Genomic DNA, 72,089 nt, shown 5'->3' with positions numbered 1-72,089 from the left:
TATGGGGTGTCTACAGTTTATTGAGCTGGGTAAACTGCCTCATCCAGAGGGACACAGGAATTTAAAACAACCTCCCTCCAGTGGAGGCTGGTACATGAGAGTGAATGAGGCAGTGTCCCACCAACCTCAGCCAGCCCCACCTTCTTGCCTACTTACTTACAGCCAGTAGAGATGGTGGCACTCGCTCCTTGTTTAGATGCAGAGAAGACTACAGTTAGTTGGGTCTGCCCATCATTGGTTCTGGCCTGAACTACTGTGGGCCTCCCCGCCTTCTGTCCTGCCAATTCCAATGGGCATCAGTCATCACTGCCTGCCTCAACCCCTTTCTCAATTTTTCAGACCACAGTTGGAGAGAACTAATAAATAAAGAGTTCTAACAATCTCTCCAACAACTGGAGAAAGCTAATAAATAAGCCCACTGAATATCAAAATCCAGAGCTTGGGAAAGTTACTTTTTTGAACTACTACTCCCATTAGCCCCAGCCAGCATGGCCACTGGATTGGGCTGATGGGAGTTGTAGTTCAAAAAAGTAACTTTTCCAAGCTCTGCCAAAATCCAACACTCCACACCCAGAGCATTCTTAGATCTTGCTGACGTACCCAAAGAAAATAAGTACAGTCTGAAGGCTTTGTGATCCTATTTAAATTAGTTATATTTGACTTTTTTTTAAAAAAATAAGCAATGTTTAGCCTGTGTTCACTGTACACAGGATGATATCCTACTGTCTTTCTGACAGCAGGCCACAAATAAAATAAATGCATAAGAAAGAAATTAAAGAAAAAGGCAGTGGTGACATAAAAAATCAGGGGGAGGGGGCAGTGATGGAAAATGTCCAACTGCTAGACTTTAGATGTTGTTTCTGCTGCTTCTACTGTGTCTTTTTCAGCAGCTTCTCTTTAAAGATTCCTTAGTGAGCCTAGGGAGAATATCCCATCCTCTCATGTATACTGCCTAAGAACCATGATGAAGTAGCACCAGACCCTTTGGTCCATGCAGTGGCAAGACATCTTTTCACCTGAGCTGTTAGATGCCAAAATCCCAACATGAATAAAAAAAATCTCCATATACCTACTTATCTTTGGCCATTAAAAGCCAGCCTGATCAAATATATCTTGCATTCCTTCCATAAAACTACCTAACCCAAGTGCTCATATAACAAGGGGATATCACAGGTGTTGTAGCTTGGCTGTTATAAAAATGGTGACAGATTTAAAGACTGCACGGGAATATCAGGACATGTAGTAGTCTTCAGCATCAACCTGGGCCCAATTCATGTAACCATGGGTGATATTCAATGCCAGTCCTACTCAGAGTAGAGTCGTTGTTAATAGACATCATTAACTAATTTAGGTTCATTATTTTCAGTGGGTCTACTCTGAGTAATACAACCCCATGTGTTTACAGTTAATTCATGACAGTTTACTTGTGTAAAGATGCTCTCATAAATCAGCCTCCACAAACATAGATTTACTTATGAATGGTACAAAAATACCTTTATCTCTGAATTCCAAAATAAAGACCATTGATCTGCAAAACTGGTACTACAGAATCCCCTTAGAGATACTGGGTTGCTTCCAACTAAGAGTAAACCTATTGAAATTAATGGACCTAAGATAGTCATTTTATTAATTTCAATGGGTCTTCTCTGAGTATGACTATTGCTGGATACAACTCAGTGGGTGGCATTCATTGTCTTACTCACAGCAGAGCCACTGAAGTTAATGGGCATGACTAAAAATAATTAATTTCAGTGGGTCTACTCTGTGTACGATTCAGTTGAATAAACCCCATTAATCTTATATAATGAATAAGGGTGTACATATTTACCCTATATGCTAGTCAAAAACGTCCTCTCCTGAGTAGGAATGGGGAAGAAATTTGATTCAGTTCACATATAAAGTTGAATCTGTCAAGATTGCCCTTTCCAAAGCAATATGAGAACCAAAACACAACCATTCTTTGAAATTTGTGCTTATCCAAATTTTGCGATGCAGTTCGCCAACCAACCAAAGTTTACAAAAATGCATATATAAGGTGAAAGTGTGTACAAAATGAATATACTGGTGAAAATAACATACAAAAATAAATTATGTTAGGACAACTGTTTGCAAAAATTGTATATATGTCAAAACTGCATACAAAAATGTGTTCATTAGGAGAAATCTGCACGGAAATGCTTAAGAATTTTCATGAGGATTTTTGTAACAAACAAACAAACAAATCATAAATTGATGCAGACGTGTAGAACCAAGTTTAAGAGTAGAAAAATGAGAAATGGAGAGGGCCAAAATTGATGGATCTTTCCACCCCAATCCTAAGAATATAGGAAATCCGGGCGCCTCGGGGCTTCTTCTGGGAGGAAGGGCACGATATAAGTGTAATAATAAAAAATAAATACAAATATTTATTTCTTGTAATATTCGGTGCTATGAAGATCACAACTAACAATCCCCCAACCGTTCTCCCCCAGGAGGATCCTTTGGTCTCAGACAGACAAACAATTGGATTTTCCGTCTCCCACACCTAGAAGGAAATGTCTACATTTGTACATGTTTTGCCAGCCAGACAACCTCCTCACAGAACGAGCTAGATGAAGAGCAGCGACATGCCCAGTTGTTGCCTATGTGGGGATGTGGCCAATTGCAAAGCAGGGTTCACACCACAGTTGAAGAAAGCATTGAATTCCCCGTTAAGAGCGTTTCCATAGGTTGTGGCAGGAGCTCCCTGGGTGGAGGGGCAGAGCTGCCCTCCCAACACTGGCATTGATGCAGCTTGCCTGGATGGGTAGGGAATAGGTGGCTGCACTGGCGGTGCACTGCACACAGGTGCACTGGCGATAGCGCCGGATTGGCTCAATTGGTGCATACATGCAACCTCAACCTTTCCACCATCTAGCTGTTTCCCAGCCCTGCCCAGGTAAACTATACTTAGGGTTGAAAGGGTGGTTCTGCCCCACCTTCCCAACACCAGAGGGCTGCTACTGGCTTTAACTTTTACTAAATGAATAATAATGAAATAATCCCACCTCTATCACATGGATGCTTACAAAGTCCCACCAAACTAATTGGGGCCTACTTTCAGGTAGGTTTGCAGAGGATTGCAGCCCTGATTGCAATTATATCTCATTTGGACTGATGATCATGGCTTACCACTGATTGCTGAGTAGAGGACAACTAAGAAACTCACAGCCAGGGTTTTGTACATCTTCTTTCCCTTTTCTTCCAGATACATGAGGAAGCTGCAGAGACTCCAAAAGTCAGCCAGAGAAAAGAGTGTAAATTAAGAACATAAGAAGGGCCCTGCTGGATGAGGTCAAAGTACCAGTATCCTGTTCTCACAATGGCCAACCAGATGTCTATGGGAAACCCACAAGCAGGACCTGAACATAACAGTGCTCTCCTCACTTGTGATCCCTAGCAACTGGCATTCAGAGATAAACTGCCTCCAATGGTGGAGACAGAACACAGCCATCATGGCTAGTAGTCTTATCCTCTATGAATTTGACAGCCTTGCCCTCCATGGATTTGTCTAATCCTCTTTCAAAGTGATCCAAGTTGACAGTCATCCAAGTTAGTGGCCATCAATACATCGTGTTGGAGCAAATTCCATGAGTGTTGTGTAAAGAAGCTTTTTCCTTGTCTCTCCTGACCCATAATACATTATTATTATTATTAGTATTATTATTATTATTATTATTATTATTATTATTATTATTATTATTATTATTGTTGTTGTTGTTGTTGTTGTTGTTGTTGTTGTTATTGTTGTTATTGTTGTTATTACTATTGTTATTATTGTTATTATTAATAATAATAATAATAATAATAATAATAATAATAATAATAATAATAATAATAATAATAATAATAATAATAATAATAATTCCATTTATACCCCACCTTTCTTTTCATGATAGAAACCCAAAGAAACCCAAGGAGGCTTACATATGGTTCCCAGGCACTGACCAGACTTGACCTTGCTTAGCTTCCCAGGTTCTAGTATTATGAGAGAGGGAGAAATGCTTGTCTCTGTTCACTTTCTTCACACTATGCATACTTTTATCCACTTCTGTCATGTCCCCCTTTTCCTCACCTTTAAAAAAACCCATTAAAACACTAAAAAGCCCCAAATGTTGTAACATTTTCTCATAGGGGAGTCTCTCCGTCCCCTTGATCATTTTGGTTGCCCTTTTGGGGAACTTTTCCAGCTCTACAATATCCTTTCTGAGGCGAGGTGACCAATTAGGTACATAGTATTCCAGGGAGGGCCGTACCATAGATGTAATGGCCTTATAATATTGATAGCTTTTATTGTGTCTGTGTGAGGGTGTGAGACTGAGACATGGAGTAGGGGCTAGGAGAACGTGTGTGTGTGTGTGTCAATAATCTTCAAGCAGAAATGCTGTGTTGTTCTCTTCACCTAATATCCATGTGAACCACACCAATGCAAACTTCATAATGCTTGACCCAATAGCACAGTTATGAACTATTCTGGTAATAAAGAGCGATTGCTTTGTTTAGGCCTCACAGGAGTGAAATATGGATGTGTTTAATTAACTCTCAACCTTGTGTTTGTCCTGGGAGAGGAGAGAAGTGATCTGAAGTTGGGAGTGATTCACGCCACTCCTGTGTCATGGTCAGACCACTACCTGGTAAACATGGACTTCTCGTTGCCATGCCCCCTCCGCAGGGGCGAAGAACCTATTAAAATGGTCCACCCCAGGTGCCTGATGGATCTGGATGGATTCCTGACTGCACTTGGGGAATTGGAACCTGCCGAAGGTCGCCCAGTCGAAACCCTGGTGAAGGAGTGGAACGTGGGGATCACCAGGGCATTAGATCGGGTGGCTCCGAAACGTCCTCTCCCCCTGAATAGAACTCAGCTAGCACCATGGTATACACCGCGGTTGCATAGTCTGAGACAGGAGGTGAGACGACTAGAGCGCCGGTGGCGGAAATCTCGCTCCGAAGATGTCCAGACACAGGTTAGAGCAGCAGTAGCTGCCTACCAAGTGGCAATAAAGGCAGGAAAGAAGGCTTTCTTTGCTGCCTCTATTGCGTCTGCGGAATGCTGTCCCAGGAGTCTGTTCCAGGTGGTCCGAAGCCTGGTCGGTCCAGTTGCTCAGGAACCCATGGAACAGTCAAAGGCCTCCTGTGACTTATTAGCAAAGCACTTCGCTGATAAAATCGAACACTTATGTAGCTCGATCCCGTGCGCCGTGGACACAGTGGATGAACCAGAGTTGGCCAGTTGCATGCCGGTAAATTGGGATCGGTTTCGGCTTCTCCCTTCTGAGGAAGTGGACAAGGTGCTTTCATCTGTGAAGCCAACCACTTGTCTTACTGATCCTTGCCCTTCGTGGCTCCTTATGAGCTGCAGAGAGAAATTGGGCGAGGGGATCAAAGCGGTGGTAAACGCATCCTTGAAAGAGGGTGTGTTGCCATCAGTCTTCAAGGAGGCAATTGTAAAGCCCATCTTAAAGAAGCCCTCCTTGGATCCCCAAGTGTTCAATAACTTCCGCCCAATTTCGAACCTGCCATTTCTGGGCAAGGTCATTGAGCGAGTGGTGGCCAACCAGTTGTCAGCACACTTGGATGAAACGGATTACTTGGATCCATACCAATCGGGTTTCAGGACTGGTCACGGAACTGAAACAGCCTTGGTCGCTCTGGTAGATGATTTGAGGAGGGCATTAGACAGGGGAGAATTCACCTTTCTTGTCCTCCTCGATCTCTCAGCGGCTTTTGATACTGTCGACCACAGTATCCTTTTACTTCGCCTGGAGGGATTGGGAACTGGAGGCACTGTATTACAGTGGTTCCATTCCTTTCTCTCTGGCAGGTACCAACAGGTAGCGTTGGGGGAAGAGGTTTCAGACCCTTGGCCTCTCAATTGTGGTGTGCCACAGGGCTCTATCCTCTCTCCCATGCTATTTAACATCTATATGAAGCCGCTGGGGACAATCATCAGGAGATTTGGGCTGCAGTGTCATCAATATGCGGATGACACTCAGCTCCATCTCTCGTTTAAATCTTCACCAGAGTCGGCTGTGGAGACCTTGTCCAGGTGCCTGGAATCCGTGAGTGGAGGGATGGGAAGGAACAAGCTGAAGCTGAATCCTGATAAGACCGAGGTACTACTTGTGGGGGACAAAAGAAGGTTGGGCGATATTGACCTGAAGTTCAATGGGGTGTGTCTACCCCTGAAGGACCAGGTCCGCAGCCTTGGGGTTGTGCTTGATTCCAGGCTGTCCATGGAGGCTCAGATTTCGGCTCTGAGCCGGACAGCCTGGTATCAACTACACCTCATACGAAGGCTACAACCCTACCTTCCTGATCACCAGCTCCCACAAGTGGTACACGCCCTGGTCACCTCTCGTTTGGACTACTGTAATGCGCTCTACGTGGGGTTACCCTTGAAAACGGTTCAGAAATTACAACTTATACAAAATGCGGCGGCTCGATTACTTACGAATAGTCGCTGCCGGGATCACATCACACCAGTGTTGTTTGATCTACACTGTCTTCCAGTTGTTTTCCGAGCCCAATTCAAGGTGTTGGTATTGACCTTTAAATCCCTACACGGTTTCGGCCCAGTTTATCTCACGGAGTGCCTTCAACGCGACCAATTATGCCGCCCGACAAGATCAGCCACACAGGGCCTTCTCTCAATCCCGCCAACAAAAACAGCCAGATTGGCGGGTACTAGAGAGAGGGCATTCTCAGTGGCGGCCCCCACTCTTTGGAACTCCCAAGATCTCCGGCACACCTCTTCCCTAAATGTATTTCGGAAAGCCTTAAAGACATGGCTCTTTCAACAGGCCTTCGGGGTTTCTGGGGAGGGTTAACTGTTAAAACTGTAATGCCTCCTGCCCTCTTTTAATACTGTTGTTGCAGATGTATTGATTCTACACTGTTTTATATTGTATCACTGTATTTTATTATTGTATTTTAATTGATTTTGTACGTCGCCTAGAGTGGCCATCGGCCAGATAGGCGACACAGAAATTAAATTTATTATTATTATTATTATTTATTATTATTATAGATATGAACACCTGGACACGGCTCCAATAAACTCTCTCCACATTTGCATTCCACCCTTCCTCTAAAGAGCTTGGGGCTACATACACAGGGAGTCCAACGTCTTGGATACTCAACAGTCTTTTAAGCAGAATGTTCTTTACAGCAGAGTTAAGTAAAGCAATAGCTCCACCAACTGGAAGATAAAATCTATGCAAGGGATTTCGATGCTTTCTGTTAAATGCTTTAAAATGTGCGTATGTGGCAGATGTGCCTGGAGCAACTGAAGTAATGGAGGTAGATCCAGAGAGCGTGCAGAGTTACACACAATTGTTACTATGAAGATTAAAAGATTCAGGAGAGTTAAAACACTGGCACGGTGTGTGCTGTGGCATTGGTAACTGAAACTTAGACATCATTTACTCAATAGAAAACCTCCGAGCAGTTTAAAAATACAACTAAGATATCATTTTTTAAAAAAGAATCCTATTTAAGTACATAACTCTGTGTCAGATACTCACTAGAAGTCCCAGTCTATTAACCCATTAAGCAAAGAAATAGCTTGAAGTCATTGTTTTCAAAGCAAAACTATACTATGCTTATGTGGCAGATGCATCTGCTAGGAGTGAAGGAAGGGAGAGGTCAAGACTGTGTGCAGACCTCCAGGCAATTGTTGCTTAGGAGACTGGAATGTTGGGAAGAATGGCACTTAGAATTGCGGAGACTAGGCTGGGGAGTTGGTGAGCAGAGATAAGGGAGTGATATGTGAAGCTGGGGAGAGAGACAGAGAGAGAATAAAAATGTCCCCTCAAGGAAGCTTATAACGCTTATAGAAATCATCACAATCATCACAATGAATGTGATTATCTAGCTAATAAATTTTGCAAAGCACATAAAGTATATAAAGGAATAAATGCTCCAGCAACACCTTCTGGGATCATTCCTCCAGGCATAAGTGAACACATCACAGTATTTTGTCCTCTAAACCAGCCAGATGACTGAGAAGAATACTATGGTCAAAGGTATTGAAAGCCACCAAAAGGTCCAGAGGGCCTGCCCCATTCATTAAGAACATATGAAGACCCTGCTGGATCAGGCCAGTGGCCCATCTAATCCAGCATCCTCTTCTCACAATAGCCAAACCAGATGCCCCAAAGGGAAACCTGCAAGCAGGACCTCAGTGCAAGGGCACTCTCCCCTCCTGCGGTTTCCAGCAACTGGTAATTCGGAAGCACACCGCCTCCAGCAATGGAGGCAAAACATAGCCATCATAGGTAGTAGCCACTGATAGCATTATCCCTGGTGCAAATCATCCACCCAGGTGACCCAGGGATATTTCCAGCTCAAAACTAGGCCTAAAGCAATGGATCCATATACTCGATGCCCTTCAAGACTGCCTGGATTTAAGAAGCCTCCTGGATGTGATCTTGTGCATTAGCTGGACCCATGCATCCCAACTGACATAGAAACACATTAATAAGCCTCAGTGACATTTTGAAAATATGCATGCATGTTTTTGATGTGTGCAACTATATAACTGAGAGCAACAACAATTCAGACACAGGCTGAAGATGTTTTCCAAATAGATCTTCCTGGAATTAGTAGGATTTTGGACCATGCAACCACACATATGCCCCCCCCCAACATTTTCCTTTCCAGTTTGGGATTTTATCTGAAAGAAATGCAAGAGAGCCAGCCTATTTCTTTTCAACTGCTATCACCAACATCACCCTAGCCATAATCCCAAGGCCCCTTTATTCTGTGTAATATCTCCTCTCTGCAGTTTTAAACATCAGGGCCTCAATTGATCCAGTGCCCAAATTTCCAAATGAAAGCTTTTTATGAAGCTGTTTTAGAAGAGATAGCACCAATTAGGATTTTATTCCCTCCTGCGCAATAGAAGAACCTTGTAAAAACACAACATTTATGGCTTCAGACCATAACTTTGGTCAGAATAATAAATATTATTTGTAGAGCTTTCATGTGGCTTTTTAGCCATTCTCCAAATTTGGGCTCAAGCAAAGATGCAGTACTCCATGTATAGCGAAGGAAGACAGCTTGGCATTGCAGCCTGCTGGCCAGCAGGTGGTAGAATTTGGTTTAGGAATATGTAACTCTGGAGCAGTGGTTCAAAAACTTTGTCACAATGAACTTTTTTCTGGATTCACTTCCACTGTGTTAAACATACAAAGGTCTGTGAGCTTTTAAGATGAGTGCTGCACCTGAACATGTGTATACATTAGGGATGGAATGATCTGTCAGTTTCTGTTCTCTGTTCCTCATTTTTCTAATCTTAAATTCAGCTCTCCACATTTCTGCAGCAACTCGCAATTTTTAAAAAAAACTCATGACAATTCTTAAGTATTTTAGCTCCAATTTCTCCTAATGAATACATTTTGTATGCAGTTTTCACTAATGTACACAATTCAACCCTAGTGTGTAGAGTGAGCATCTCTAAAGGGAGCACTAAATCTGCACAACTCTAGAAGTGATGAACTGAGGTTTTGTGGGGGGCTGCAAACCACCTGCTAGGGATGGGGGAGATATTTGATTCAGTTCACATTTACAGCTGAATCCATCAAATTTCTGTTTTTTCAAATCAGTATGAGAACTGAAACACAGCCATCCTTCACAACTTAGCCAAATTTTGTGATACAGCTCTCCAACCAATCAGGGTGCACAAAAATACATAAGTTAGAGGAAAGTGTGCATAAGAATGAATATATTAGTGAAAAATAACATACAAGAGTGCAAAATGTTAGGAGAAATTGCTTGTAAAATGTGTACATTAGTTACTAGTTTTGCATATAAAAAGGTGTTTATTAGGAGAAATTTGCACTGAAATGCTGAAGCAAATTGCTGCAAATAATTTTAACTAAAATTTGCAAATTGCTGCAAAAATGTGGAGGACTAAATTTAAGATTGGAAAAATGAGAAACTGAGAGTAACAACATTGAAAGTTCCATCCCTCCCTACCACTTGCATTCACTCCCTTCCCTTCAGGCATGAGTCATATTGAATGAATGAATGTAGTCAAACCAGCACCACTCATGCAGAAGATGGAGGTATCAACAGGCTAGGTAAAATCCAACAGTTCTCAGAAGTACAACAAAATAACAACAGTAGAAAAAGAGGGAGAAACACCCTCAAACAGCCCAGTGAGGGCCAGGCCTTCTCAGTAGCCACAGAATGCTGACAGACTGTCATGATGTGGAGGTGGGAACAGGAAACTGAGTATCCTAGAGGAAGGCACTGAACAGGAATACTCTGCACTACAACATTTCATTGTAAGTCCACTTGTAAGCCCTACAGTGCAAGTGGCCAGAGTCAGCCCAAGACATTTAGCTGCCTGAGACACAGCAACAAATGGCACCCCCTCCCCAAGTCAGGATTGTACCCAAGGACACCCAGGTTATTTTGGTACCCAAGGCAGACAAATCCTACAAACTCCTCTCCTTGAGCAGAAGAACACAAACATAATCAAATAATTTTACTGGCTTTTCAGGACACCCAAAATCTACCAAATGGTGGGGCCCACCTTGCAAGTGGCCCAAGGTCTGCTGTTGAGGAAGTAAAGAGTTTTGTAGAAACTACTGAGGATGGCCTGTTGAAATATTCCACTGCTGTGAGTGTTTTGAAAGAGAATTTAAAAGAGAAGTTGAATTTCACTCTAGCTCATGTAGGTTCATGCAGCTGGGCTGTTTTGGACAAGGTTCTAAGTGTTAAGAGAGGAATGGGCAGTATTGTGCCCACTTGTCCTTCTCATTGGGTACAGGCCAGCCAGGAGTCCGCACATTGGATATAATGTTTGCAAAAGTTCTGCTTAGCCTGAACTCATTAATCCTAATGAAAATCAGGAAATTATTATGTGGTTCAAGTCAATGCTAGAGAGCCAGTGTGGCGTAGTGGTTGGATTATGACCTGGGAGACCAGGGTTCGAATCCCCACATGGCCATGAAGCTCACTGGGTGACCTTGGGCCAGTCACTGCCTCTCAGCCTCAGAGGAAGGGAATGGTAAACCACCTCTGAATACCGCTTACCATGAAAACCCTATTCATAGGGTCGCCATAAGTCGGGATCGACTTGAAGGCAGTCCATTTACATTTTTCAAGTCAATGCTCACTGAACTTTACACAAAGCTTAGACATCTGATGCACCCGGATGGCAGAGAAAGTAGGTGGGATCCTGCTCCCCCACTGCTTGGACCAGGGATGCAGGACCTCAGATCCATGCCCTAAATGTGGCCCCCAAGCCTCCGTATATGGCCCTCAGAACTGTAAACTACACACCCTCCCCAGCCACACCCCTTCAGCTACATTCCTCATCAGCCTTCTTCACACCCTCCTTGAGTGTTTTTGCTGGCTGGAATGTGTGCTCTTGAACTGGAATAATACCTCTTGCATGGAGAATAGAGAGGGGTGTGTGAATTTGTGTGTAGGAACTAGTCTACTGTATAAAAGTAAAGTTCACATTCATTGCTCTGCTTCCTGTTCCCTCTGACCCTGCTAGGGATGGAGGAGAAATTCAGTTCAGTTTGTATTTAAAGCTAAATGTATCAAATTTGCACTTTCAAAAAAAAATGAGATCCAAAACACAGCCATCCTTCAAAATTCACACTTACTGTATCTGAATTTTACAATGGAATTTTCCAACCAAGCAACACTTACCAAAATGGTCAGATTTGTTGGACAGGAAGCAGCAGCTAGACACACTGCCCTGTCAAAGAAATCTCTTTGGCCAGCAAATTGTTTTAACCTTTTCATTCCTCTACTCTCTAGCTTTTTCTTAACCCCTTGGCTAGTTCTCTGGTTCCTGGATCCCTTGATTTCCTGCATCCATTACAGAGACTGCTGGGAACTGTAGTGCTACAGGAGTATCTATAACTACAGCTCCCATTAGCAGCATGCCAGAGCTACTGGATAAGCTTCCAAAGGGCAGGCTAGGTATCTGTGCCAGTGGACCCTGGCAAATGCCCAAATATGCCAGGTGCTGATTCAAAGCTAGCACTGTCTGGTTCCATAAGCATATATAGCAGTGATTATATCCAAAGTGGTGTCCCCCCCATGTAGTGTTCTGTGCAAAGCAATTAGGGGAATTACTTTGATTTCCACACCTTCAAAAGGCTTAATACAGACACACAAAGGGACACATTCATTTTTCCTAGGTACACACCACACCTACCAAATGCATGAAGGATCCTATCTATTCTACCTGGTAATTAACAATAACACTTCAACTGAATTCAAATTATGCCCAGGCAAGAAATCTAGCCAGCCCTGCCTTTCCCATCATCAGGTATAGGAGATGTTCAGTTGATGGGCATATCAAATTGTGGTTTCACTGCTTCTATCACAGTTCTCCAGGAAGAACGCAAAAGTGACTGGGCTACTCCCAGCCTAATCTAGCATGAGGGCCTGAGTGCATGTCACTAGAAAGAGTATCAATCAACCGTTCAAGAGGAAAAGGATACTTCAAAGGTAGCTGGGGTAGTGCCCTCAAGATGTTGTGGACTGCCTCCCATCATCACTGACCAGTAGCCATGCTAGCTGGGACAGGTGGGAGTTGGAGTCCAAGGCACTTGGCTTCTAGAGTGCACTTCTCTTTTTGGAGCAGGTTTTACAAGTCTGCATAACTGACTTCTCATCCCTCTACTAGAGAATTTCACCAGCATCCCTCATCACAACAAAACACAGGAAGAAGCTGTAACATGGAAAAGTCACCAACCGATTGATGACTGTTAGCACTGGATCCTCATTTGTGGAAAGCTCTCCCCAGGGTGGTTAGCCTGGCACCATCATTGCCTGTCTTTAGGCACCAGGTAAAAACATTTTTATTCACCCAGGCCTTTGGAGTTCAATTTACTGTTTGTTTTTAGTCAGGCTAGAAGGAGTTGGACCTTGTTTTTATGTAGTTTGTGAGTATTTTGGGATGTTTTTATTCTTGTTTTTATATCTATTTTTAATGTTGTAAGTCACTTTGAGTTTCTTTTTGAGGAAAAAAGTGAATAGTCAATATAATAAATAATAATGTTCACACAGCCCTATTCCAGACAGTGTATATGGGCAGCCAGAGAATTCCCATAATTTAAAAAAGTCAACATCCACAGGAACCTGAAGATATGCATCCAAAGCCCTGCATCTTAAGATCAACTGGCCATCTTGTGAACCTTAATGATGAATGGCCTTCATAATTACTTGAGTGAAGCCACTCCTACTAGCCAAGCTGCTAGCCATGATGTTCTGCCTCCACTGTTGGATGTAGTACACACATGCATATTGATAGAAATCACAAGTGGGGAGAGCGTTCTTGTCCTCTCTTAAAAGCGTGCAGGTTTTCTGTGGGCATCTGGCTGTCAACTGTGAGAACAGAATGCTGGACTACATGACTTTTTGGCTTGATTCAGCAGGGCTATTCTCATTTTCAATCCAAAAGTCTAACTTATCAGTTTCATAAATGTTGAGGCTCAAAGAATTATCTTGTTTCAGATTTCAAATACTATTAGGAGGAGACATTGCTGAAATTCTAAAATTAATTTGGATAGGTTTACCACCTACATCAGCACATTTCCCTTAAAAGATCTCCACGTTCTTGATAAAGAACATGCCACTATCTCCAGGTGGAATGGGGCATTCTGACCTCAGTGCAATTGAATTCAAGGACAGCTTTTTGGCAGCTCAGGATGTTGTGAAACTACAAAGATAAATGCATTGGGTTTCTGTAGCCCACCCAGGATAGATTGGAGATCTTTTAAAGAAAAAGTTGTTATTTTGCTGCTAGTGAGCCAACTCTAATACCAGAAAGGCTATACCCTCCCTGCCTGCTCCCCAATGGAAACTGAGCCTCTTAGTCTGTTCCGCATCTCTGACCTGGTAAAGGTTTTGGACATAATGCTTTATTACAACTTTCCCATCTCAAGGTATCGTGACATGGGAACTGATTTGTGAAACGAATCATTACTTTGAGCTTCTGCTTTTTGTAATTTCCAATTGGAGACCAGCACTTTTATATGTCTGGACCCTTTAACTTTCCTCAGACTCAGAGCAGACCTAGGTCACATCCACACTATACGTCTAAAGCACAATTAAAGCACATGACTTTCCCCCAAAGAATCATGGGAACTGTAGTTTGTTAAGGGTTCTAGGAATTGTAGCCCTGTGAGGGGTAAACCACAGTTCCCAGGAATCTTGGGGAAAACCATGTGCCTTAAATGGCCTTGTGCTTTAAATACACTATATACTTTTCAATTTTTAAAAAATCAGTTTGACTATCATGGCTTTCCCTGAAGAATCCTGTGAATTGTAATTTGGTGAAGTTCTTGAGAACAATAGTGAAAAGATTCCCCCCACCCCACCCACAGATTCCCTGGGGAGAGTGGATTACAATTAAACCAGTACAAGGATGCAATTTAGGTATACTAATAAATAATTTCCAGTATAAACTAACGTCCAGCAGAACTATTTGGCTCTATACTCATCTTTTGATCAATGACATAATGCAGAGGTAGCCAATGCAGTGCCCTCCAGATGTTTTAGACTACAACTCTCATCAGCCCCAGCCAACATGGCCAATGTTCAGGGATGATGGAGCTGTAGTCCATAGTATCTGGAGGGACCACATTGGCTACCCCTGAGTTAATCCTTGTACTTAGCCAGAGAAGCTGTAGTCAGTGGGAGATGATGGGTTGCATCCAGTGCTAATTTTGCTCAGAGTAGACCCTTTGAAGTTAATGAACATGACTAACCTATGTTCATTAATGTCAATGGGTCTGCTCTGAGTAGAACTTTGTTGGACTCAACCCAATATTAATGGCAGTAAAATCCATGTGAAAGAACTAAATTTAGGTTTTTCTCCTGCCCGTGCCTCCTTCTTTTCCCTCCTTATGTTAACAGTCCCATAGACTGTAAGCTTCTTGGGGCAAGGATCTGTCTTGGGTTGATCAGAACTGCTTCTCGTATTCATAGACAGAGACTTTGGAAAGCTCATTTTTCACATGGGGCATGAAAAGTAAAAAAAAGGAAATTGGGGTGGGCAGGCTTAAGTTTGCTAGCATTGGCTGTAGGTATGGGAGAGAAATTTGATTCAGTTCACATTTAAAGACAAATTTAACAAATTCTCACTTTCCAAAACAATATGAGAACTGAAACACAGCCATCCTTTGAAATTCACACATAAGAATTTTGCGATACAATTCTCCAAGCAGTGTTTACAAAAATGCACATATTGGGAGAAAATCTGCACAAAATGAATACACTGGTGAAAATAACATACAGAAATGCATTATATTATGACAAATTGCTTGCAAAAGTTTGCACACTAGTCAAAACTGCAAACAAAAATGGAGAAATTTGTGCTAAAACGCTGAAGAATTTTCATGAGAATTTGTTCTTAAGAAATCGCAAATTGTTGCAAAAATGTAGAGAAATGAAATGAGAATCTGAGAGAACCGAAATTGATGGATCATTCCATCCCTCATTGGCTTCTTAACTTTGATGCTGTGAGATGTTCTGCCATCACTGATGCTGCAAGCCATGGCCATATAAATGTTGCCAGAAAAAAAAGTTAAGAAGCTGTTTCAAATGGTAAGCACCCACAGCAACTATAGGAATCTAGGAAGGTGCCTTATACTGAGTCAGACCATTAGGCCACCTAGCCCAGTATTGTTTATACTGACAGGCAGTGGCTCTCTAGGATTCCAAACTAGGTTGTCTCTCAGCCCTACCCAGAGGCGCCAGGGATTGAACTTGGGACAAGTGCCACGCAAAGCAGATCCTCTACCGGTCCGCTGCAGCCCTTCCCCCATAAGCAAAGAAACTTTGGGGATTTTTTGCACTGCCCCTTTGAGAGATACAAAATACAGCCCACCTCACCATAGCAGGTAACACTGTGACCGAGTGTGTGCCAGCCCAGTCTCCTGTCCAGGGCTGTATATAGGCAACTTCAAGCCCCCTCCTGTTCTCCCTTCTTAGGGTGATCTTTACACTGGTCTTGGACCAGAGAGCCCCTCAAATAGGAAAAGCCGCCAAATAGAGTTCTGTCTTGTGTAAAGTAGGACATTTGGCCACCCTAGGCTTTTCCTATATTCTGTGAGATATAATATACAGCCATGAGAGTGGCTGTATTCTATAGTCAGCATGGATTTTTCGCATTCTGCAATGTTGAATTGAAAATACCCCATGCCATTCTGATGCTTCCCGTAAGCTCATTTCAAAAGAAAACCTTACAAAACTTATAGTCCTGAACTCAGAAACGTTTGCTTAACAACCCTGTAAGTTTTCATGGCAATACACAAAACACTCAGAGAAAATCGAGAGTTCAAAGTGTAAAACAAGAGGGGGGAAATCCAGAAAAAATCTTTTTTGTCAGTAATTTCATAATTTGTTGAAATTAATTAAAAATCAGCCATGTTCACAGAGTACCTGTAATCCTATTACTGACTTTACCCCATACTCTGACCTTCATCTTCGACAGTTTAAAAGTTAAAAAGAATGCCTGGATGATTTTTAATTAATTTAAGAATTTTTACATTGAACTCAATGATAATATTGAGCATGCTCAGTAAGAACCAACTGTCAGTGTTCAAAAAGCCAGACTCACAGCTGTTTGGCTTGGCTAATCAGGTGGCCACACCCACATCCAGACCTGTATTTCACTTTAGACAGTCATGGCTTCCCCCAAAGAATCTTGGGAAGTATAGTTTGTGAAGAGTGCTGAGAGGAGACTCCTATTCCTCTGACAGAGCTTCAGTGGCCAGAGTGGTTGAACAGTCAGCCCCTCTTCTGGGGATCGTAGCTTTGTGAGGGGTGTTATGGATTAGCCAACTTGGTCAGGAATAAGGGGAGTTGAAGTCCACAACATCTAGAGGTTAGCATGTCCATGTCCCCTTTCTCAAACTGATCATGATTTTCTATAACTACAACTCATTCTCTTGTTCATCCCCATGCCTTTCATAGGCTGCAACAAAACAGAACAAAACTCTAACCTTTCTGACCCTCTTTTCATGAGGAGGGCTGCTTGCCCTATGCTCAGTATGGAATTTAAATAGCAGACTTGACATTCAGAGGTGGAGATAACTGGATTGTGAGACACACAACCTCAAAAGTGTGAGAATCTTAGATTTCTACCCCACCCCCAAATTGCTTCAGCTCCAGTTATATAAGCAGAGCAAGCTGTGGGTTTCTCTGCTGACTAGCAACAGCCATTTCTACATAAAGATGCCTCTGCTTCAGTACCAGTGAAATGCAATGGGGAGGGAGGATCTCTTCTCAATGTAAGTGGTAGCAAACTAGCAAGTGGCTGTCTGAAAGCTTGGTTTGTGGCATTTATAATGATTTCCCCCCCCCCAGATGTGGGCTCTTTGCACTTTCTCATCTTGGCATTTTCTTTTTCAAATCTGCCTTTTGCCTTCCAGTGAAGACCTATTCAGGCATTGTTGCAAGCTGCAACATCCACATCTGTGGAGGGTGGCAGGGTGGTGCAGGGGGCCAGGGACAAGTGTGCTAGCTGTGCCCGTGAATTACTGTCACCCTCCGCAAGTTCAAAGGTGAGCGTCTCAGGTGGGGAGCCTGTTTCTACTTTTTCTGATTGTCTGTGGCTCTACATTATGCTGAAGCCTCCACAGGTACAGGAGGGTTCCATGCTGTTGACAGTTCCCCTTGAATTCATGAATAGTACAAGGTACGGGGACAGAGCTAACACGCTCCTAAACCCCCCCCCCCACACACACATGCAGACTTTCCAGTTTGGAACATAGAAAGCTGCCTTATACTGAGTCAGACCACTGGCCCATCTAGCTTGGCAATGTCGACACTGACTGGCAGTGGCTCTCCAAGGTTTCAGGCAGGAGTCTCTCTCAGCCCTACCAGGCGATGGCAGGGACTGAACCTGGGATCTTCTGCGTGCAAGGCAGATGCTCTGCCACTGAGCTACTGCCCTTCCCCGTTGCAATAATGACTGATCAGAGCTAGAGAGGGGTTTTGTTTTTTGTGTTTTTTTTGCAACAGATAAATTTATGACTGGCAAAATCTGGCCATGGGGTTGTTTGGGGAAAGGAAATTGTTCTCGGTGCCTCCCTCTTCCCCTTTCTTTCCCCACTGAGCCATGTTACACGCTGAACCACACCCTTCCCAAACGGCACAGCCACCGATTGAGGAGTTCATGTTGTAGGAGGAACTGAAAAAGAGAAGTTTGAAATGTGGGTGTGATGAGAAACCCCGTCCGGTTTTGGATGGCAAGCATGGAGCTCTGCTTCTTGGCTGAGGGGAAATGGACCTGGCGGCCCTCTTCATTAATAGCAACCAAATTTTGTTTCATCATTCCCAAGCTTTTCTACTGAATAAACATTCAGCCCAGGAGTAAAGGATTGGATACTGAAAAACTGAAGATTCCAATCCTTTCTTGTTAATTCATTTGCAGCGAATCAAGGGTACAGTGAATACAATAATTAGTGGCTAGTTGTTGTTGTTGTTATTAGTAGCAGTTGTAGTAGTAGCAGTCACTGTATTAGTAGTAGTAGTAGTAGTAGAATTTTTATCCCAATCGCCAACCACAAAGGGCTCCCAGAGCAGCTTAAAAATATCATTGAGAAGTAGGAATGAGGGAGAGATTCAATTTTGTTTGCATGTTCATGAGCAGCTACCCAACTCACACTTCTCAAACCCAATATTATGTATTTATTTATTTATGAAATTTATATCCCGCCCTTCCTCCTAGGAGGCCAACGTGCAAACAAAAACGCAATTATCCTCCACAATCTGCACATCTCTAAATCTTGCGGTGCACTTCTCCAACCACTTTGTAGAAAAATGCATATATTAGGGGATAGTGTGCATTACAATGCACATATTAGTGAACTTAACATACCAAAATGCATTTTATTAGGAGAAATTGTTTGCAAAAATGTGTCTATTTGTTAAAACCTGCAGACAAAAATGTGTATCTTAGGAGAAATTCACACTGAAATGCTGACAAATGAAATAGCAAATTAAAATGTGGAGAACTGAATTTAAGGTCTGAAAAATGAGAAGCCAAAACTGACAGATCTGTCCATCCTTAATGAGAAGACAGTCTCTGCCCACAGGCTTACAATCTTAAACAGGAGTGGGAAAGTGGATCTGGCTGGCAGCACAGATCCAGATCTCCCCCCCCCATCCTGCAGGCCACTTTAACAGGTGGGAAAGGCTGCCCACCTGTCAGTCACCAGGCATCATATGACATCAGGTGTTTCACCTTCAAAGGAAGAATTGGGAAGACATTCCAAGCCTCATATTCCACACCCTGGCTCATCTTCCCTTGCATGGAGTAGGTACAAGGGAGTGTTTGGTGAGTTCTGGTCTCTGCAGTTTTCCTGAGGCAACAATGAAGCCTGATCTGACCTTTGGATGAATTTAGAACCACCTCCAAAACCATCTGCAAGGAGCTGGTTATCTTCTGGCAGGCAAGTCCATGTGGAAAGAGTTCGCTGACTGCAGCGGTCAAAGTCAAAGGCAAGATAGTTTCCTTAGAGTTCCAGAAAAAGGAGAAAGCAAATCCAGGCTCTCAGCTACTTCTCAGCTTCTCCCTGAATTTCAGGGGAAATGCCTTCTCCAAGTGCAAATGCTTGTGTCATGTCTCATCAAGTTGAAGCTATTTAGCTTCATTTACCTTCATTTGTCACTCAACAAGGTCCCTGAGAATGCTGAATGACTGTCACAAGGATGGCTTGGCTCTAAAACACTTTGATCTAAACTATGGAGGTTGGGAGAGTAATTGAGACTGGAGGAGCTAGATGATAATCAGAATGTCAAACAGTCTGGGTTCTGTCTCTTTTAAACCTCTGTGTGTGTTTGTGTGTGGGGAGTATTGACTGACCTATTACCCCTTCTTTTCCCTCTTGTTCCAAGCAGAGCAGGCCTTTCTCACTGTGACAGACATAAGAAACCTGTGCCCCTCCACGTTCATAATTCCTGATCATTGGCCATGCTGGCTGGGGCTGATGGGAGATGGAGTCCAGCAACATCTAGCCCTCCAGATGTTGTTGGACTCCGTCTCCCATCAGCCCCAGCCAGCATGGCCAATGATCAGGAATTATGAATGCTGTAGTCCAACAACATCTGAAAAGTCACAGGTTCTCCATCTCTGTCCTATGAGCTCCTGGTTTGGCCAAAGGGGATTCAACGTTTCTTATCTTATCCCTTATTTTTTAAAAAAGTTGCAAATTGGAGAACTGAATTAAATATTAGAAAAATGAGAAACTGAGAGAACTGAAATTGACAGATCTTTCCATCTCTGATCTCAGTATAACATGCACCCAAGTGAAGGGTCTCAAGGTCACACACAAGGTCATACATCCCCTCTGTTGTGAGATCAGTTCCAGTTTTATGGAGTAGAGGATCCTTTATAGTATATATTTTTTACAAAGTGGGGTGTCAAGCATTCACTCTGGAGTTAATAGAAAAATATGCAGGTGAGGGATGAGGAAGGAAATTGGGACCTATAACTGGAGGGTGATGTTTTGTGATGAATCTTGAAGAAAAAGAAACCTTGAGGGATTGGTGCCAGAAAATATGATTCATAGCCTGAAGAACGGACTTGTTTGACAGGAGAAAAATTGAGTATTGCTGTATATAGCTCATTCCAAATTGGAACTGGGTGGAATTAAAACCACATTTCATCAGAGTTCAGACACAGACCGGTACAAAAGATTGCTCACATAGCCAAACTATAAAAGCCCCTTTAGAGGGGCTGAGTCCATCCAAGTCATACTTTTTCCTGAAATATTCATCCCTTTCACTCAAAGGGGGATTTGTGGGGTCACTGAGCTGTGGTGTAGTGGTAAATTTTGAAGTGCAGGAACTGATCATCACAGTCCCCATAGCCATGCCTCCAAGGAGAGTTCAAAAATGCAAGCAGTAGTAGCTTTGTACCTGGTGTTGCTTGAAAATTCTAAGAAATCAAAAAATTAGTACACTTTTGAAAAGTTCAGTCCACCACCTGGATTCAAAATGGTGTCCAATTGTGTCCAAATATAGGTTAAAACATAATCCTTGATCTCAGGAACTGTCATGCAAAATTTAGTTATGGTATCTGAAGAGGTAACCAAATGGATGGTGAACAAACTACTTTCCAAAATATATACAGTAGTAGATGCCCAATTATTTAGGATCAGCATTATTGCAATCCTATACATAGTTTCCTGGGAGTCAGTGCCATTGAATTCAGGGTGGGTACTTCTGATTGCGTTGAGCTTTTAACAAGACCTTCAGCCAACTGAAATGCAACTTTTAGTTTTCAATTAGAAATGCAAATGAATGTTACTATTTAAACTGCTATCATGAAGCAGGAACCCCATCAAAGAAAAGGAAAGAAGTATCCAGCCTCTGCTTGGTTCTTTTCCTTATTTCTTGGCTTCCTCTATTCTGCCCCAAACAAACTTGAAAGCCTCATTATCACCTCATCAATTTGCCAGAGCAAAAGAAGGTCTATCAATTCCCCTGGTGCTCCAGCAGATGAAGTCATTACTCCTGCTCTGGAGGGGAAAAAAAGTCCTGGAGCTGTGTTCTTCTGTGACCCCACCACCACCACATCACAGTCTCTGAGAGGATAAAACTGAACCTTACTGAAACTTACAATCCTTTTTAATTTATTCTTTCAATTGTTTGGGTCTGTCACAAATGTTAATTTTATAGGCAAATCATTACCATGCAATTTTTGCCCTATTAATGACCTCCATTCCTCCTTATTATTTCATCTTTTGTTTATCTCCTCGCATATCGGAAGCTCACCACTAAGGATGGATGAATCTGTCAGTTTCGGTTCTCTTTGTTTCTCATTTTTCAGATCTGAAATTCAGTTCTCCACATTTCTGCAGCAATTTTAGTTAAAGTAATACTCATGAAAATTCACCAGCATTTTAACAAGAATTTCTCTTAGTAAACACATTTTTATGCAGTTTTGACTGATACACACATTTTTGTAAAGCTGTTTCCCCCAGTAAATGCAGGTTTGTATGTCATTTTCACTATCTGCTTTTATATGCACACATTATACTAGTATATGCATTTTTGTGCACACACTTGGCTGGAGAATGGCACTGCAAAATTTGAAGATGTGCACATTTCTAAGGATGGCTGTCTTTCAGTTCACACTTGCTTTGGAAAGTGTGAATTTGGTAAATTTGCCTTTAAATGTGAATCACATTTCTCCATCTCTAGAAGCAAACACTCAAACAGGCAATCAAAGGATGCAGGAGTTAAACTGGTAGATTCCATGCTATGTCACAAAGGAAAGGCTCCAAGTGAGGAGTTTCTACACTCAAGTAATGAGAAAAGAACCTTCAACGCAGCCTGCATCCATTTTGGTAGATTGCAAACATAGGTTGTTGACTTCATTGTTCATCCACCTCTGATGGATGTGGAAGGTATCTGAGACCTGGTCATTGTTCCCTTTCTTCTTTTATTGACAGCAGGAGCCAGTAAGTATAGTAAATGAAAAACAACATTTAGAATCTCCAAGGGGAAGTACAATAGGTTCTTGGAAATATAAGCTGATCTCCAGCTGATCAGCAGCCAAATGGGCTCTTCCAACTGTTCCATGTCACACAGAGAGGTGGATTCATGCACTCTTTTAAAAATAATTTTCATTTTTTTTAAAAAAAAAATCCTTTGTTCTCTGCTTGCCAAGGCCCAGATGTGGGATGATGGGGCCTTCAACAAAAATGTGAAGGGAGATCAAGGGGGTGGCTTCAGATTTTCTCCCATCTGTTTCAAGGCTTCCATAAAGGCACCCTCCCCCCAACTCTGACCTATTCATCCATTCTGAGACCAACAATGTTGTCAAAGGGTGAAATTCACTTTGGGGATAAAAGGGGGTGGCTCAAATGACCTCAGGAAGACTACACTCTACGTGTCAGTTTGCAGATTAAAAAGAAAAAATAGAGCAAAGGTCCCCAAGAGAAGAGGATGTGATCAGAACATAGTAACTCCTATCAACCCAGGAAACGTTTGGAAAGCAGAGAAGATTTTGCAACCTGGCAGCAAACTTTTATGTGGGAAAACGTGACTCCCCACATCTTTTTTCTTTTTCAATTTTGGTTAAAGGCAGCCACAGGAAATGGGGAATTTGGATCACAGACACGGCATTGGGGGAAGGAAATTTAACTCTTTGCTCCCACCTTTACATTTCCCTGACTCAAGTTGCCTCCAAAAGCCACGATCAGTGGTGGAGAGGGGGAGAGGTACTTTTGTCTTGTTGCTTCTCTGTGGCTGAGAAGTTTCACAGAACAGTTTACATAGGAAAATGACATAGGGGAAGGGTTAAACCAGGGCTGGGTAACCTCTTTGCCCCCAAGGGCAACCAGCAGTGGTGGATGGGTGCTCAGGGGCTTCAAGACAGTGTACATGACTGGAGGTAGACAGGGCTGGTGCTGGCATTAGGTGGGACCATTGGCCCACCTAGTTTACTTTTGTCTACACTGAGTATTTAGGAATCTAGGAAGCTGCCTTATATACTGTGTGAGACCATTGGTCTATCTAGCTCAATATTGTCTACACTGACTGGCAGCTAGGGATGGAATGTTCTGTCAGCTTCGGTTCTCTCAGTTTCTCATTTTTCTAATCGTAAATTTGGTTCTCCACATTTCTGTGGCAATTTGCAATTTTTTTAAAAAAAAATCCTCATGAAAATTCTTCAGTGTTTTAGCTCATATTTCTGTTAATAAATACATTTTTGTATGCAGTTTTGACTAATGTACACATTTTTGCAAACAATTTATCCTAATAAAATGCATTCTTGAATGTTATTCTCACCAATGTATTCATTTTTATGCACACTTCTGGAAACATTGCTTGGTTGGAGAACGGCATTGCAAAATTCGGATTAAGGATGGGCAAGAATTTCTATTCAATTCGCATTTGAAGCTAAATCTATTAAATTTGCACTTCCCAAAACAACATGAGAACCAAAACATAGCTGTCCTTCAAAATTCGCACATCTTTGAATGTATGATGCAGTTCGTCAACCAAAGTATTTACAAAAGTGCATGTATTAGAGCAGCCTTTCCCAACTAGTGGGCCACCAGATCTTGTTGGACCACAATTCCCATCTTTTCTGACCATTGGCAATGCTAGCTGAGGCTGATGGGAGTTGTGGTCCAACAACACCTGGTGGCCCACTAGTTGGGAAAGGCTGTATTAGAGGAAAGTGTATAGCAAAGTGGGGAGGAGAGCCTGGCTGGGAGTCCAGAGCCTGTGAGTTCAAATCCCCGCTCATGTCTCCTGGGTGTCAAGGGCCAGCTAAAGATCACCCCGCAGTGAGTGGCTCAGGGGTTACATGCCCTGCCACCTGTGCAGCAGTGGGCAAGCTGCATAGTTCCAAGGAGCCCAGTTGCCCCCCAACTGGCAGTTGCGGACAAGAAAGGGGCTGGCTTGTGCAGCTGTGGCAAGCTGAGCAGGCCCTAGCCAGCTGGGAAGGACTAGCCTCAGAGGGAGGCAATGGTAAACCCCCTCTGAATACCGCTTACCATGAAATCCCTATTCATAGGGTAGCCATAAGTCGGGATCGACTTGAAGGCAGTCCATTTTCATTTTCCAGAGGAAAGTGTGCATAAAAATGAATATATGAGTGAAAATAACATGCAAACTTACATTATATGACGAGAAACTGTTTGCAAAAATATGTATATTAGTCAAAACTGTCTACAAAAAAGTGATTATTAGGGGAAATGCACACTAAAATGCTGGAGAATTTTCACGAGGATTTCTTAAAACAAAAATTTGCAAATTGTTGCAGAAATGTGGAGAACTGAATTTCAGATTGGAAATAAATCAGAGACAGAGAACTGAAATTGACAGATCTCTCCATTCCTAATTCAGATAAGTGTGGATTTCGAAGGATGGCTGTATTTCAATTCTCATATTGTTTCAGAAAGTGTGGATATATTCAGATTTAAATGTGAACGGAATCAAATTTCTTCCCCAACCCTACTGGAAGCAACTCTCCAGGGTTTCAGATAGGGAGTCTGACTAACTGAACATGCCAGGGATTGAACCTGTGACCTTCTGCAAGCAATGCATATACTCTACCTCTGAGCTATGGGGAACCGCTTTCAGCCTAAGGGCCACATTCTGTCATGGGCAGCCTATGTGGGGCCACATGCCAGTGGAGGTGGGAAGCATGCACAGAATGTGACTCATGGGCTACATTCCAGCCATACAATCCCAGCCACATAAAAGTCAGAGGTTTCAACACCTGCAAATTCGGACACCATTAGCCACCATCACACATCTCCCCAGGCAAGCAAGGGCCATTATTTCAGTTCAAGGACACCTTCCAACCAGGCAAAATTACTCAAGGAGGGCACAGAGCAGGGACAGTGAGGGCCATGGCCTAGGGAGGGGGCATGGTCTAGGAAGAGTTCTGAGGGCTGACAGAGAGTGCTACATTTGATCCCTGGGAAATGTAGCCGTGTGTCCTATTTTACAGAGAACAGTCTTCTGTTTTGAAGAACTGTCAGAGGACAGCCCTCTGTTTAAAGATGTCCTCTGTCTAAGGGGTGTCCAGTCAAAGTCTGGTTTAAAGATCAGATACTATAAAAAGGAAAAATGTGAGCGTTGACGCTGAAGTTAGCAGCAGCTGGTTGGCAGACTGAGCAGGCAGGCACACAAGTCACCTGGTACCTTCCCCACTTTGGTGAGATGGATTGTGTTTCTATTGAAATGATACTCAACATTTCTCAATGTGCGCCTATGCATAACAATGACCATATGCACATTTTAAAGCAAATTGGTGTCTTCTTTTGTGCTCTGTTTTGGCAAAGCAATGCCACCTTTTTTGGCAGGGTATTACTGGCCACCCTATCCCTGGGCCTGAGGTTCCCCATTCTTACCCCAGTAGAAAAGGTAGAGATGGAGAGGGTGGCAATGATTCTAGCTTGGTGGAAGAGTGGAGGGGGCAGGACAAAAGGAAGTGCACGTACATGTACACATGTGAATATTGTGTGTATGGGGGTCAAAATGGGAGGCAAAAGAACTTGTAAGTGGTCTTCATCCACTGTGTTTTTGTGCATTATGTACCTTATGGCACGTGTGTGTGTGTGTTTGTGTGTATGCAGTGATGGCTGGTGGCGCTATGTCAGTGGGGCAATGGAATCCCCTCCAGGTTTTAGTCCAACTTTCAAGGAGCTGTCCAAGGAGCTTCAACCTGTGCTAGCCACATGCAGCACTGCTTCTGTTCTGCTGCCATTTGGCTTTTGACAAAAATGATGTTATTAAGTTTGCTGACCACTGTGATGAAATTTTGTGTAATTAATTAGTTATCATTCCATTATTCCATGGTGTTCATTCCAATGCAAAGGAAATATAATGCAAATGGAAAAACAGTCATCAATTACTTATCATTTGCAGACTGAAAACAACAATGTCAGGGGAATACCAATAATATTTGCTGGATTGAGTTCCATTCCGGGCGTGGGATGAATAATTTATTTTATTTTATTTATTTAATTACATTTCTAGACCGCCCTATAGCAGAAAGCTCTCAGGGCGGTGTACAACAAATAAAATCACAATTAAAATATGAGCAAGTGTGAAAAATATAACATGATAAAAATCCGAAATAGAATTGCCATTGAGTTTATAAATTAAAATCCATATTAGGTTTAAAATTAAATTTAAAATGTTTAAAAAGCCTGGGCGAAAAGGTAGGTTTTTACCTGGTGCCGAAAAGATAACAAAGAAGGCGCCAGGCGTATCTCGTCTGGGAGGGCATTCCATAGTTCGGGGGCCACCACCGAGAAGGCCCTAGATCTAGTTGTTGATCTAGAGAACATCAGCAATTTTTTACTCCATTTCCATTTCTGATGGAATTTTCCAACACACACACACATCTGGCTCCAGCAGTGGCCCAGGTGGCGCACTGGCAGAGGGCCCAGGGGTGCAGAGGGGCATCTCACTGGCCCCAGTGGAATGGGACCTGCTGCTTATTGCCAACCCTATCCTATTCTAATGCACAGGAAGTGTTTGTTCCCCTGCTAGTTTCTCTTTTTATCCGATTAACAAGGGTGGAGGGAAAATTGAGGGGTTAATACCATCGAGATGAAAAGCTAAGCCCAGGGCCGGTTCTAAAGGGCGGCCAGGTGGGGCACTGGCCAAAGGGCCCCTGGAGCTACAGGAGGCCCTCCGCTCTCCTTCCGCAATTTGCAGAAGCATCCACGGACCGCCATCCCCCCGCTGCCCCCTGCTTTACCTACCTTTCCATTGTTTTTTGCGGCGTGCAGATTTTCCATCAATTAAGACGGCGGCCGAGATTTCCTTAAGGGGCTGAAGCCTCTGCTGCCATCTTTGCTGATGGTACGCATGCGTGCTACACAAGCACATTGCTGCCATCAACAAAGATGGTGGTAGAGGCTTCAACCCCTTAGGGAAACCTTGGTCGTCATCTTGATTGATTGGAAACCTGCGTGCACCGCAAAAAATGACGGAAAGGTAGGTGAAGCGTGGGGCTAGCGGGGGGATGGTGGGCGGCATGGAAGCTCCTGTCTTGCAGTCCGTGGATGCTTAAGTTCCGTGGATCATGGAGGGGGAGCAGAGAGGCCCAGGGCAGGCTGGTACCCAAGGGCCCCAGCATGCCTGGGGCAGGCCCTGACTAAGCCCACAGGGTCTCCTCAACTTGGCTGTGCTGGTGTTCAGATTGTTTAGGTGAGTTGCCTCCTGATCTCTGTGATATTAACCCCTTAAATGCCCTCCAGCAGATGGGCAGACGGAAAGAGCAGCGGCAGCAGCTCTGAGCCAGGCTGGATCATGAAGGAGCTAAGGAGAAAGAGGAGGCTTCCTTGCATGGTGTGCTCTCCTGCAGGGCAAGCAGTAGGGACTCAGTGGCGGCAGCAGGGCTCCAGAGCCATGGCAGGAATGCCCCCAATGCTCTTACAGGCAGAGGTTTGGCAGTCTCTCTCTCTTTCCTGCCCGATTCCTCTGTCACCCCCATCTTTCTGTTCAGGTTTTGTTTTACTTTAAAAGGGTGAGGCCAAGAGGGAGGAGGTGTGCGGTTGGAGCAGGAAAGCAAGTGGGCAAGGGGCCCTCTGATAGCCTTTGCTCATGAGCCCCCAGAAACTTGGAGCCGACCCCCCCACATGAATGTGTGTGTGTGTGCACATGTGTCCTTGCCTGTGCATTTTGTTCATGTTGGGTGGAAGAAACAAGTATAGCTCCTTCTCTCTGCCACCTCTGATTTCTGCATTCCAACTCATTGTTCCATAAAGCTCTGGGGTCTACCATTAGCTCCAGTCCAACAACCTATTACATTAGCAGTGGGGTCGTGAACTGCTTCTGTGTGAGTGTCGGTAACCCCTCTGGTTTCAAATCCTGATACCATTAGCCACACCTGGCCCTGGCTGTTTAAAATAACGCAGCTCACAACTCTTGGCCAGCTAATTATGAGTTAAAAGCTTTCGCTCTCTCTAGTATCGAGGCATGGAGGGAATGCACACCTGCCAATGTCTGAAAATGTCTTGGTTTTTGCTCCTTTCCTTGACACCGTAGTTCCTGCCTCCTGGAAGCAAAGCAAATAAAGCCAGGTCAGACATTCTAACGTTTGGATTCACAACATTCCTAACGTTATGCTACAAGTAAAAACCATAAAAATACTTTGTGTCGGCATATTTTATGGCTAAGAAAATCCACTGAGGTCTTTTCATTCTGCTCTGCCTTCAAGTTCTGAGATGCCTGGCCATTTGTTCCATGTTCATTAAATGGCTCACATTTTCATTAACCTACCATGCAGTGCAACTGAATCCCTTCTTACGGACAACCTGGCCAATTTCTGGAGCTCTGAGATTAGTCAGGCTGTAGACACAATCATTCCTGAGCACTGTCTCCTTCTCTGGATGGAGCTCATTAAATCCTTTGTTCCACCAAGCAGCTGGGAAACAATGAAGCAGATAGGACAATGGCTAGGATGCGGGTGAAGGAAAACTTGAAGCAGACCCATTCAATCAGCTCACCTTAAAGCAGTGGTGGGGAACTTGTTGCCCTCCAGATATTTTTAGATTACACCTCCCATCATCCCTGACTATTAGCCATGCTGGCTCAGGCTGATGGTAGCTAGAATCTAACCACATCTGGAGGACTGACGGATCCACATCCCTGATGAAGATGTTAAACAACACAGGGAAGAAGATGGAGCCATGCACATCCCAGAAGCCAAAGGCATGTGGTAGAACAAGACTCTTTCAGTATCACTTTCAGACACAGTGGTAGGATTGGAGCCACAATAACACCATGATATAGAGCACATAGTTATCAGTGGCTATTAACCTAGATGTCTATGTTCTATTTCCACTGACAGAGGCAGTATGCTTCTGAATACCAATTGCTGGAAACCTAAAACCAGGATCTGAGGCTATTTCCATAATTAAGAGAGAACCTCATTAGCAGTAACTGTGATGTAACACAAAACCATGGTGGTTTAACACAAAACCACAGGGCAGGGGGATTCTTGTGAGATAGGGGAAGGGCCACGGAATGATCCTTCAGCCTCCTTGCATTCTTGTAGCCTTGCAGTCTTGGTTAAGATAATTGTATTTTGTTTTATTGTGATCTGCCCTGGGATCATTTGGCAAAGGGTAGATACTACTACTATTACTACCAACAACAACAACAACAAAGGGAGTGCTACAGTTGCACTAGTTCTATATGCCTGCATTTTACCAGCTGGTGGCACTTATCATGGTTCCCCACCACCCTAAGGTTTGGTTGGTCTCCACAGGGATCAAGCCATTAATATGGCAGGCCCTGCCCTGTAGAACTCCCTACCGCTAGCAGTTTGGCAGGAACCACCCCTCCCTTCTTTCAAGAGTCTCTTGAAAACTGAACTTTTAAGACAGACCTTTTAACATGATTTTTATTGCAATGTTTATTGATGCTTTTATTATTGTTTTTAAGGATTTTTGTATTGGTTATTAAATTGTATTGTGTCATTGTATGTTGTAAGCCTCCTTGATGAAAAGTGCAGCTTATAAATACTTTAAGTAAATAAATAAACGATAAATAAACAGCACAGAAGATAGAAATTCAATGGGTACCACTTTCCCCAAAGCTTCATCTTCATAATGAGGGAAACTGCACCTTATGAATTCTGGTCTGTGAAGCTGTTGAGAACATAGTTCTCTCCAGACCTGAAGATTTCAACTTCTAGCCTAATCTTTGATTTCTCCACCTCTGCCAATCCTCCTACCTCCTGCTTAGTGTAACATCTAGCCTGATGAAGAGTTCTAAAGAACTCAAAACCTTCACATAGTTTTTGTGATATTTTCAGGGGTGTAGTCATCCAGGGTCTCAGGGGGTCTTACACTCCTTACTTTTTGGGGAGCCGTGTCCCAGCAGGGTCCCTGTGTCTCCAGCATCCTACAAGCCAATCAACATGAAAGGGGAGTCAGTCACCGAGAAGAGTCTTCTAACATGCTTCCTTGCTGTTTGCTGCTGATTGGAGCCCATCAGAATGAAAGGAGGTGAGTCAGCCACTGAGAAGACTCTTCTCTTTCATGCTGATTGGATCCTAAGGATGTCTGTTAATGTGAGATTAGGCATTCACAAGGCTCTCATTCTCAATCCAGCAGCAAAAAAAAAAAAAAAAAAAAGATGGCAAGGATGTGGCTACTAGCATGAAGTGTTCCTGCACTTTTGCATTTGCCGCTATACTACTGGATATTTTGCTTGGTCCTAAATAAGTAATATTGTCCAACTTCGGGGGAGGGGTTCTTGTGGACTAACACACGTGCATAATAACAGTAGCAGTAGCAGTAGTAATAATAGTAGTAGTCTAGATAGAAAGGAAGTGTCAAATCTGTGTGTGCAGAGCTTCAACTTGGATGCACCATGCAGACATATAGTTGCAATGATGGGTCTGGAAACCACTCTCCGGTTTCTAGATCTGTTAAACCTATTTGATACTTTTAGCAAATAATATTCATGGCACAAAACAAGCTACTTGGATCATGCACAGCCTGCAGCTTTTACTTTTTACCTCTTTAACCCATAAACCTGGTGCTTGGAGTGAAGAAAAAGGACGAATGAACGAAAGGGGAAATGCCAAGCCTATTTCTAATAACAAGAACTGTGGCTTTCAAAAGGGGAAAAAAACAGAAATAAGGTTTAAACAACAAACTGTCCATTCGGGGCAACTGAGTGCCCAAGTCAGCGTACCTATGTCATTAAGAAAAAAATGAATACAACCCTCTAGATCAGCCAGAGAGAGAAGGTCTAGTCTGTCCCGCACATTTCCTTTTTGCAGTTAAGTCTGGTGCATCTGGCAGTTATATTATGTGTGTAACATACCCCACAACCAGTACTAATAAGGCAAAGGTGATGTGTGTGTGTGTGTGTGTGTGTGTGTGTGTGTGTGAGAGAGAGAGAGAGAGAGAGAGATCCACCTAAACGTAAGACTATATATGGAGAAGGGTGAGTTGAAGTAGACTTCCCTCTGACTGGAAATTGACCTGGCTGATTTTTCCTTTTTCCAGTGAAAGCTCCAGGGCCCCTCTGAATTCACTCTGCTGAACAGACACCAGATCAGACCAGCATGTGGAATCTGGTCTTTTTCTTCTACAGTTACAGACGTTTTCAGAAGGGTTTCTTCCACTTCTAAAAATAACTCTAAAAGGTTATTAGTACTATTATTACTACTACTCATAATAATAATAATAATACTTGGAAAGGAAAATAGGTCATATCCAATTGTCCTACTCAGAGGAGACCCAGTGAAATTAATGGACCCAAGTTAGCCATGTCATTAATTTCATAGGTCTACTCTGAGTAGCATTAACATTACCATCCAACATCAACAATAGCAATAACAATGGAAAGATGATACTGCTTAGGAAAAGAAGAGGTATTTGGTCAGTGAAACAATGAGCAAGTTCTCCTATGAATATTCAGCTGGGTGCAATAGAAGGAGAGGAGAGACACCAAGTTCAACTTGGACCAACTGCTATCTGGATCTTTCCCTGCCAAAGCTGCTTCCATCCACAGCCATTCTACCTGGTTACTATGGCCCCATTCACTCAATACATTTATTCCACTATTATTCCACTTTAAACAGTCATGGCTCCACCCAAAGAACCCTGGGAAGTATAATTTGTTGAAGGGTGCTGAGGGTTGTTAGGAGACCCCTATTCTCTTCACAGATCCACAATTCCCAGAATTCCCTGAGAACAGGGATTGATTGTTAAACCAGTTAGGGAATTGTGGCTCTCTGAGGGGAACAGGGATCTCCTAACAACTCTCAGCATCCTTCAACAAACTACACTTCCCAGGATTCTTTGGGGTAAACCATGACTGTTCATAGTGGAATAAATGTACAGTGTGAATGTGGCCTAAGTAATTTCATTGGGTAATTGTATGAAATTTGTACATGAAGCTCACTGGGTGATCTTCGGCCAGTCACTGCCTCTCAGCCTCAGAGGAAGTCAATGCTAAACTCCCTCTGAAGACCGCTTACCATGAAAACCCTATTCATAGTGTCACCAAAAGTTGGGATCGACTTGAAGGCAATCCATTTTCATAATATGCTTATCTTCCTAATTCCCCTGCCCAAATATCTTTTTTGTTACATATCATTTCTCTTAGATTGTAAGTCCTTATTGTAACCTGCAACTCACCTTGCAGTAACTAAGCAAGCAACGATGGTAGTATTAGTAGTAACAGTGATTCTTACTATTGCTTTTCCTGTCATGCTGTCTTACTGTGCGCAGTGACATCACTTTTCTCAGCTTAAGCAGACCCTTAATGGGGAACCGGCGGCCTTCCAGATGATGTTGGGCTATGACACCCATCCTCCCTAACCTTTGGCTATGCTGGCTGGGGCTGATGGGAGCTAGAGCCCAACCACAACTGAAGGGTCACAGGATCCCCACCCTTGATTTAAACATGTAAGGTGGTAGTCCTGTACAGAGTTACTTGGGAGTAGGGATGGGTGAGAATTTTGATTCAGTTTGCATTTCAAGCAGAATTTATCAAATTCACAATTTCCAAAACAACATGAGAACTGAAACACAGCCATCCTTCAAAATTTGCATTTATTAGAATTTTAGGATGCAGTTCGTCAAATAAACAACATTTACAAAAATGTATATATTTGAGGAAAGTGTTCATAAAAATGAATACATGAGTGGAAATAACATGCAAAAAGGCATGACATGATGAGAAATGGCTTGCAAAATGTGTACCTTTGTCAAAACTGCCTACAAAAATGTGTTTATTCGTAGAAAGTCGCACTAAAATGGTGGAGAATTTGCATGAGGATTTAAAAAAAAAATTTCACAGATTGCTGTAGAAGTGTAGAGAACTGAATTTAACATTGGAAAAATGAGAAGCTGAGAGAACCGTATCAGACAGATCTTTCCATCCCTAATTGGGAGTAAGCTGTACTGAACACAATGGGACTTAGAAGTAAATGCAGCACAATCATACAATGTTTACTCAGAAGTAACATTGTAGGATTGTGCTGCAGGAGTCCTGGGGGAGGGGAGTACAAGATCTGCCTTGGTCTGAACCTCTCGCAATCGTATATCCTTGAAAAACAACCTCGTTTTTACAGTGAAAAGGACAGAGGATGTTTTGTTGGGCTTTGCAATGGGAGAGTAATTATTTGGAGGTATGAAGGGAGGGACTGGCTGTGCAAGACCAGGTGTCTGTCCGCAGCTGTTAATAGGCCTCATTCCTGGTGGGCTCCCTCAGCTGCAGAAAAGAGGCTTCTTGCTTTTCTTCGTGTTAAATCAGTCCCCCTGCCACCCTTTTCACCTCTTAAGATTCCTGCCATGGGCTATGCGGTGCGAAATGAAGCCTGATCTTTTACTAGAGGAAGGGAGAGGGCACAGAGGTTGCATTCCAAGGGCGTTGCTGCAGGCTGCAGGTGGAAGGCCATGTAACTGACAACTCCGAAATGGGATGGGGCAACAGGAGGCCCAGGCCACCCATTTGGGTTGTTATAGACAGCTCACCTGAGCGATGGTGCATAGTGATTTGCCACTGATTGCCTCCCAAGGGCTGGCTGCCTCTGAAGGCTTAAAGTGAGAGTGAAGAAGTGCACTGATCCTTTCTGTAGGAAAAGGCCTTATCACACAGTGATCCCTAAGTTTCATGCACTCCCACATTGTCATCAAGGGGTCTTTGGGACAGACTTGACCAGCGCATGTTAGAACAGGGGCAGCCAATGTGGCGTCCTCTGATGTTTGCTGGATTCTGGCTCTCATTACCCCTAGCCAGCATGGCCAGTGGCTAGAGCAGAGATTATGGGAGTTGCAGTCCAGCAGCATCTGGGAGGGCACTGCATTTATCCATCCATTAGGGTCACATGATGATGCCACTTCTAGCTCCACATCTATGATCCAGAAGGACTAGAAGCCGACAGCTAGCTATTCTGATTATTGTGTGTAATTCAGTGAGGTAACTAAAATGGGAAAGAGTCTCTCTGTAATGTTTACAAAGCCTCACTAGATGAATTCCCTCCATTGTGTTTCTCCATTCCTGCTCCAGATTCCAGCGGCCACAGGAGGGTGCATGGAAACTTAATTTATGAAGGCAAGTCACATGATGTGCAGAAGGTCCACGTTCAGTCCCCAGCATCTCTGGGTGGGCTGGGAGAGACCTCTCCAGGGTTTCATACAGTGGACATTCCTAGCCCTACCTAGAGATGCCAGGCATAGAAACTGGGACCTTTTGCATGCAAAGCGGATGCTCTGCCATTGAACTGTGGCCTTTCTCACTTAATCCCGAGTTGTATAACTTTGAATGGGGCACAGAAGGTACACGCAGAAGGTTTTTTGAAAAGTTTTTGTCCTTCTAGCTCTTCATCTATGATCCAGGACGACTGGAAGTGGGCCTTAGGTATCCAAGTAGTTCCGTAATTCTGTGCAGTGGAGTAATGATATTTAATTCACTTCCTTTTCATAAATGATGGTGCAAATAGGGATTAACCATCAAATAAATACCCTTGAGTGGCTACGATGAGCCCAGCTACCCTGCTTAATGGTGAACAAAGCATGATTCAGTAGCTAATGCATTTGGAAACCACTTTTGGCCAGGAGAAAAGAAAAGAAGGAAGAGTGGAGAACTGTAGATGATCCTGGCAGGAAAGTGGCCCTGTTAGAAATGAGCCATTGTTCCCTTCCTCATTAAGCGATGACAAGAGGCCCGATGAGTAGGCTCAGTGGCAGCTTGAAGAGAGCTCCCCACTGAGAACATGAGGGCTTCCTATGGTTCCCTTTGCAGCTTTGGTCTTGAGCTTCAGGCCCTAGACGGCCAGTTTCGAAACTGTTTGCTTTGACTCTTGGCTCGCCTTGTTTTAATTTTGTCACCTTTGTGGGAATGAATTTCTCCCCAGAGTTCATGTGATTTATAACTCAGACTGAGTTGCAGTGACACCTGCTAAAAAGGCGTGGTAAAAAGCCAGATTGCCATGGGATATTTTAATGAGGAAGAGAGACCCACGCCTAAAGATGGGCAAATCTGCCTATTTCCAGCCTGCATCAAGCTTTTGCATATGTTTGATCCATAATTCTGTTCCATTTTGCTTCTTCATTAATTGGTTTTTTTAAAAAAAGCACTTAAATGTACATTTTCTCTCAAGACGTGTGTTTAAATGTGACTTTCGATACACTTAAACTGTCAAGAACTTGTGTTGCAATGTCGGAAGAAGGGTGAGATATGGTGGATAGCTAAATTCCAATCCAGACATTAGTCCAAGAAGTGCAAACCCAGTCATTTTGTACTGGAATCAGCAACGGTCAAATTTCTCCAGGATCCCCACCCACATTTCCTACATATGACTGTCTTGCTCAGATGAAAGACTCTCTCTTTTATGTGGCTTGGCCTCATGAACACTCTGCTCCGCTAGTATATATTCAGGCAAATATCTTTAAATTTAACATTTTACACCCAAGTCCTATAGATCTATTAGAGCAGAAACATTTTCTTTTAGGAGCCCAACCTGTTGACTGCAGGAATGGTGCTGGGACATGCAAGAGGGAGAGAGGTAAACAGGCTCCCCTGCTGCCCCCTTTACATGAGGGTAATCATGCGGCAGAGGGATGGAGAGAATTGGTGAATAGGACTAATGTTTTTTGAAAAATCCAAAATCACCAGCTAATCATTAGGAGCATAGGAAATTGCCTTATATCCTGAGGTGGCTCACCAGCTGAGGTGGAGGCACTATACTAGCTTCCTGGCAGCTGGGTCACACTTGTTCACTGGAAGGCTGAGGTGACAGCAACTCCCCCCTCAAAGCCAAGCCCCCTTCTAAGATTATACAACCTTCTAATAGTATAGAATAATCTGGCCGGCTTTGAATACTGCTTTCTGCTTCTCTATCACTGTCACCATTTAACTGTCCTTTCTCACAGTCAGAGATTTTGCTTGGATTCAGTGTCTACATGTTTATCTCCTGCTGCTACCAAACTGCTTGATAATGTACATGGGATGCTCTCATCAGGATTCACTGACTGTTCTTTTGCAGTTACAGAATTCTCGCTCTCCGCAACTTGTCTTAGCTTTTTGAAGTAGGAATTAATAAAGGCTTGCTTGCCATTGTCACTAATTGGGAAACTTCTCAGTGGCCAACACACTCCCCTTTCATGCTGATTGGCTGATTGACCAGTGATTCCCAACCTGGGTGCCATGAACCCCAGGGGGCCCACAAAGTAATCCAGAGGGGGCCGCGAACAGTAAAGAAATGAATTATTTATTAGGTTTTTTTTTTTTTTTTAAAGTCTTCATTCCCTGGATGCTGCCTGCTCCCCACTGCCACTGCGGACTACACCTCCCCCTTGCTCCAAATAAGAGGGGAGGACTGTTGCTGAAGTGTCAAAGCATCTTTCAGGCATGCTGAGGGCAGGTGTCTGCCTATAAAACATGTGGCAGACGCCAAAGGAGGCTGAGGGTGGACGTACCAAGAAGAAGAGGGGATTACTATCACTGACTCCTGTCTCCTCGTACTCTCGTCTCCTCGCTGCTGATGACGCCCTTGCTCAGAACGAGAGGAGAGGGCTTTTCGTGAAGCAAAAGAAGCAAGGCTGCAAGGAAAGGCTGCTTTCTCCCTTCCTGGCAGCCAGCCTGCCTGTCTTTCTTGGCTCCTGCTTCATTGCCACCTCCTTTTGAAAATTATTCTTATTTGCGAGGATGCCCAGATCTCATCTTTGGCCCAGAAGGAGCCAAGGGGCAGTGAGGATGATCAGGACTTGCTCACCCCCCATCTCTGAAGCTAAGTGTGTGTGCCAGCATTCCCCCTTTCTTCCACCTACATTCCACCACCCCCATTCTCTCTCTCCAAGGCGCTGCGGCAGTTGAGGGCTTCCCCCCCTCCCATGTGCCTGAATACATGCATACCTGCAGATGCTTGCAGGAGAGGCGGGAGTGTTTGTGAGTGTGCATGCACTGGCCTGTCTTCTGCTCCACTCTCATTCCCCAAGTGCATGCTAACCAAGTAATCCGTTCTGATGATCATCCCAAGGCCTAAAAGCACTAACCCCCCTCCTCAACCTATCCAATCTTTTGTCTTCACAATGTAGCATCCCCACCACTACCACATTGTTGCTTCTTGATTATTATTATTTCTTAAAAGCTTGGCAGGTTGGCTGAGGCTGGGATCCACTTACGGCAGCTGAAATGGATTTATTTATTTATTTTTTATTGCGTTTCTATCCCACCTTTCCTCCAATTGCTCAAGATGGTGCACATGGTCCCCTCCTTTCCATTTTAGCCTTGCACAGACCCTGTGAGATAGGTCAGGTTCAGAGACTGTGTCTGGTCCAAGGTCACCCAGTGGGCTTCATGGCTGGGTGGGGATTTGAACCTGGATCTTAGTCCAACACTGTAACCCACTAGCGTTGGGTGAGAGGACTGTACATCTTCAGGCTGTGTGGGGGAGGGGTATGCCAATTTGATTGGACCTTTGCATTAAGAAAAGAAAGCAACACCTCCTTGTCTCCAGGGAGCTTTCAATGGGAAGGGATATTTGGAGATGTGATCTTGCCACACACCATTTCCCCCCCCCAATTAATAGTGACTAAAATTACAATTCGCAGGGGGGGGAGTCATGAAATGTTTAGAGCTTACAAAGGGGGTCCCATACTCATAAAGATTGTGAAGCAGTGGTTTAGACTTCAAGGAGTCCCGTTTGAGCCAAAAGCAAGATCTTTTAACTCTGCAGGAGTATCAGAAAGTTTGGAAACAGTGCTGATGTTTTCTATGACCCTCCCTCCCCCCCATGAGCAGGAATGCAGGGAAACAGAGCAGGCTCATCAGCTGCACAAAGCAGAGGAGGAGGATGAGCTGGGCCTGGCGCTATTATGTCAACACTTGTGTGATAGGGAAGGCTTCCTCTTAGCTGTCCGTCACTCATCCCTGAGCAATTTAGCTGCCATCATGCTCTGTGTTTCTGTCAGACGGGGAGGCAGATCAGGCTTTGAAAGAAAGGGGCAGGGGGATGTCACATGACCGAAATGATACACTGGGGGCTTTGTTCCAGCCTTCCTCTTGGGTCACAGTTGGGATCCAGCAGTCCAAATATGGGAGAAGAGCAAAAGAGAGGAGGTTGCAAGATCCGAGTAGCCTTTTAGCCATCCCAGCAACGAGCAATTATGACTTACCACGTGCAGCCCTTGAATGCTGTCTACTTGTTAACTTGTTGATTAAACAGCAGTTTTAACATATCCTACACGCTGCCTGAATTCATTCTTCTAGCTGGTAGTCCCAACTGCTGGGGAATCAATTGTATTGTTCTCTTCTTGGGCCTTGACCAGCTTGGCAGGCTAATGTGGCCACAGTCTGTCTTCAGCCATGACAAGAGCTGTCAGCATGAAACTACCTGCATGCAAGAATGAATTAGGTGATGCCAAGGACTCTGCATCACCTCAGCCTCTTTGGGAAACTCTCCTGGCCTTGTACCCCTTGGGAACAAAGATTGATAAAGAGCTGGGATTAGGAGTTGTGGAGCCTGAGAATTAGCACTGTCTGAGGAGTGAGGCACACAGGCTTTGGCCAGGGTAGGCCTTGGGCTTCTTGTCTCAGGAAAAATGGTCACCTGTTTCACAAAAGAAGAAAGCCTCATGAAGCTGGAGAGCAGATTTCGGCAGAGCACTACTCGGTAGGTTTGCCAGGTCTCCGGTTTTCTGCCGGAGTCTCCAGCAAAAGTGGGCCGTCTCCGGCCTCCAGCCATATGTGGTGTGAAGAGGCTGATCTCCGGCTTTTGGACGTCCCCCTCAGGCATGCATGTGTGATTGACACGCATGGCTGCTGGGTGGGAGGAGCAGCCGCGATGGGTGTTTCTGGCTGCGGTTTGCATCGCGGCCGATAGAGCAGTTTGGAATCTCGTTTGGAAGCAGAAAGCTGCGGGTGGCAGGAGCTGGAGCAGGTTGGACTGCGGCTGATTGCAGAGAGAGAGAGAGAGGCCTGAGAGAGAGAGAGAGAGAGAGAGAGAGGCCTGAGAGAGAGAGAGAGAGAGGCCTGAGAGAGAGGGGGGGCTGAGAGAGAGAGAGGCCTGAGAGAAGAGAGGCCTGAGAGAGAGAGAGAGAGAGAGAGGCCTGAGAGGCCAGAGAGAGAGGCCAGAGAGAGAGAGAGAGAGGCCAGAGAGAGAGAGAGGCCTGAGAGGCCAGAGAGAGAGAGAGAGAGGCCTGAGAGAGAGAGAGAGAGAGAGGCCTGAGAGAGAGAGAGAGAGAGAGGCCTGAGAGAGAGAGAGAGAGAGGCCTGAGAGAGAGGGGGGGCTGAGAGAGAGAGAGGCCTGAGAGAAGAGAGGCCTGAGAGAGAGAGAGAGAGAGAGAGGCCTGAGAGGCCAGAGAGAGAGGCCAGAGAGAGAGAGAGAGAGGCCAGAGAGAGAGAGAGGCCTGAGAGGCCAGAGAGAGAGAGAGGCCTGAGAGAGAGAGAGGCCTGAGAAGCCTGAGAGAGAGAGAGAGAGGCCTGAGAGAGAGAGAGAGAGAGAGGCCTGAGAGAGAGAGGGGGGCTGAGAGAGAGAGAGAGAGAGAGAGAGAGGCCTGAGAGGCGAGGCCAGAGAGAGAGGCCTGAGAGGCCAGAGAGAGAGAGAGGCCTGAGAGATGGGGCTCAGCAGTCTCTGGCCATCACCACACCTTGGGGGAGGAAATTCCATCACACACACACACTCTCACACCCTGGGCCCCCCCTCTTTCTTTTCTGATTGTGGAAAGCTGGTGGTTCCATGTCTGCCACTCCTCCTTGGATTGTTGAAAACCAAATGTTTAAATAAGCAAAATGTATAGCAGGATGAGGTTGCCATGTGATTTTTCCAGCTGGGTTTGTGTGTGTATGGAACTTCAGCAGGTGAACAGACCCGTCCCCTCATCTCTGTGACAATGAAAGTTCTACGTCTTGAATTTCTGGCTGCCACCCAAAGAAAGCTGGCAGCCCCGGGAACAGGTGGGTGCAGAGTGGGTCTTAAAATAAAGAAAGAATCTTGCAGATGGAAGGCAGGGAAAACCAGGCCAGGTTCCCCAGGAACAATGTCTGTTTCCTAATCCCTGTCCCTGATAAATCACAGTTTCCATTTTAAGCATCACTTGTGTTGGAATTGTGGAAATGCAACTCGATTTGGGTGTTTCCATGTCTGGAGGGAGACAGAGAGGAGACCTCCAGGTTGCTAGGCCGTGCCTTTCCTTTGGTCATATGCTCATCTTCCTTCCTGAAAACTGATACCTCTTAGGAATGCTGACCACACCTTCCAACTCTCTCCTTCCTGCTTCTTCGCTGTCTGTTGAAGAGAAGAGATGTCTTTGCTTTGTCTCTCTCACCTGCAGCATGAGGGCAAAGGCCATGTCAGGTCCATGAACCTCCAATGCAGGTAGTTTACTAGAACTAGAATCCCTTTCCTATCTATTGTGTATTTCCTTCAATGAAGCAAGCTGTTCCTTATTTTACTAAGTCTGAATCCTCAGTTATTGCTGCAGCGTAAAAGTCTGCTACTTCACAGGGAAAGTCTCTCTCTCTCTCTCTCTCTCTCTCTCTCTCTCTCTCACACACACACACACACACACACACACACACACACACATCAGCGCTGGGTCTGCTCTTGATCCCAAACCTAACTCTGCTAACAAGTTTCTAGTCGTTTTTCAGCATTGAGTTGCCTCCACTCAAGACTCTGGAAGTTAAACCTCTCAGTGTGTGTGCAAAGCCCCCCGCAGCAGAGTAGGAAGCCTCTTTTTGTCTGTCAAGAGCCATTGACCACCAGCAGCCAAATCAACCTGAGGCCCCAGCTGGCTTTGTCTGTGGGTCAGTGGCCTGAGGAGATGCCTTGGGTCAGCTGCCAGCTTGCCCAATGTGCACTTTCAAAATTCTCCTCAAGCAGAGACTGCCCAGTGCTGAACACCCTCCCGCCTGAGAAGAGCCTGTGGAGCAGGTGATATTGGGGGACCTGCAGGCCAGAGCCCATCCCCCCCTTTTAAATCAAGGGAAGATGGCCGTAACTCAGTGGTAGAGAACATGGACAGTCGCTGCCAGTCGCTGTAGACAGTGCTGATGCTGAACCAGATGGACTAATGGCCTAACTCAGTATAAAGCAGCTCCCTGTTTAAATCACCCTTCATTCAGAACCATAAGGACTAGAATCTTACTTTATTTTTAGGGAAACTGTTGCACATGCAGAAGGGCCCAGGTTCAGTCCTCAGCGGCATCTCCAGGTAGGGCTGAGAGACACCCCTGCCTGAAGCCCTGAGAGCCGCTGCCAGTGCAGACAGCACTGGGCTAGAGAGCACCCATGGGTCTGCATCCAACATTCCTGGGTAAATGAAGCGGATCCTCGCATCTGGTCCAATCCTGCCTCAGGCCAGGGCTCGGAGTCTTAGTTTGCCTTGGCCACCCTGCTTCATCCGCCCGTGCTGGGAGCTGCACAGCAGGAGTTGGGCCCATCTGTTCTCCTGGTACTTTTCAGTAGTTTTCAGGTTCCCTTAAGGACATAAGAACATCTAGTTCCTCACCCCAACCGTAATAGGAAGCCTGCAAGCAGAACCCTTCAGGGAGGAAGGGCGGGATATCAGTTTAATAGATAAATAAAATAAATAAGCGCAACTGGCCTTCAGAGGCATATTGCCTCCAAATGTTAATGCAGCTTCAAATAGCATTTGCCTTTTTTGCAGCCACATCACACTGTTGGCTCATATTCAGTTTGTGATCAACAACAATCCCAAGATCCTTCTTGCATGTAGTATTGCTGAGCCAAGTATCCCCGATCTTAATAACTGCATTTGGTTTCTTTTTCCTAGGTGTAGAATTTTACACTTATCCCTGTTAAATTTCATTCTGCTGTTTTTAGCCCAATGCTCCAGCCTATTAAGATCTCTTTGAATTTTGTTTCTGTCTTCCAGGGAATTAGGTATTCCTCCAAATTTTGCATCATCTACAAGTTTGATAAGCATTTCCTGCCCCTCCTCATCCAAGTCATTAATCATGTTGAAGAGCACTGGGTCCAAGACAAAGCCCTATAGTAGCCCGCTAGTTACCCCCCCCAGGTTGAGAAGAAACCATTGATTAGCACTCTGAATATGATTGTGTAGCCAACTGTGGATCCACCCAATAGCTGTTCCATCCAGTCCACATTCAGCTAGCTTGCTAATCAGAATATCATGTGGCATTTTGTCAAAAGCTTTGCTAAAGTTGAAATATATTGTGTCCACAGCATTCCCACAGTCTATCAGGGAGGTTTGTTGTTGTTGTTATGTGCCTTCAAGTCGATTATAACTTATAGCGACCCTATGAATCAGTGACCTCCAAGAGCATCTGTCATGAACCACCCTGTTCACATCTTGTAAGTTCAGGTGTGTGGCTTCCTGTATGGAATCAATCCATCTCTTGTTTGGCCTTCCTCTTTTTCTATTCCCTTCTGTTTTTCGCAGCATTATTGTCTTTTCTAGTGAATCATGTCTTCTCATGATGTGTCCAAAGTATGATAACCTCAGTTTCATCATTTTAGCTTCTAGTGATAGTTCTGGTTTAATTTGTTCAGACACCCAATTATTTGTTTGTTTTGCCTAGAATGCCCTCCCTTGTCCTTAACATGGCTGCAACCATATCTACTCAGAAGTAAGTCCTATTGAGTTCTATGGGGCTTAGTTCCTTAATAAGCATGCTTACAGTTGCTGCCTTCAGGGGCATCTATCTGTGCTCCCATCTAACGTCTCTGCAACACTAAGCTCCTTTCTTCCAATAATGGGCTGGCCTGAGGGCACGTAAACCCTTCTTCCCAGAAGCAAGTAAGCTAGATTAAATGTTCCCTAAAGGCGTTGAACTGTGACCTGGCAGACCAGGGTTTGAATCCCCACACAGCCATGAAGCTCCCTGGGTGACCTTGGGCCAGTCACTGCCTCTCAGACTCAGAGGAAGGCAATAGTAAACCACCACTGTCTGAGTACTGCTTACCATGAAGACCCTATCTGGGATCAACTTGAAGGCAGTCCATTTCCATTTTGCATCACCCTAAGCTTGTGAGAAAGAATGACCTTGTCACTTCAGATGGACCTAGGAACACCCTATTTTAGGTAAGATTTCTATTTTAATCTCCAGAGAATTTTTTTTGAATGGTATGCTCCAAGCAACTGTGGTTGATACAATGTATCATGTTTAATGATATCACTAGGGCCTGCCCCTGATGTCACTAGGGCCCGCCCCCTGATGTCACTAGGGCCCGCCCCCTGATGTCACTAGGGCCCGCCCCCTGATGTCACTAGGGCCCGCCCCTGATGTCACTAGGGCCCGCCCCCATTTTCTCAGGTTTTTGGATGGTTCCGACCTGGCAACCCTACTACTCGGCAGTCCTTGAGGGTCATTTTAAGAATTGCGCATGTTCATATGTAAATGACAATACCGATACACTGCCTAGGGCCAGCACCAGTCTGTAGTGGGACCTTGGAAACCAGACTGCAGGAGTCCTCAGTGGCAGCACTAGGAGCTTAAATGGGTCCAAGCTGTATTGTGGATTAGTGCACAGCACACACATACTTGCCATCGCCCAAGATGGTGGGGGGCATGTTGATGCCTCAGTGTCATATTGGGTGATGGTAAGTGTGTGCTTACAGTGTGCTGATGCGCTGCCATGGCATAGCAGGATGTTATGCAGCCAGCTCGTGCTGGCAGCAGGGCCTGGGAGGATGGCTACCGCTCTGCAATCAGTGTCAGCATTGGGTGAAGGACATATGCTCACAACCTGATGCTGGTGCAGATCGCAGAGCAGGAGCTACACCCTCCCAAACTCAGCAGCAGGAGCCCCTGTCAACACCAGGGGCCGTTGGCCAGTGCCCAACCTGGCTGCCTGCTGGAGCAAGGCCTAACATTGGCTCATATTTTTTTCTTGTGTTTTTTTTGTAAAGATTTGTGTAAGAGCTAATTACTCCATTATTATTATTCCCTCACCCAGGGCTTTCACTGGATTTTTATGTGACTTTTATTATTTCAGACCAAGATAATCTGGTGACAGTGAGGCCTGCAAAATTTCTAGCAGATGCCACTACGGTGCCTGCTCTCTGAGTCTTGATTTGTACAGTTGTTAATTTTGCAATTTCATCAGTTCAGTTGTGTTTTTATATACTTGATATATGCCATCTAGAAATTGCAATGGCTGGTGGCTGATGTAAATAAATGTCTGTTAACATATATACAGAGGATGTTCTGGTTGTGATCTGGCAACCCTATTAGGGATGGAAGCATCTATCAGTTACAGTTCTGTCATTTTCTCAGTTTTACAATCTTAAATTCAGTTCTGCACATTTCTGCAAAAATATGCAATTAAAAAAACTCATGAAAATTCTTCATCAGTTTAGTGCAAATTTCTCCTAATAACCTCATTTTGTATGTAGTTTTGACTAGCATACACATTTTTGCAAGAATTTCTCCTAATAAAATTCACTTTTGTATCTTATTTTCATTACTATATTCATTTTTCTGCAGATTTCCCCCATCATATGCATTTTTGTAAACCTTGGTTAGAGAACTTCATTGAAAAATTTGGGTAAGTATGAATTTTGAAGGATGGATGTGTTTTGGTTCTCATGTTATTTGGAAAGTGCAAATTTGATAAATTTGGCTTCCAGTGCTAACTGAATGAAACTTTCCCCCACCCCTATTCCCTACACAATTGCACTTTTAAAATATTCTGCAGTTTGTATCCCTTTAGCGACATAAGGCCAAGATCAACTCCCTCAGAGCCAGTTTTAGTTTTCATCATGGCCTCTCCTATCTCCTCCCAGCCTTTCTTGGCAGAAACCGATGAAGAATCAGCCAGAACAATGTTTTGAAATGCTAAGGATGGGAAGGAAAATGAAGAAGTCCTTTTGGCCAGGAGTTCTGAAGCCCTAGAGATTGATGTTTATGGTTACAAGAGCAATTGCTGGAAACCTCTGAACTAAATCAAATTGTATGAGCCACTGAGACAAAACAATCAGCAGTTTGTGAGAGAACTGTTTTCCTCGTATACAAATGTTTTCATTTAGATTACGAGAGAATAGAAACAAAAAGGGGAAAGATTCTCATTGAGAACTTCAGTCATCTGTCTAAACTGGTTACTCCAAAGTTGCACCAGGAACATCAGTAGTACTACTCCAGAGAGAATGGTTTGAGAACTTCAGCCTCAAAGTTTAGTTTTCTTTGCTTAAGTATACACAAAATGGCTGCCTATCACAATCATTAGGAGAAACCACTACTTCAAGCAGAGCTTGGAAAAGTTACTTTTTTGAACTACAACTCCCATCAGCCTCAGCCAGCATGGCCACTGGATTGGGCTGATGGGAGTTGTAGTTCAAAAAAGTAACTTTTCCAAGCTCTGACTTCAAGGCTATTCTATCATTGGGCAAGTATGAGGTGGACCACTTCAGCTGGCAGATGCTGAGGTTCCTATAAAGGACAGCAAATCAATAATTTGTGTTGTTATAAAGTTTTTGCCACCAAGAGGGCACCATTTGCCCTTCTCCACTCGTGCATCCAAATCTCCTCAGCCATCTCTGAACACTTCATCCAAATATACATCATATGGAAAACAAAAACACCTAAGTGTTCAGAGCCAGCCCACCCATTGGGTAAGGAAGACAACTGACCTTCAAGTAGTGCCAATTTTCAGGGCTCTTCTCACTTCATGAAGGACTTTTTCCTCTATCAATCACTTTCCCAGTCCCCAGATTAGGCTCCAAATTGGCTTCGGTATTAATAGCAACAACAGCAGTGTTTCTACAAGCAATTTGTCTGTGTGTGGGGGGAAAGGGATGTAAAGAATAGGGACTGGAAAAGTGAGCAAGACTGTGTTATCGAAGCATGTCTGAAGTTGAAGCACCCCCAAGGAGACATTTGCAACTGGGTGGTAGTCGTCACACACACTTTCATGCCCAGAGAGACTGCACCAACACTTCCTTAAGGACAACTGAAACTGTACCCTCTCACAATGAGGCGTTAACCTGGACCCACCCAGTCAAATCTCTCTGCTCCCCAGCCAGCTAACAGCCATGATGGACAAGGGTCAAGATGGCATGTGGCTGGCCAAATACTTCTAAGCATCTCATCTACACCATTAGAATGCATCCATTTAAACTGATCCTGTATAACATTATTAGCTGGCATTCTGGATACCTCCTCTGGCACTGTTCTAACTGTAGCATCAAGCTCATCACAAATATTATCAACTTTACCCTCAAAGTGCTTTGCTAATTTGCCACAGCAGGCTTCTAAAATTTATAGTACTCCCAATCTTGCGTGATACCCCAATAGTCAGCTACCTAAGAATGCAATGGTAGTGGAAAATTGACCTTTTGTTGCCACTTCCATGCAGTAGGCATGATTATGTGCTCTCATCTGCGTTTGGCCATTATGAGACTTGCACCACTTGCACTCTAGCTGTTATCCAGCTTGTTTCATTACCTGAAGATCCCCCCTTAAACCAGGATACGATCCAGGCTCCACAATACTGGAGAGGGCCCTTGGAGATGACCCTTGTTATCTTAGTGTTCCACAGTGCGACCGGAATCTTAGCAGAAACACTGATCGTGCCAACCAGAGAATTCTCCAGAGGATTAACCTCCATTAGGTTGGAGAATTCAGACAAAAACAGAAATGGAAGCAGAAACTGCAGATGTTTGGCTTATTTGTCTCCTGTCTGGAACGGAAATCAATCCAGTGAATACGATTAATGTTTGCTGTTGTTGTTGATTTCAGCCAGCAAATTGATCACTTCCCCCTTCTAATTGGCATTGTGCTTCCTTTGCACTAAAATGAATAGGGTAGAATAACATAATAACAACACAGAGAAGACCCATTACTAGGTTCATTTATTTCAGTGGGTCTACTCTGTGTAGGACTTAGCTGAATACAACCTGATGAAATAGTTTCCTGATTGCTCTAAGTCCAAACCAGCAGCACAAGATTAACCTCTGTGGTCAGGATCAGAACATTTCCTGGCTCCCATGAACCTCCATTTCTTCTGCTACAAAACAGTTAGCTCCCTCTGCTGGTTCATGTCAGAACAGCTTTGAGTCATTAGCTTCCTGTGTTAAAAACAAATCTTTAAAATAACAATTGGAGTAACAGCAGAAGCTTGACACAGCCCCAGTGAAAACCCTGAACAGCTGCAGCAAATGGCTTCCCACTTTCCCACTGAAGTTCTTATTTATTAGAATTATATGGGCATTATCTCAGCAGTAAAACTGAACATCTGGAACAGTTTCTTGAACTGCCTCTAAGTGCCTCATTACTTCCTTACAGAAAGTGTTACCTGCACTTGAGTAGCAGCCTGAAGAAATCCAATTGCTTTTCCCCATTCTTGACATTCAGCAGCAGAGCACATAGGCTAATACTGGAGAAAGTAGCAATACAGCTAAAATATGTGGGCCCACTTAAGCAGGACTGGAGAACCTTACTTTCAAGGGCCACATTCCCTTGGAAGAAATCCTTCAGGGGCTGCATGCTGCTGGTGGGTGGGGCCAGAGACAATGATGGGTGGAGCCAAAGCCAGTGGTGGGTGTGGTCAGAACCAAAAGTGGGTGAGGCAGCTCCCCTTTCTTTCTCTTTCTGCCATCCCTAGTCGCTCTCCCTTGCCCTCTCTTTCTGACCCCCCTTTTCTTTCTTTCTCTGTCACTCCCTTCCCTCCCCCTGGAATTTCATTGCATTGCCAACCACATAAAATTAGGCTGAGCACCATCCTGATGTTACTCGATTCAGTCATCAGGTGTGCCAACTCTATCAGCAGGTTCCATCTATCATTACCTGCCCCGTGCCATTTCTCATCCTCCCGCCAAGGAATGGAAAGATATGTCAATTTCAGTTCTCACAGTTTCTCATTTTCTTCCAGTCCAAAATCCAGTTCTCCACACTTCTGCAGCAATTTGCATTTTTAAAAAAAAATGCTTGTGAAATTTTTCAGCATTTTAGTACAAATTTATCCTAATAAACACAGTTTTGTAGGCAGTTTTGACGAATGTACACGTTTTTGCAAGCATTTTCTCACAACAGAATGCGTTTTTGCATGTTATTTCATTAGTGCATTCATTTTTATTCACACTTCTCCTAATATATGCATTTTTCGTAAACACTGGTTGGCTGGAGGACTGTATAGAAAAATTCAGATAAGTGTGAATTTCAAAGGACGGCTGTGTTTCGGTTCTCATATTGTTTCAGAAAGTGATAAATTTGATGTTTATTATTTATGTATTCAATTTATATCCCATCTTTCCTCCCAGTACGAGCCCAGGGCAGATAGATTCAGCTTCAAATGTAAATTGAATTGTACTTCTCCCTTCCCTACTCCTGTCTCTGCACGATCTTGCTTTTCCCAATAAGTCTCCACTGGGAAATAAGCAACTCCTACGTCTCTGCTTTAAGGGTGGGAAGTCTGCTTCTCATGCTAATTCAGAAAAATCACGCTTCAGGGCCAAACAGTTAATGATGGGCATGATTCAGGTCTGCCACTTCTCTTAGAGCAGCTGCACGGGGGTGGGGAATCCAGATCAGAACCTCACGCAGAGGGAAGAAGGTTTATCATATCCTTTTGCCTGAGCCATTTTCTCCTTGGAAATTGACTCCCTCCCTTGAAAAAGCTGCCATTTGTCCCTTAAGACTCCCTTTGCTGCTGACAGCACCTTCGGGGCGCAAAATAGCAGCTTCATGGGGGGGTGACTTTGGCAGGAAAATAGTGTGTGGGGAAGGATAAAGGTGAATCCTTGCCTCCCAACCCCCATTATGGTTTTGATGTAAACTGGAGAGTATTTAACTCTTAAAGGCAGTGCAGGCCAGTGTCCATTGGAACTGGCAGGATGGGAGGCAGAGAGGCCAACAGTAGGTAGAGCCAGAGCCAACGATAGGCAGAGCCAATGAATGCTGGGTTTGGCCCCATCCTTCTCCCTGCTGAGTTTTACAAAGGCAACACTGAGAAAAGGAGGAGGAGACTGACTGTCAGTACCACCCCCTAGACTGGCTGTTGTATGGAGATAGGAAGGTAGAAGCTACCTGAGGGCAGACTGAGTTTGGTGGGGCAATGCCCCACTTGACCTAATGGGCCAGCCTCCAGTGCTTACTAGCAAAGCCAGAAAAACTGAGGGGAGACCCTGATCCACTTGCATTTATCCTGTTGCATCTCCTGTTACCTTCTCGTCAGCTTCTTTCTCCCACCGTCTTAAATCCTCATTAACAGAGCGAGAGCCCTTAATTATTGTGTGTGCCTTTCTGATGATGGAGCAGCCTGAGGCCTTCTCAACAGAGGGAAGCATGTTTCCTTGAGATCATCACAAGCCTTGCAGCCTTTCTTGCTTGAATAATCCCCTTGTTTTCTGTCTGGAGTGGTTTGGCATGAGCAGGGCTGGGAATGTATTGTGGGGAAGAGGGAGAAGGAGGGAGTGAGGGAGATTCACTTTCTCTTCAGTGTTGAGCTGGCAGGGGGTACGATTGGATACCGTCCGAGGCGGGGAAGACGGCAACAGTCGGACTCTGCCTGTGTGTGTGAAAAGGGCGAGCGAGCGGCAAATCTGCATGAGAAAAGACATTCTTGGCCACAACCTCGCCTTTTCACAGGGGCAACCCCTGAAGGTAGTTCCTTTTGTGGTCTCCTTACTGAGTTGGTATAGTGCAGTCAATATTACCAGCCGTTGTATGGCCCACTTCATCCTTTAGGGATAAGACACAGGCCTGACAGTCCCCAGGTTGAGCTTGAACAGCACAAGATCTTTTCCCTTCTTCTCCCTCTTGAACCTGAATATATCCTGTTTGGCTAAGTGATAACAAGAGGGAACGGGTTCCAGGAAGATAGTCCGGGCTGTTTCAAACCCCCTCCAAGTTCTAGGAATTGGGCAGGGTTGTTTAAATGCCAAATTGAGCAAAGCATTTTCTGCATATTAAGCTATTTTCACTGGAGAGATAGTTGGCTTAGCACCAGTAGGAATAAAGGAAGCCGCCTTATAGTTGAGTCTGTCTAGGCCAGCAGACAGCAGTGGCTCTCCAGCTTTTCAGACAGGAGACATCCCAGCCCTACCTGGAGATGCCAAGGCTTGAACCTAGGACCTTCTGCACGTGAGGCAGATGCTCTGCCATTGAGCTACAGCCCTTCCCTTGAAGCCACTGGTGTTGAAACCCTACGACAGGGGTGGCCAGTCTGTGGATCACTAAATGTCTTGCTTTCCCTCTGAACTGTTTTGTTTTCCTAGATGACAAGACTGTACTTTGTTTTTCTTTCCTTGAATCACACATCTGTTTGTCTGATAATGTGTTGCACACAAAACCTTATATGCAATAATTTTGTTCTTTAAAATAATGTAAAGCAATGAATCTGGCTTTTCAACAGATGGTGCATCTTTAATGTTCAGTGCATCACAGGAGATCCTCCCCCCCACACACACACACAATGCATTGCGGCCATCTCCCACAATTTATTTACTTATAAAAGTATTTATTTACTGCCAAAATCACACAACATAAGAAAGGGAGTGTATAGCAAAATATAACAATTTAATATAAAACACCATAATAACAGTACAAAATGATCATTAAAATAGCTGGCTGAGCAAAACATTTAAGCAATTGTATAGGGCCGTCTACATAAAAAGGTCTTCAAGAGATGCCTGAAAACCGGAAGCAAGGATGCCTACCAAATCTCTACTGGAAGAGTAATCCAAAACATGGAACCAATGACACTCATGGAGACCATTTGGGCCTCTGTAACATGGGATTCAATTAGTAGCACTCCTCTGGATGATCTCAGTGATCGGGCTGGGATATAAGGGCTCAGGTGGTCCTTAATGTATCCTGGCCTCACATTGTTTAGGGCTTTGAATATGAACACAAGAGCCTTGAACCTGGTCTTGTAGCATATGGACAGCCAGTGAAGATGTTTTAGAAAAAGCGTCATATGCTGTCAGGTACCTGCCCCCATCAGCAGTCTAGCTTCTGCATAAGCTGGACCTTCAGTCCAGGCCCAGGGTGAACCCCACACCGAGTGCATTGCAGTAATCCAGTCTTGAGGTTACAATGCATCTTTCATGAATTAATAATGCATCTGAAAGGAAAGCATTCTTCCTTTGGCAGGGGTGGGGGAAGGAGGAAAGGAACTGAAGGCTGATTCACATACCTTTGTTTCTGAAATAGAGATCATCCCTGAACAGATCCAAATATGGGCATTGCCATGCATGAAGTGAGGTTTCTGTGTCATGATTTAACTTCTCAGCCTGTACTCACAGGAAAATAAATGCTCATATTACGCATCGGAAATGGCACCATGCACATTTTTTTTTCTTCACAGAGATGATAAAGTGCGAAATGGCCCATCATGATATATGATTCCAGTTTCCAACAGATGGGAAATGTGTGTGTAAGTGTTGTAGTGTCCTGCAGGTGGCAGCACATGTCTCAGAAGAGCACCATTGTTTCTTCATCTGAGTATCTCATTACAGAGCCACATTTTTGGCTGACGTTGTCATACTTAGTTTTGAACGGTAAATGCACCCAAACGGGCTGTGTTGGGAAGACAGCAATACAGTGGCTTGATGATGCCAATAAAAACAGGTGCAGGAAGGAAGCAGGATTTCTTGCAGAAAACCACAGGGGAGCGGTTCACCCCAAGCATCAGAGGATTCCATCTGGATCGTGCAACTTTTATAGGCCTGTAGGGGATGGATGGATGACCTAGTAGTTCATTCATAGGAGTGGAGATGATTGGTTTCAGTTCCTGCTTAAATCTCTGTTGGATCCCAGTAGTACGGTGACAGGGCTTGTGCACAAGCTGTTCGTGGTACAGATAAACCCATTTCTTATGCCTTTTTTATAATGTTCTCATGCTGACATCTGCATATTTTGTGGCATGGCAACATTCATGTTTTCAGCCCCTTCGCTGTGAAATTTTGTGAGTCAAACCATCTGGGAAGGGCTGGCATCTAAGGTTGACATGGTTGGGCACCTGCTGTGGGCCCACACTCCAGCAGGGGGCCCTCTGACAAGAGCCTACTGGGAGTGCTCCTCCCCTTCATCGTTGCAACCTGTTCGTTGACCTGTCTCTTGTAACGGCTGGTAGACACCAGCAGTGGTAAGCAGGAGGAGCTGCCACTGCCTGCCTACTCATTGGCTCTGTCTGGAAAGGACAAATAGACAGTAGTAACAACGAAGCAGAGCAGTAGGAGCAGTGGTGATGGGGGTAGACTCACTGAAAGATGGGAGCCCCCTGAATACATCTTCCCCAAAGGCCCTCCACAACCTGGTGCTGCCGCTGTCTTTGGGTTTTGTCATGAGAATGCATCAGGGACTTAACCAGTGGAGGGTGATCGATCCAGACAATTGGGGCGCTGCCACACCAAGCTCAGTCTGCTTTCAGGCAGGCCCCATCTGCCTGCCTCCATACTTACAACCACCTTCAGCACCTTGGATAGCTTCTTGAGACTTCAGACTAAAACCCAGAGCAGATTCCACTGCTCCACTAATGTGGAGCCACCAGCCACCACTGATTACACCCAGTCTAGGGGGGGTTGACACTGCCTGTCAGCAGCCTTCTGAGTTTCGGGGTGCCTCTGTAGAACTCAGCAGGGAGAAGGATACGGATAAAACCAGAATTAGTTGTTTGCCTGTCATTGGCTTCAGATCCACCAGTCCTCTGCTTTGGCTCCACCTACTGATGTCCTCCTTTCCTTCTGCACTACCAGTCCCAGAGGCGCCAGTCTCCACTGGACTTAACGTGAACCTAGTTCCTTGTCCTGAAACAATTTTTTAATATTGGGGCTCATATAATGTACACATACTTATATACACCACACTTACTGTCTGCCCTAGCCTAGGGCCTGGAGGAGTAACAGCCAGGGGAGGAGTCCTCTGGGGTCTCAGAGGATCTTAACCCCCCCTTTTATGGCAGGAGCAGGCTCCCAGCAGGGCCCCTATTTCTCCAGCATCCTACAAGCCAATCAACATGAAATGGGAATGTGTTAGCCACTGAGAACAAATTCCAACATGCTTCCTTATCCTTTCCTGCTGATTGGAGCAAATCAGTGAATGAAAGGAAGTGAGTCAGCCACTGAGAAGACTGTTTTCAGTAGCTGTCTCCCCTGTACTGCTGATTGGCTTGTAGCGATGTCTGTTGTGGGAGAAGGCATTAACAAGGATCTCATTCTCAACCCAACAGCAAAAGAAAAAAGGGAGAGGGATGTAGCTGTGACCTTCGTGAAGGAACCCTGAGCTTCTGAATTTGCTACTACATTGCTGGTAACAGGATTCAGGAGGGAAAAGCAATTTTCATCTTTCCAGATATATTTATATATGTATATCCCACCTTGATTCTAATATGGAACTAATGTTGGCATACATAGGGCTCCCTGTTAATCTCCCAACCAAATACTGACCCAACCCAGACCTGCTTAGCTGCCACAATAATGCTGCATCATGTACCTTGTTCAGACCATGCCTTGAGACCACCAACAAATTTATATATGCTTCATTGTTGATGTTTTTATTGCTTCATAATGTTTCATGGGAAGCAATTCAGAAATGAATTAAATAAGTTCGGTTCTACTCATTAGGGCTGAAATTGCTTTTAAATATATTTTTTAAGCTTTTTTAAAAAAGATGTTTTAGAGAGGTTTTGTTTTCATATATTTTAAAGTCTCTTTTTAAGATGTTTTAGGATGGTGTTAGTGTTTTCTTTGTTGCCAAGGCTCTGCCTGGGAGGAAGGGTGGGGTATAAATTTAATAAATAAATAAATTAAAATTGAGAGTGGTTGCCTGTCCCACTGCTGTTTGGAATGTTCTTAGCAATGCAAAGATGATTGTTGTGAATTGCCACAGTGGTTATTTTGTATATATTTAAACTTCATTTGGGCAATCACAGCTGTGTGCTCTTTTCCTTGCCATTTTGACCCTATTGTTTTCATGTTCCCTACTCTACAACCAGGGATATATCTGCTTGACAACTGACAGCAGCACTTAATGCATCTGATGAAGTGACGTCTAGTCCACAAAATATTTTAAGGGGTACAAGTCTCTCAGGCACCAATTCCACCCTCTGTCAATTGTTGTAATGCGCTTTTAAAATGATCTCCAGCTTCTGTTCTGTGATGGTCAGAGCCATGCAGTGGTTCAAGCCCAAGCAGGGGGTTTCAAAAGGATTTCCAGTTCAAGGCAAGAGTTGTGGTTCAAGACAGGACATTGGACAGCACCAAATGGAGCTTAGTCTGGAGATTCACATGCACACAACCCCTAGATGCAAACCCTAGACCAGCCTTTCCCAACCAGTGTGCCTCCAAATGTTGTTGGACCACAACTCCCATCTTTCCTGGCCATTGGCAATGCTGGCTGAGGCTGATGGGAGTTGTGGTCTAACAACATCTGGAGGCACACTGGTTGGGAAAGGCTGCCCTAGACCAAGTGTTGGGAACCTTTGGTCATCCGGATGTTGCTGAACTACAACTCCCATCACCCCTGACCATTGGACATGCATGCTGGAGCTGGTGGGAGTTGTAGTGGATGGCGCTTCTCCAGTTCAGGAAGTGCAGGCACCTGGGAAGGCTGGAGAAATGCTTAATGGAAAGAAACATGCACACCACCTTTGGCCACCTCAAAACAATAAGGGTAAGCTCAACCCACCCCCACCAAAATTCTAAAGAAATTCTAATGTGCCCAATGAAAGGGGCAGACAAACTGAAGCCTCTTTCCTAGGGAACGAAAATATGTGAGGCATTGGAGGACAGTTTCAGCAGAGCACTAGCTGGATGGACTATGGCTCTACCATGGTTCCCCTAGTGGAGTCGTTAGACTGTAAGGAATATGGCAGTGTGACCTCATCAAACTTGGGAGGTGATAGGGATGGAAAGATCTGTCAGTTTTGCTTCTCTCAGTTTCTCATTTTTACAGTCATAAATTCAGTTTTCCACACTTCTGCAGTACTTGCAATTTTTTTAAAAATCCTCATAAAAATTATTCAGTATTTTAGTGCAAATTTCTACTAATGAGCACATTTTTGTAGATAGTTTTAACCAATGTACACATTTCTGCAAGCCGTTTCGTGTCATATAATGCATTTTTGCATGCTATCTTCACTCATATATTCATTTTTATGCACATTTTCCCCAAACATGCATTTTTGTAAACATTGTTTGATTAGTGAACTGCATCGCAAAATTCCAATTAAGTGTGAATTTTGAAGGATGGCTGTGTTTCGGTTCTCATATTGTTTCGGAATGTGCAGATTTGATAGATTCAGCTTGAAAGGAAAACTGAGTTGAATTTCTCTCCTATCCCGGGAATGTGATGACGAGCTGGGTCCCTCAGTGCTGGGGCTTCTAAGGGGTCGTATGTTACATTTGAAGAAGCCCAAGCAGAAGAGCTCTAACTAGGAACTCTTGAGGAATTTCATCTTTGCAAATCCTGATACAAACTGACCTGATCTGCACTTTTCAGGCTAATGTGTGGTTCAGAACTTAACTATCTACTGGATTTTGTACTGCTTTGAATGTTGCAACCACAGTTGCCTGCAGTTTAAATGTCTAAAATTACACTTAAAAATGTGTGTTTTGAGAAAAAATAAGCTTAGCAATGCATTTTTTCCAGAGCTTGGAAAAGTTACTTTTTTGAACTATAGCTCCCATCAGCCCCAGCCAGATTGGCCACTTGTCCAAGCTCTGATTTTTTTGAGAAAGAAGTTTTCAAAAACATGTTTAAACATCTTTAAATGCAACTTTTCTATGTTCTTTAAATAATAAATTAATGTGGAAGTAGAACAGAATTATGGGAGAAAATATAGGAAAGTGACTCAAGACTGTATATAGACTTTCTTGGCCCCACCCAGCTCTGCCCTCAATGCACTGAGAGGATCGTGCGCACAGAACTTCTGTGTGTCAAGGCTCTGTTCGCTTGGCATGCAGGCTGAAGGTTCTGGATGCTGAATCTGTACCCTGCATAGTGTTTGCAAGTTACAGATCCCACACATGCCCAGGTTGTAAGTGTACAAAGTCTAATCAATGCACAGACATTGGGACAGATCCATCAGGTGTGATCCTGATCCTTCCTCATGCATTGATGAACATCTGTGTAAGGCACTGGTGACAAGGGATCTCCGAAGCACACCTACAAAACCAGACTCATTTGTTTCAAGTGTGGCAGCAGCATTGATGGGCATTTTAATGCTTATACCAGCCTCTTTGTCTGATGGACAATGCTCTGCCAGCCAGACTGAATGCTATATTATAATATATGGTGGTTTTGTAGCTAGTATAAAATTGATGTTTCTATTTATATATGTATTCTTGCATCTATTGGCTACCTTGAGGCAGGCGTTTCCCTCTAAAGCATTTAAAAATAAACATGGCCCACAACTAGCCAGGCTATTGGGGTAAAACAGCCAAGAGGCATCCTAATTCCTGAAACTCAGTGGCCCATCCCTGACTATGACTCCTAATCTGGGAACAGTGCAAGAAAACGAAAGCAGAGGGGTGGGGGGAGGTTAGCCTGTCCTGTGCAGTGTTGTGTTTAATGAGGTGACTTCCAGTTGTAAATGAAACAGAAGGCGGGGTACATTGTGTGAACTTTGACCCCTGTTGTCCATCTCAGCTTTTATCCGGGAGTTTTATGAGTTGCATAAGCCTCTCCGAGAGACCCACCACAGCTTTGGAGTACGGCGGCCTGATTAAAATAGAAAAGAAAAGAAAAAGAAGTGACAAGAGCTCTTGTGAGAAGGAGAGAAAGGACAGAGGAAAGGATTGCGGGCATGGAAGCAAAAGGAAGAAGGGAAGCTGGAAGAGGAGCAGAAGGGAGGAAGATCCCTCCTCTAGCTTGACAATGAACTTGCACATGCTTCCAACTAGGGGTGGAGAAGAAAGTCATTTTAAATGGTTTCATACACTAGGGATGGTGGAGACATGCTATTTGGTTTGGATCTCAAGGGAAACCTATCCAAGTCACACTTGCCAAAACAATACATGAAGCGAAACACAGCCATCCTGCGAAATTTGCACTTCTCTGAATTTTGCAATGTAGTTGTCCGGCCATGTAACATGTACAGATATGCATATACTAGGGGGAAAGTGTGCAGATGCATGCACAGAGTAGTGCAAACAGCATACAAAAATCACTATATTAGGGAAAAATGCTTTGCAAGAATGTTCCTGCGTGGGAACATTGCGAACGAAAACGTGTTTTAGGAGAAATTTGTAGTAAAATGCTGCTGAATTTTCATAAGGGTTTTTTTTAAAAAAGCTGCAAACTGATGTGAGAATGTGGAGGACTGAACTTAAGACTGGAAAAATGAGAAACAGAGAGAAATTAAATTTGACAGATTTGCCCATCCCTACACATGGAATTTGGAAGTTTCAACCAGATTGAGCCTCACTTTTAATGGACCACCTCTTGCATCAACTGCCCACTTATATCCAAACCTTGTTATTTTTAAAAACCTGGCTATTTATTTACAAAAAATGTTTTTAAAGTGTGTTTGTTGAGTCTTAAATACATTTTAATACAGAACATAGTAATTTAACATAAAAAACCAAGTAACTAAACAACAGGAGAGAACAATGGAGCAATTAATACACATGTATATCCAGGTAAAAATCAGGATTGGTAAGTATATGTAAAATAATTGATAATATATGCAATATTTTATAGCTTACATTTTTAAGAAAGGCCAGCTAACTGTATGCAAAACTATGCACAAAAATACATGCAGCACTATATTTCCGCTGCATAGTTTTATAAGTATTAATATGTATTTTTATACAGTTATATACATTTTTGTATGTAACTGTTCATGTGCAGATTACTTTAGGAAACTGGAATATATGTATGTATAATAGGCATATAATTTTATGAATATAATAATATGTATAATAATGCATATAATATGCACAAATTGTTTATATTTGTAGTGGAACCAGTAAAAAAAAAACCCTCCTCATTGAGATCAAGGAGTGAGATAGGAATTAGAAAAAAATTAAGACTTTGAGAAAATTCCATCTCTAATTCCATCCTTCTGTATCCCCCCTATCACTTTGATTACCCCACTTACAAAGAAATGGTTTGCCTTTGTCTCCCGGTGCTATTTTCAGCTACTAATTATGCTTTCTGATTAGTGTTCTGAGCATAAGCCGCTTTGAATTGCATATTAATTGATTTTCAGTAAAAATTCGAAGGGGTGGGGAAAGTCAATGCAATGAGTGGGCAAGATATATCTATTTGCCTAGCACAGGGATGGGGAAACTTTTGCAGCACAAGGGCCACATTCCCTTGTGGGCAACATTCCAGGGGCCATATTGCAGAGTTGAGTGTGGCCAGAGGCAAAAGTGAATGGATCCATAGATGCGGCTCTTTGCTACATGTCAACCACGCCAAAGTCAGAGTGGGTGTTACACCCAGAGCTTGGAAAAGTTATTTTTCTGAACTACAGCTCCCATCAGCCCAATCCAGTGGCCATGCTGGCTGGGGCTGATGGGAGTTGTAGTTCAAAAACGTAACTTTTCCAAGCTCTGCACCAACTCACACAAGCACGTATTTCCTTCCAGGCAAGCAAGGGGCATGACTGCAGTTGAAGGACACTTTCCAACCAGACAAAAGCACCCGAAGAGGGTGTGAAGCAAGGGCAGTAATGAGCAGTGGCAGCTGGTGGCTCCATGTCAGTGAGGCAGTGGAATCTGCTTTGGGTTTTAGTCTGGTTTCGTGGGGCCTGGGAAAGCGGCCATGGTCTAGTAAAAGTCCCAAGAGCCAGGTAGCAGGAAACCATGGATTCCCATTATATCTGAGTCAGGCCAGCCTCCTGATGTTTATTCCACAGGTGAAGGAAAAAGGCTTAGTGCTTTTTTATGAGGATGGAATTTTGGCAGCAAATTTCTAAAAGCATAATGACTAACGCTCCAAATTACGAAGTCTCGAATTAAATCTTAGCTAAGTCATGAACTCATTCAGTAGCACTGCACAAATCAGTGTCTCTTCTCTATAATCCTAAACATCTGCAGTATGAGGACAATAATAGCACACTCCTATTATGGAGGGCTGTTGTAAGAATTGCTGAGCTCGTATATGTGAAACCTTTCGGCACCTAGGAAACAAGAGGTATAAATTCTGAGGGCTTGTTCACACAGGCATGTGCCTCACTTGGTAGCTAAATGCTCAGTGGCTGGCGCCTGAATGTGTGAAGTTAGCCACATGAAAAGCTACATGCCTGGGGTTGGGTATGTCTCAGTATTCTGTCTTTACTGTGACACCGTGATGGGTCATTCACATGTGCAGATCCCCACTGGATGTTTCAGTTGTGATGAGCATGCATATTTGAAACAGCCCTCATTGTTACTATACAATAGGTAGGCACCTTTCCCTGCTTGCACCGCTTTACTCTGGCTGTTGACACTTGAGATGTATATTTTTGGGAACCACTCTCTTTTGTGATTTTAATTTTTCTAAATTGTTTTTAATGTTGTATTATAAAATCGTTGCAATTCACCCTGGGCCCTTTGGGTGAAAGGAGGGTAATAAATGTTAACAACAACAACATGAAGAACAGCCCTGTGACCCTCTGAAAGAAAGAACAGCCATTTAAGATAGGAGAGAGTCCCGGCCATACACATACTATACCTCTATACCACATTCACACACAAGAATCCTGGGAACTGTAATTTGTTAAAGGTGCTGGCGGTTGTAGATCTGTGAGAGATAAATTACAGCGCTCAGTATTATGAATGTGCTTTAAAAGCGTGGTATGTATGCTGCCCGGGAAGTCATAGATATGATTCACACAAATAGTGAGCATCCCTCTGTTGTAGGGGGACTGCATTTCCCATCAGCCCCAGCCAGCACCTCCAATGGTCATCTACACTACTTCAAGCGAGAGATGGTCCTTGCATATCTGAAGATTGAGTCTTGGATCCAAATTATTGTATACTGATGCATCATCTGAAACATGGTGATGTTTTGCATGGTACTCTTCTGGTTTTGTGCTGGTATTGTTTCCCCCCCCTCCCTTCTGTTTTGTTTTAGCTGTAATCAAAGCCGTAAGTTAAGAACATGTGCTTGAGTTTGCTTTTCTCTCCTTCCTCCCATTCCTCTTTCCTCACCTGCCATGTCTTTTTACATTGAAAGCCTTAGGGCAGGGACTATCTTAATACTGATTTTTGTATGGTGCTCTGAGAGTCATTTTAGCTAAAGGGTGGGGTAGAAATGCCTAAATAAATAAATAAATAAATTAGGTTGGCTTATTTGCATTGTTTTTATACAATGTTGAATGGATTGGGATTTTTTTTCATTTGCTTATTAATATTACAGTTGCTTTGATTATTATTATTATTATTATTAATAATAATAATAATAATAATTACATTTGTATACCGCCCCACAGCCGAAGCTATGTTTTACAGTGGTTCCAATCTTATCTCCAGGGTTGTTTTCAGAGAATAGCACTGGGTGATTGTCTTTTGGCCCCCTGGCAGTTGTGCTGTGGGGTACCTCAGGGTACCATCTTGTCTCCAATGCTGTTTAGCATTTATATGAAGCCCTTGGGCCCGTCATCAGGAGATTTGGGGCAAGGTGTCAGCAGTATGCCCACTGGAGCAAGGTATCGCCAACATGGTACCTCACTGCTGACAGGATTATACTGGCTGCGCATTAGCCAACAGGCCAAGTTCAAGGTTCTGGTTTTAATGTCAAAGCCTCATACTGCTTGGAACGAAGATACCCGAAAGATCATCTTACCTCTTATATACCCAGTTGATGACTGCGCTCTGCAGGTGAGGGCCTCCTGCAGATACTGTCTGATTAGGAGGTCCGTTCCACACAACATAGGAAGCAGACCTTTAGTGTTATGGCACTGACCCTTTGGAATTCCCTCCCTTTAAATATGTTGCTGTTTTGTTTTAATACATGTTAAAATATGTTTTGTTTTAATATGTTTTAAAGTCTTTGGTTTTTAAGATGTTTTGAGTTCTTCTAGTTTTTTTGTTTGCTGCCCTGGGCTCCTTCTGGAAGGAAGGGCGAGATATAAGATGAATAAATATTGAAATGGATGGACCTAAGTTCATAATGGCCATTAATTTCAGTGGGTCTGCTTTGAGGATGACGAACGCTGGATGCAATCCTATATCTATAATGCACTTATCTTATGGGGCTGACTTTGGATAGGCCCCAAATGCTCCAGGAACATATACTTGCTCTCAATGGCTGGCTTTCCCACCCTGCAATTATAGCTGCTTTTGTTTGGCCTAAACGTAGCAGCTCTTTCCCTGCCAGTGACAGTCATGCTTCAGGCAGATGTCAGTGATCCCCGATTCATCTGTTCTTCACCACCAGATCTTCACAGACTGCATAATGGTGGACTTTCAGACTTCTTTCATCCCAATGAGGTCACTATTTAGACCTTGCAGCTTGGAGGTACAAAAAGAAAGAAAGAAAGAAAGAAAGAAAGAAAGAAAGAAAGAAAGAAAGAAAGAACCTTAGCCCTACCTGGAGAGCTTCTTATTTAAAAAGAAAAGAAAAGAAAAATGAATAAATAAACCAAAACATGGGTGAATTAAACAATCCTTAAGAGCTAGCACTGTACATTAAGCCATTCACAAATGCTGCAAGCTTTTGGCAGAGTCACAGAGGACAAAGCCAGCTGCCCTTCTCTGGAAAATGGAAGAGTATTCCCCTTGTGCTCTCATTGAAGATGCAAACAAAGGTGCTGGGATGTGAGTATAAGGCGGGTTAGAAGAAATGGGAGGTGTGAAAGTAGGTAAGAGTGTTGGACTAGGACCTGAGAGATCAGGTTCAAATCCCCTGCTCAGCCATGAATCTCACTGGGTGAACTTGGGTTTGTCATAGTCTCTCAGTCTAACCCACCTTACAGGCTTGTTGTGAGGATAAGATGGGGAGGAAGAGAACCATGTAAACCATCTTGAGCTCCTTGGAGAAAAAGTGGGATATAAATGTAGTAAATAAATACAGGCACGAATACATAAATAAATACATCTTTGAGAATTGCACTAAAGACAGAATTTTACTCAGTGCTGCTTTTCCCTCGACAGTGCCTCAGTGACAGGAGAAGCTGCACCTGATGCTGGTCTCCCCCACTCTCCATGCAACTCCTTAAAGACACAGGAAACTCACTCGGGGCAAGCCTTCATCTTATTCAAATTAGGCCTGCAAGGTTTAGTGCAGCCTTCCCTGACCTGGTGCCCTCTGGATGTTTCACACAGCAACTCCCATCAGCCCTAGGCAGCCTGACTAACAGTCAGGCATGATGGGAGTAGTAGTACCCAACAACATCTGGAGGGCACCAGCTGGGGAGGCTAGGATACAGGAACACTTGTTTGTCCCTTTGGAAAAGCATTGACTTTTGGTCTTTGTTCCTCTGTGTTTCATTCTTCTTCTGCAAGATTTCATTTTCTTTTAGTAGGTATATGGAACACAAGAAGAGCCCTCTTGCATCAGTCTGTCCAATGGTTCAGCTAGTCCAGCAAGAACCCTCTTCCCCTGTTGCTCTGTACTCAGAGACGCACAGCCTTTGAATGCATGTTCAATAGTTTTCAACTGTACCTATCTGGTAATCAAGAATCAGGGAAAATTATTAGTGCTGTGCTCCGGATTCATCCACAACCTAAAGTGAATCAGGAGATCCAGGCAGATCCAGATTTTGATCAAGTTGGACCAAGACAGATCCAGATTGCACTCGGTTGGGTCAAGGTGCCCAGAGTGATCTGGGACTGTCAGAGGGTGGGGCAGGAAGAAGGAGGTAGCTTCTGAAAAGAGTTGCTTGATGCTGTTTGCAAGAGGGTTTTCAATTAGCCCTGCACTGTGGTTTGGCTGTGCATGCCTGTTCCCAACAGGGCAACACTAGTGCACAGTCAAACTGAGCAGGATTGAATTGATGCAATCCAGGGCTGCCTGCTCGTGAACACAAACAGCACCATGTAGAGGAAATGTGGGGAGCCTTTGGCCCTCTAGATGTTCACGAGCATGAATTGTTTCACGTGTCTTAGTGCAGATGGGCCTCAAGATCCTTGCACATACATTCTTTTCTATGAATCTGTCCTTGATGTCCTTATTTCCATCATATAACAGCGGTCTCAGTTTTACAAGCACAGAGGTAGCATGACAAGCTATATCTACCCTGACATGGTAAGATGGGTTTTAAAAGCTCCTCTGAATTTATTTTATATACAATTTACTCTAGGTTCATACACCTCCTCTATTTGACTGTAGAGCCCCTAAGGATGAGGGAGAAATTTGGTTTAAAGCCAAATTTATCTAATTTGCATTTTCCAAAGCAATATGAAACCTGAAACACAGCCATCCTTCAAAATTCACACTTTTCTGAATTTTGCCATGCAGTTCTCCAACCAAATAATGTTTTAAAAAATGCATATATTGCGGGGAAATGTGCATAAAAATTAGCATATTGGTGAAAATAACATACAAAAATGCATTATATTACAAGAAATTGCTTGGGAAAATGTGTACATTAGCAGTGGTGTAGTTCTCTGAGGTCTTGGGGGTTTACTTTTTTGGAGCAGGGGCCCAGCACGGTCCCTATGTCTCCAGCATCCTACGAGCCAATCAGCATGAAAGGGGAGTGTGTTAGCCACTGAGAAGAATCTCCTAACATGCTTCTTTGCCCTTTCTTGCTGATTAGAGCCAATCAGAGTGAAAGGAAGTGCGTCAGCCACCGAGAAGACTCTTTTAAGTAGCTAATACTCTCCCCTTTTATGCTGACTGAGTGCCTAGGGATGTCGGTTGTTGTGGGAGCTGGCATTTACAAGGATTCTCATTATCAACCCAGCAGCAAGAAAAAGGGTGTGCGTGGCTGTGATTATCATGGAGGGATGATGCCTCTTTCTTCTGAATTTGCCACTAAACTATTGTACATTAGTCACAATGCATACTAAAATGTGAAATTCACACTAAAATGCTGATGGATTTTCATGAGGATTTTCATGAGGATTTTGTTTTTAAATTGCAAATTGTTGCAGGAATGTGGAGATATGAATGTATGATTTGAAAAATGAGCAACTGAGAGAGCCAAAACTGACAGACTTTTCCATCCCTAATAGCCCCTGTTTCACTCACCCACCCCCACAGGATACATTCAAACACTTCAGACCCTAGTAAGCATATCCAGGGTGTTAGGTGTAGCAACCTGAAATTTATTGCAATGGGACTAATGAGGATAGCTGCATTCATTTTAGCCCTTGTACTTTATGGATGGCATTGGAGCATTCCCAGATGGAATTTTCCCATGGAACTCACATTTCTCCCTGGGCCTGAGAACTTCCAAGGGTAGATTACAACAAATACCTCTCAGGAGGAGGTGAGCAATGACCCTTTGCTGAAACCTGAGATCAGTCTGCGTTCAGCTCCGGGGAGAATGCACTCAGTTGCTGGTATGCGGTGCACAGTGGCAGCGGGGAAGGCACACAGTATGGCTTGGAGGCTAGAGACCGATCCAGCTCTAAGCTCTTCTGGGTTCATGGGACTGTTGATGAACCTAGTCCCATTTTACCCCTAGTCACATGCAAAAGAAAAAAAGGGGAAAAAAGGATAGCATTCTTGTACAAAGTCCTTGTACAGTCAGCCTTAAAGCAGCTGAAACAGGGATAGCCAAAGCGGTGCCCTCCTGATGTTACTGGACCACACAAGACCCATCATCCCCGACCATTGGCCATGCTGGCTGAGGCTGATGGGACTTGGAAATCAAAGCAAAGCAAATCATTCCTTATTATGGTCAAAGACCAGCATTCATAAAGCACATTGTCCATAATGTAAAATAGAGTGAAATAAAATAAATAAGGTAATACTCTGATTTCTCTTCAGATCATATAAATTGATGGGAGGATGCCATGTTAGATATTCCTGACCTGAGATGAGGAGAGGAGGCTTCCAAGACAAAAGCTGTTGTTTCTAGGCAGCACCTCTCATTTCATATATTTCTGAAATCTATTCCATTGCACCAAAGATTTGCACTGGTTGTTGGGGTAAGAGGTCAAAGCTTGCAAGCATGCATCACTCCAAGAGAGGCAGGATTCTATGGTAGCCCCTTCAACAGACTCTTGGTCCTATCCACAGCTACCTAGCAGAGCTTGGAAAAGTTACTTTTCCAAGCTCTAGGCCCTACTGGACACAGCGGGGCTTACTTCTGAGTAAACATGCAGGATTGTGTTGCATGAGTCTTGAGAAAAAGTACAAGATCTGCCTGGATCTGACCCCACCCCACCCCTTTGGCAATTGGCTGGGGCTGATGGGACGTGGAGTCCCACATCTGGAGGGCTAGTTTCCCCACATCCCTGATGTAGAGCCACAGTGACCCAACAAGCCAGGAATTGCTCCTTAGAGCTGTTGAACAACAGCTTTGATTTGAGAGCAAAGTTTCCAACTGCTATCCTGTTTACATTAGCAGTGGGGCTGCCCTAGTCTTTCTGGCTACTGCCATGCTGTTTTCATTCAAACCACTTTCGGGATTGCGGTATGAGAAGGTGTAATGGTGGTGGTGGGTGCTCAGGTTGGAGCGAGGAGAACCAGTGCAGCACCCGGCGAGGGGGAAGCTGCACGGAGACACTGCCAGCGATGCGTAAGCTGTGGGTAACCTAACTACACCGCTGAGTCAGTGTAAAACAAACAGAGCCGAGGACAGCTTACAGGCTCTGTGCAGATGGAATGGGCATTTGATCGGCTGCCTGCTCTCTCCTAACTCCATCTCTTGGGACTGAAAGCTTTGATTCCCCCCTCCTTTCCCAGTTCTTGGCGGTGTTTTCGGAAAGCCACTTTGAGGGATTTCACAGTAAATAAACCCTCTCGCCTGCAAAGAGCCTCAAAAGAATAATTGAAATAAGATTGCTATTCTCAGCCGTAAGGGGCAGGCCTCTTGCGTGCTGACAAGTGTGGTTCCTGCCGTCTGGCATGAAATCATGCTCGTCTTTCCGCTGGGATGGGGAACCACCAGCCCGGGGGCCAAATGTGGCCCTCCAGGCCTCTCTGTCTGGCCCTCTGGATTCTCACTAGGCCCTTTGCCTGGGCAATTGCCTCAGGTAGTAGATGGCGGGGAGCAACAGGTCCCTGAGCTCTGTGTACCACACAGCCTGGCCCACCCTCCCCTCCCAGTGGAGGCTAGTCTATTAGGGTGAAAGAGGCAGTCTGCGCTCATCCAGCCCCCACCTGCCTGCCTTCTTACTCGCAACCAGCCCAAGGGGGTTGTACTGGCTGCCAGCTTCTTCCTGCTCAGTCTCAGTGTTGCCACTGTAGCACTCAGCAGGGAGGAGGATGGGGACAGCATTAGAATCAGTTGGCCCCGCCTCTCCCTGCCTCTGGCTCCACCCACTGCGGGTCTCCCTGCCTTTCAAACTACCAGCCCCAGTGGGCACCAGTCACTGTGGGCACCCCCTAAACTGCTCTGCTGCCCTCAGGTGCCATGCAGGACGCTATCCCAGTGCCAATGTTGAAGCATTTGATTACCAGTCTAGCTGGCTGCTGTATGTGGAATTGGGGAGGGAGCATCTTTGCAGCAAAAGGTCTGGGGGCCAGCCTTGTATGCAACTGAGAATGTCGTAGGCGTAGCAAAATCATTGCAGCTCATACTTGGAGGGACAGCAAGTCTATCAATCCTATTGGGAGGAGGGGGCATATCAATCTTGCTTTTGTTTCCAAGTCACCTTTTTACATCTACCTTTGTAAGGTTACCTCGTCTAGAATTCCATCTGGATGTTATTGGTCTCAATGAAATTTACACCAGACACTGGGTCGCACCCATCGGTGGTTTTAATTTTGGTATAAAGGAGCTAGTCCCTTGCACTCCTAGAAAACTATGAGCACTATGAGAACATACAACCGGACAAAGAAAGTTACAACCTCACTTTAACGAAAGACAACAGGTGGATACAAAGAATGAGGAAAGGTATTTCGATGCAAACAATTGTCCACAGTTAAAGCCACCTGCTGAACAACTGTCTAGTTATTTTGCAACCGTTGTGGGGCTAAGGTTTTACAAGAGAATGTGGCTTGAGACTTGTACATTTCATACAGTGATGCTGGGAAACAATGCAAAACAGAGCTTGTCCAATTGCGCTGGATCCAGAAAGAAGAGAGAGCCCAGATCTACATCCTTCCCACTGTCCAAACTACTAAAGAAGAAAATGAAATTGCCATAGAGGTGGGTAAAGTGCAGAAAGGACAAGCCAAAGAATCAAAGGCTTGGAGTAGCTTTCATATATTGAGAGGCTAAAGTGTGTTTTTTTTGGGGGGGGGAGGGGGTACATACCTCTACCACCAATTGCTTTCTGGCTCATTTGGAAGACATAACACTTTCCACTTACTTGCCTGTATACCATCCTTGGTTTGTACAAGGATCACCAAGGTGCCTTTGGGTGTAGTGATGCCCTTGAGGCAGTCCCTTGGTGCCCACAAAGCCTCTGAGCCCCCCCCCCATTGCCCCCAGGTCATGAAGCAGTGAGAGTGGTTACCTTTTTCTCCCTCGATAAGTGCATAGAGCTGAAGAAGGAAGTTGGAAGAATGGTGCACTTTCTCACTTCCTCTTGCAACTCTATGTGCTTTTCAAGGCTCATATTAATTCTGCTGGATCTGACATTTACCCACATCTCTTCGAAAAGCTTAGTGTGTATGCTGTATACATTCTTTCTGTCCTGGTGGGAGGGGGAGTGAACTAGGAGAAAGGGAAGATAAATGACCGTAATGGGTGGAGCCAACAGCACTCACTCAACAATCCAAATGTGGCCACATGCCTAAAAGGATTGGCAACATCTGTGCTAGTATCTGCAAGATCAGGTAAGCTTTATCAGGGGAGATGACCAGATGCTATGGGGTGGACAGATCAGTCTATTTCTGGTCCATGTCAGTTTTGCATGTGCTCACTCATAAGTCCATTGTGTGCCATTTCAGTGTTACTCTATGTTTTTTTAGAAAAAAATGCATGAAAATTTGTACTTATATACATATTTTTGAACACATCTTCTCACAAAATACACATTTCAAATATATTAGTGAAAATCATACAAAAATGCACTATATTAGGAGAAATTGCTTGCAAAAATGCGTTCATTAGTCAAACCTGCCATACAAAAATGAGTTTATTAGAACACACTAAAACACTAACGAATTTTCATGAGGATTTTTAAAAAAAAAAAATCACAAACTGCTGCAGAAGTGTGAAGAACTGGATGTAAGATTGGAAAATGAGAAACTGAGAGAGCCTAAATTGACAGATTCTTCCATGCCTCGGAGTGTGCCCTGTCCCCCTCAGTGATGTTATGCTCACCAGGCATTTTCCTGGACTGCTGAGTGATCAGAAGGGGGTTGTCTTACTCATATGCAGGATTTCCAACATGGGGACTGGGTCTGTGATTGACCACAGTAGCTGTTACTGTGTTAGAAACAGTTTCCTTCAGACAAGTGCCGATCGTGCATTGGTTGGGGAATGTGCCAAGTGCAAATAACACATCATTAAGAGCACAGGCTCAGCCCACACATTCCTGCTTGTATCTTGATGTAGTCAAATTGAACATCTGAAGGTCAGCAGAACTGATGCATTAGGAATCCTCTGTTCTGCTTTTAAAAACAACAACCAAACAATCCAAATGCACACCACTTTGCTGCAACTTTCAGTCAGAATTCCAGAAGAGTGAAAAATGAGGCAGACTGAACCCATGGAACAATCAAGGAATGGGGTGTGAGGAAATCCATTCGTCTGTAGTGCCCAGCAGTTGACTGCATTCCGGACCAGGACTAGGAATAACTATTCATTCATTTGAGGAGATGGCCTCAAAGGTGGAAGGGACAAACAGGTGATCATTCACAACAACAAGCAGATATGGTGAGGGGCCCCAGGGATGGAAAGATCTGTCAATTTCAGTTCTCTCCGTTTGTCATTTTTCAGATCTTAAATTCAGTTCTCCACATTTCTGCAGTAACTTGTGGGTTTTTTTGTTTAAAAATCCTCATGAAACTTCTCCATCATTTTAGTGCAAATTTCTCCTAATAAACACATTTTTGTTGGCAGTGACTAATGTACACTTCCCCCCCCAAGCTTTTCTTCATCTAATGAATTTAGATATTATTGTCACTCATACGTTCATTGTTATATAAGGTATTCCCTAATATAAGCATCTTTTGTAAGTATTGTTTGGTTGCAGTGCAAAAGTCAATTAAGTGTTAATTTTGAAGGATGGCTGTGTTTTGGTTCTCATATTGTTTCAGAAAGTGCAAATTTGATAGATTTGGCTTTAAATGAGAACTGAACAGAGCTCATCCTTACCCAGTAGGCTTTTTCACTGCAGAGTGGTAGGAACAACATTGTTTTCCTTATAGGAAGACAACAAGACTTTGAGGAAATCTTAGAAATGGGAGTTAATCCCAATTTCCTGGTTGTGGTACTTGCCTCTGCAACTGTTGCAATAACACAAGTCCAGCCTGCTCATGTCTGGCTTATCTCCGAATTGAAGTTATGAGCACTGCCTTGATTGCGATACTTATGCGCAACTCCTGATTTACTGCTATCATGCCTGATGGTGTATCCATCACTGTTGGCTGACGTCAGTTCTCATATATCATTTTTCCTGAAGGACTCTCTCTCTCTCTCCCCTGGGAGGACAGTGAGATATCTGCCTGGCTTGCTACCTTTGGGTAAAAAGGTCAGCTGTCTGGCATTGACTGTGAGATGCAAGCAGAACTGGAATTTCTGGGGATGAAATAACATAAGCTCAGGGTATATGTCTTGCTGTTTTCCACTTTTAAAGGACTTGATTTATGGGAGCTGAAATAATCCTGTTGCATTCCAGAGAAACTGAGAGTCTTCCGTTATAGCTCTTATGTTAACTGTCGTTCCAATATAATGTGTTGGCTATTCTATGTCCCATTCGCGCTCTGTAAATGTTGAGGGTAACTGCATGGGAAAGTGGCAGGTCCTTGTGTTAGGACTGAATATAGGAAGTTGCATGATACTGAGACAACTGTCGGGCCCTCTAGCTCAGCATTGTCTATGCTGACTGGCAAAGCTTTCCAGGTGCCAGGCAAGGGATTTCCCAGCCCATGGAGATGCTGGGGATAGAACCAGGGACCTTTTGCATGCCAAGCATGTGTTCTACCATTGAGCCCCTTACCAAGAACAAGGAGTTTGCCTGGGAATCGAACCACTGGACCCAAGTGAGAACCATGTCACTCGACACAGGATGGGGCACATGAGGTCCTCCACAGGTTGCTGAAGTCCAACTCCCATCAACCCAAGCCAACACGGCCAAGGGTCAGGGATGATAGAGGATGGAGTCCAACATCATCTGGAGGGCCGCAGTTCAGTTGTTGCACTAGACCAACAACCTGAACACTGTGTTAAAAGGCAGGTTACCGTCAAATTTATATAAAGTAGGGCTGGAGCTGATTTAAAGTGGGAGAAGGAACAGAATGTAGAATCCTTCCCTTGACTGCTGCTGCCTTTCACTTGCCAACTCCCTCCCCTCAACTGATTTTCTCCTGGTGGGTCGCCAAGATCAGACATCAGCCCACCATGTCAGGGCCTAAAGCAAAATTCAAGGCAGATGCGTAAGGTCCAACTGAGGTGAAAGTAGCATATTTAAAGGAATCAACGTTGTCAAAAAGACATTTGATAAGAGTGCATCTGGGTATCAAGAAGGGTGCCCCACATCTCTAAGACCAGAAGTAGATGCAACTGAACACTGATTGCTACCATGACAGCAACAACCCTCCTGCAGGTCCTCATCTTCTGTCCTCCACTAACGTAGCTAATATGACCTATTAGACCTATTTTGAAACCAGGTACGGCAACATTTGGAGGGGGCGGAAATCAGGATTGTTGCCCACTGGCCCTACTTCTAACTTCTATGCATTGATTGCAGGCTGTGCATGTAGATCTAAATGTGCGTAGGCTCCTGTAGGCATGATCTGGTTGGTCTTACATAGGCTTTGTATAGAAAGCCTAATCAAGGAGCAGGGACTACCATCATGATATTCTCCCCAAGCCTGGTGATGTCAGGTGGCACAATCAGACATCTGATGTCGGGCCCATCACTGTTGGCACTGTCTCCTTGCAGATGCCCCCTCATTTTTTCTGCCTGCCTGCACCACCATTTCTTCCTCCATTCCCATCAATTCCTGTTCCTCCTTGCTATCATGTGTGGAGAGGTCCTGCCCACTCTGCTATACCAGGCTTTAATAGGGCAGAAGGGCATGAGGGGCAGAGAGAGGAGACAGAGCCAACTACCATGATGGAGGGGTCCAACAACATGGGGGGCACATGATGGGAGCACCTGAACCTGGAGCTGGCCCTGCTCTCCCATTGGTTAGATCTAGATTTAGAAAGTCGGCAAAGAGAAGGGATGGGCAAATCCTTCCACTCTGGCTTCTCTCCTTTTCTCATTTTTTCCCAGTCTTAAATTCAGTTCTCCACATTTTCCACAGTGATTTGTGATTTTTTTTAAAAAAAACCACCTGAAAATTCATTCAGCATTTCAGTGTGCATTTCTTCCAATATACACATTTTTGTTTGCAGTTTGGATTAACATATCCTGCAATTTCCCCTAGCAGATTGTCTTTTTGTACACAATGATTGGTTGGGGAACCGCATCACAAAATTCAGAGAAGTGGGCCTTTCAAAGGATAATGGTCTTTCAGTTTGCGTATTGGTTCAAAAAGTG

At 44.1% G+C, this 72,089-nt stretch overlaps 2 long non-coding RNA genes across 4 annotated transcripts in view; one reads left to right on the top strand and one right to left on the bottom strand.

Annotated features, from left to right (window-relative positions):
- The window catches only part of LOC133368800 (uncharacterized), a 13,300-nt gene extending 1,516 nt beyond the window's left edge, over positions 1-11,784 (bottom strand). Inside the window, exon 1 of one of the 3 annotated variants that reach the window (XR_009758759.1) lies at positions 11,692-11,784. This is a non-coding gene — a long non-coding RNA (uncharacterized LOC133368800). Of the gene's footprint in view, positions 1-1,069; positions 1,128-11,691 lie in introns of those variants that run through there. The other 2 variants (XR_009758760.1, XR_009758758.1) reach the window with 2 other exon arrangements.
- A 5,432-nt stretch (positions 11,785-17,216) lies between these two features.
- LOC133368427 (uncharacterized) lies at positions 17,217-54,669 on the top strand. Its single transcript, XR_009758637.1, has 3 exons — positions 17,217-17,291; positions 44,932-44,992; positions 51,749-54,669. It is a non-coding gene; the product is annotated as an uncharacterized LOC133368427 (long non-coding RNA).
- Positions 54,670-72,089: the final 17,420 nt, after the last annotated feature.

The sequence above is a fragment of the Rhineura floridana genome, chromosome 12, assembly GCF_030035675.1.
Source record: "Rhineura floridana isolate rRhiFlo1 chromosome 12, rRhiFlo1.hap2, whole genome shotgun sequence".
Lineage (NCBI taxonomy): Eukaryota > Metazoa > Chordata > Lepidosauria > Squamata > Rhineuridae > Rhineura > Rhineura floridana.
The sequence above is the reverse complement of the archived record's forward strand: the minus strand, read 5'-3'. Positions and strand labels throughout refer to the sequence as shown.